The 72,089-nt window shown below is 37.2% G+C and overlaps 1 protein-coding gene and 1 non-coding gene across 2 annotated transcripts; both read left to right on the forward strand.

Moving 5' to 3' along the window:
* Nucleotides 1-12,729: 12,729 nt before the first annotated feature.
* LOC111916941 (uncharacterized) lies at nucleotides 12,730-13,656 on the forward strand. The gene is made up of 4 exons (XR_008230601.1): nucleotides 12,730-12,846; nucleotides 12,936-13,274; nucleotides 13,357-13,521; nucleotides 13,604-13,656. It is a non-coding gene; the product is annotated as an uncharacterized LOC111916941 (transcript).
* A 23,137-nt stretch (nucleotides 13,657-36,793) lies between these two features.
* Nucleotides 36,794-37,102, forward strand: LOC111916879 (putative ripening-related protein 7). Its single transcript, XM_023912539.1, has one exon. The coding sequence runs from the start codon at nucleotides 36,794-36,796 to the stop codon at nucleotides 37,100-37,102; it is 309 nt and encodes a 102-aa protein (XP_023768307.1).
* Nucleotides 37,103-72,089: the final 34,987 nt, after the last annotated feature.

Raw genomic sequence — 72,089 nt, forward strand, 5'->3', positions numbered from 1 at the left:
TTAGAGAAGGCAACCCAAAAGGACCATGCATAACTGGGTCAATGGCTTACCAAATATAGTTACGGGCTTAGACACTAATCCAACAGTCTCTTACTTGGATAAGTCTAGTAACTATAATGTAACTATATTCCGATTAACAACCTTAGCTCTCAAAGACGCTGTCGCAATCTGATCTTATTAGTAACCTGTCCTTTAGATAAGGGATCGTACAATCCTCTATTCTAGATATCGTGCAGACAATCACATGGAACATAGTCATACTTATTGTCCAACAGTTTGTTTTTCTCGATCTCAGATTCATTTGACATAGAACTTAATTGAATACTTCAATTCAGTCCTAACCTGTAACAACCTGAAGTTGTTCATCGCCGAAAACCCATTCTACCCGTAAAACTCGCCGTTTATCGATTCATTCCAATTTCGTTTTTGGGTTAAATTAATTAAATTGATATGTTTATTTGATGCTAATGAGTGTTCAAACCCCTTAGGAACTCATGAAATTAGCCCAAAATAGTTATTTCAAAAATTTTAGAAACGTTCCCGCCTAGTAACGGAAACTTAATCGGGTGCGACCAAAAGCCCCGTTTAATGCCGGTATCGGGTAGAATTCCACCGTGTCCAAGTTTTGCAACTTATATAAACGTGTTAAACCTTTCATTTGAAGCTTTTTTCTCTCTCTCACTACTCTCTCTCTCTCTCTAACCTCTCTCCTAAATTCAAGTTTAAGGGTCCAAAATCTCAAATTTAGGGCTTCTAATCACCAAGGTACCTTCCCTAACTTGTACAGCCTCATTAGCCTTCAAATCCGTACTTAAACTTTGATTTTGGATCTCAAACATGAGTTTACGGCCAAGGAGCATGCTTGGGCCATAAACTCATAATAAGAGGGTTTTTATGCCTTTAAACCCCTCCTAAACAATTTTGGGACTTAGATATGGCTTAATGGCTTAATGGACTGGACTTAGAATTCCTTTAACATGGATTTTGAAGAGTAAACATGAGTTTACTGCCCAAGAACATGCTTGGGCCGTAAACTCATATATATGGGGTTTTTATGACCTTAAACCCTTCCAAAACACTAATAAGGCTTAGATATGAATTTTAGAATATTGGTTTTAGCCTTAGAACACTTTCAAAATATATTTTGAGGGACAAATGAGAGTTTACGGCCAAGGCTTATGCTTGGGCCGTAAACTCCATAACATGGGGAGTAAACTCAATGTAAAGTGTTAAAATGCCACTTTAACACACCTAAAGCCTTGGGATAAATTCTAGAAGTCTTTACAAACAAGTATTGGACCTTAAAACATATTATTTTCCCCATCTAAGGAGTTCATGGCCATGAGGGTGTTCATGGGCCGTAAACTCCAAAATCTAGGCCAAAAGTCCCTTAAAAATCCATACAAGGCTAGGAAAAATTATTGGAATCACATGTGATTAGTTTTGGGACATTAAATCACTCATTCAAGGGGGGTATAGGAGTTTACGGCCGTAAGATCCATGCTAGGGCCGTAAACTCCCTTAAGTGGTGTTATTTGATGAATTTAATCAATTCCAAGCCTTAAACCAACCCTAGAAATTTTCCCCTTAAGTGTTTCAAGCCATTTTGCACCATAAACCACCCCACCATGAGTTTACGGCTGTAAACTCATGGGGAATGGGTGTTATAGGCCGAAAAATCTTGTATGAGTTTAATCTTGAAGAGTAAACTCCATTTCCCGATCATTCAAGTCCTTAAACGCCACCCGGGTCCCTCCAAACACTTGCAATGGGGTGTTTCCGCGACTAAAAGTGTTTGTCCCTAACAATTAAATAATCTAAGTCCTAATTAGATACAAATGTGTATCTTTGCATTATACTTAGGAACCTCGTGCGTTTGCAAGCCCCGAACCCACGTTTAGCATCCGAAATCGTCACGTTTCTCGTCCGGTGAGTTCATACCCCTACCATTTTTAAATGATTTTTCAATGTTTTCAGGGGGGGGGGGGATACAAGCAAACTATAAATGTTTTCAAAAGATAACTTTGATGTATTTCAAATAATATATGGCAAACTTATAAATACTTTTACCCCTTATGTATTATACTAAGCATAAGGGATGATTTATCAACTACAACTAAATGAATTTTAGTTAAGGAAATAGCCAAACTAATCAAATTATTATGGGAATAATTTAGGGTTCTTTAGTTTTCGTTTTATCATGTACTGATATTTATATAATAAGTTATTAGATAAACTATGTCTGATCCAGTTTATCTCCGTTTCATTTGAATGCATAGCCAGATAGTTTCATTGTATGTATCTATATTCACTGTATTATGTTTCATAATCTTTTGTATGTTTGATATCGTATGAGAACCCGGTGAATAGTTTAGTACTAGCTTGTGAGTTCGTCACTACCCTTTTTGGATGATCAGTAAATCCTACCTGGAAGTGTAACCATAGTCTCCTGGAGGGAGAGCGAGGAATTTGTGAATAGATCTATTCGGGACTGACAATCCCACACCTTAACTGCTAGCTACAGTTAGGCGGGCACGCCTGGGGTGACAAATTCTGGATATCGTCCGACGTCTGACAAGCATCAAGGAGGTCTCGTTGTCTTATCAGCATGGTTACCCGACTCACAATACGTATTAATATAAGTTTATTCACGACTTTAGTTTTGGATTTGATTTTAAATCAATCTTCTATCTTTAGATCTTATATCTAGTACGGGATGGTAATCCCATGGTTTTTGGTCTATAGGGTTCATATCTATTGCAGGATGTTATTCCTATGGTTAGAATCTATATCTAGTCCGGGATAGTGATCCCATGGTTTTATCAAACTATCTTATATCTAGTTCGGGATAGTAATCCCATGGTTTTAACACACTATTTTGTATCTAGTCCAGGATGGTAGTCCCATGGTTTTCAGTCTATATTTTCAAGTATATCAAACTATCTTGTATCTAGTCTGGGATGATAGTCCCATGGTATTAAATCTATATGTAGTACGGGATGTTAGTCTCAAGGTTTTCAAACTATTTTCCATCTACAGTTCATGTATATTAAAGTATTTTATATCTAATTCGGGATAGTAATGCCAAGATTCTCAATATATATGTATTAAACTATACTCTGTGATATTAAATCGGTCTTGTATTTAGGAAAAATATGGGATTTTCCTGGGGTAACGTATAAAGCGTAATTGAACTGTAATGAAAGATAACTAAACTGTTTTACATAAGAAAATATGGGATTTTCTTGGATAACAAACCATTTCGGAAAACTAAAGGAAACTGGTACATTTTTCAGAAAACAAACATCTTATGAACTCACCAGCTTTATGCTGATTTTCAAATCGCTTGTATTCTCAGGTCCACGTTAGACAGGTACCCGGTGATATTTTTTTTTGGTGAAGACGGAGCGCTCAGAAGACTCGTCTCTACTTTTGTGCATATGATATATGTATAACACTTGTACAATTTACTTTTGAGACAAATGTAAACTTTCAAATATATGTAATGTAATGGTTGTTTACTTTGATTACTATGTGCATTGGATTTGATACTCAACGTGGAGTCAACCCTGGAAACGTTTCCGCCTTTGGTTTTCAGGGTGTGACATAACCGGGCCCGACACATAAGTCAAATCAAATCATCGAGGGTCCCTGATATCGCTTTTACCCTCTTAGGATAAAATGAACAGATAAACTTTGACTTATATGCATTTACTATTCACTAATCAAATCATACACAACAATGCGTTTTATAACATCAAGTTACTGATGTGTTTTTGCATTATCAATGCACAACCAATCAGCAAACAATAAATCATATATCTAGGTTTTAAGACCATATGATATTATCGTCTTGCGATCACTCGTGATAAATTCCATGAAGTGATTCCAGCAAGCGCAGGTTTATTCCAATGCTCAAATTGTTCATAAGCACTCATGAACGTTGTAGCAAACCCTTGCTATGTCTAATACCTTTCAGACAATCTACACACCTATTCATGACAGTCTTCATGAAACGAGCCAAGTAAGTAATTCCCCAATATGTTAGCCATGTTATACTGATATTTGGTCCTTGTTGATTATATGGAACTTGCTATGTGTATGCTTTTAAAATTGTATATGGTTAGGAGCTTATAGCATCAAAATGATTGATTTGGCCTTATTTCATGTTCCTTGTTTCGTTATGGTTCCAGGGTAGAGTATCTTATTCAAAAGCCTATTTGATCCTTTTCTGTGTACATTTTGCATCCATAAGGGCAACCTGTCATGATTGGTTTGATTGATATGAGTAGAGTAAATCTTAGGACACCCTGAGGCTGGTGTCCTTGATAATTGTGGGATATGGTTTGGTTGTGGGACTAATTGGAGTTATCAGGTAGAGCGTTGGGGAAAGGTACATGTAGGTGTGGAAGGTAGTATTGGCCCGTACTACTGGAAGCACAGGACCTGTACCCGATGCACTATTAAATCTGACGACTTCAGGGAGGACCGGTGTGGAAAGATCCCTTATATGGACATCTTGATCTTTGTAATTTATGATATTTCAGTCCATCATGGTGGTGACACGATTTGGAGCAGGAGGATCAGGATCGAGGTCTGGATCCGGGGCGGGATCTGGAGACACTATTGATGTCATCGATGAGAGGCTGCGCGAGCTCATTACAGCCGCAGTTACCAGGGGCATTCTTGAGGTGAACCCAATCATTTTTGGGATGGTCAAGGAGAGCATTATGGAGATTATGGAGGAGAGACTCAGATCTTTCACAGCTGAGTTGGCGGCAGGTCAGGTTGGGGTCCGAACTCCCTCATTTCGGGAGTTCAAGGCATATGGAGCACCAAAGTTTTTCATGGCCAGGGACCCCATTTTCAGCTGACACTTAGTGGCGGATATTGAGAACGCCTAGCACACGAGTTCCTACCCAGATGCAGAAAAGGTTGGGTTTGCTTCTTGAATGGTGAGGGATAGGGCCCAAGATTGGTGGGGCGCGGTTACTAGTCAGGTGGGGCCAGCTGGGGTGGCGGAGATGTCATGGGCCGAGTTTATTCGGTGATTTGATTTGGAGTTTGCACCACCTATTAAGGTGCAACGTATAGTGAGGGAGTTTCATGATTTGCAGCAGACCACCGAGACTGTGGCAGAGATCACCGCCAAGTTTCGGGAATAGGCTTTGTTGATCCTATGGTATGCTACCGGCGAGGAGATGAGGAGGACCCGATATCATTCCATGCTGAGGGATGATATTAGGGAGTTTGTGAGTTTTACAGGGTGCAAAACCCTGAATGAGATGGTGGAGAAGGCCCATGAGAGGGAGATGGAGTTGGATACCCGTACAAAGCGGAAGACTGAGCAGGCGTAGGAAGCAGGGGGTCAGGCTAAAAAGCCTAAGAACTCTGACTCTTCGGGTAGGGGCCAACAGGGTTGGGGCTAATGTGCCAAGTGCGAGAAGTTTCATAATGGGGCGTGCTGGACAACTGGGATATTAGGATGTTACTCTTGTGGTCAGCAGGGCCACCTGAGTAGGGATTGCCCCAAGAAGGGCCTGATGTTTCCACTACAACCAAACTGGCCATAAAAAGGCGGACTATCCGAGGTTGCAGGGAGTGGGAGGAGTAGTAGCGGCACCTGCGCCCGCTACACTGAGGATCACTGATGGCCGCCCTGCTAAGGCAGAAGCCCCAACGGTGAAGAGCCACACGTTTCAGTTGACTACCGAGGAGGCTCGGGCCGCGCCAGACGTTGTGGGTGATACGTGCTTGCTATTCTCTACTTTTATTATTTGTATGAATTATGTGTAATTATGTTTGTATAGGGACCTTTTTGGTCAATGGTATGACTGCTCATGTCTTGTTTGATTCGGGTGCTACCTGGTCATTTGTGTCTTTTGTGCTTAGCAAAAAGTTTGGGGATGTGCTGGGGGCCTTTGATTCCCCACTCGAGGTAGAGATTGTTGATGACCACATCGTTAGTGCGACGAGGGTATATCGGGGCTTTGTTCTGAATGTGCTGGGCGAGAGGTTCCGCGTGGATCTAGTTCCGATACCGTTACGAGGTTTGAAAGTGATTGTCAGAATGGACTGGTTGGGGGCCAACGGGGCCATGGTTGATTGCGAGCGCCAGTTGGTCAGGGTTCGAACCCTAAGTGGGGGAGAGTTGGTTATTCATGCCGAGAGGGCCTCGCAGGGACCGACCCTCCATTTTGTTGTGAGGGCAAGGAGGTTTTTACAGCAGTGTTGCACAAGATTTCTAGCTTATGTTTCGGATATGAGAATGGAGGCCGTGACGGAATTGGGCAGTGTGTCGGTTGTACAGGATTTTCGGGATGTGTTCCCCGAAGAGTTACCAGGAGTGCCTATGAAGAGGCAAGTGGAGTTTCGCATTGACCTGGTGCCGGGTACCTCCCCGATAGCAAAGGCACCATATCGGTTGGCACCACCGGAGATGCAAGAGTTATCTGCGCAGCTTTAGGAGTTGCTGGACTGGAGGTTCATTCGTCCGAGCAGTTCCCTGTGGGGTGCACCGATTATTTTTGTGAAAAAGAAGGATGGATCACACAAAATGTGAATAGATTATAAGGAGCTGAATAAACTAACGGTGAAGAATCTTTATCCGTTGCCGAGGATCGATGATTTGTTTGATCAACTTCAGTGTGCATCTTGGTTTTCCAAGATTGACATTCGGTTTGGGTATCATCAGATGAGGATTGGGATCAGGATATACCGATGCTGGATCGGTCAGTGATTGTTTTTCTTGATGATATTCAGGTCTACTCTAAGACCAGAGAGCACCATGAGCATCATTTGAGGGAGGTATTAGAGACCCTGAGGGAGGAGAAACTTTATGCAAAGTTCTCCAAGTGTGATTTCTGGCTGCGGGAAGTACAATTTTTGTGGCATGTCATCAATCAAGATGGTATTTCGGTTGATCCAGCCAAGGTTGAGGCTGTAATGTGGTGGGAAGTACCGAGGAATGCATCAGAGATTCGTAGTTTCTTGGGCTTAGCAGGCTACTATTGGAGATTTATCCAAGATTTCTCCAAAATTGTCGTGCCATTGACCCGCTTGACCAAGAAAAATGTGACTTTTCGGTGGGGTGCGGATCAACAGATGGATTTTTAGACCCTGAGACGGAGGTTATGCGAGGCTCCGATTCTAGTACTACCTGAGGGGTTAGATGATTTGGTGGTGTACTGCGACGCGTCGATCTTAGGGGTGCAGTACTGATGCAGAGGGGGCATGTGATAGCTTACGCCTCGAGGCAGTTGAAGCCTCGTGAGGCAAATTACCCCACCCATGACCTGGAATTGGGGGCAGTGGTGTTTGCCCTAAGGATTTGGAGGCATTACTTATATGGTGTGCGGTCACTATATATACTGATCACAAGAGTCTAAAGTATCTGATGGATCAGCAGAACCTCAACATGCGACAGAGAAGGTGGTTGGATGTACTGAAGGATTTTGACAGTGAGATTCTATACCACCCAGGGAAGGCCAACGTGGTGGTCGATGCATTGAGCCGCAAGACGGTGGGGTCCACGATTAGGGACATTTGTGTGAGGATGACCATGATTTTGCCTCTATTGGATATGATCAAGGAGGCCCAGGTCGAGGGGCTGAAGAAGTAGAGTTGGAGGATAGAGAAAATTCGGGGACAATATCCTTTGTTTGTTAAAGATAGCCATGACCTTTTGACGCAATGTGGTCGGGTATGGATACCAGTGACAGGGGGAGAGAGACAGAGGTTATTAAAGGAGGTGCACAAGTCCAAGTTCTCTATACACCCAGGAGCTACGAAAATGTATAGGGACTTGAGGCTGAGTTATTGGTGGCCCTGCATGAAGTGGGAGATCGCCGAATTCGTGGAGCAGTGCTTGACCTGTAGGAAGGTCAAGGCAAAGCATCAACGACCTCATGATAAGGTTTAGCCACTACCTATCCCCATGTGGAAGTGGGAAGAAATCACCACGGACTTCATCAAGAAGTTGCCTAGGATGGCGAGGGGAGTGGATGCTATATGAGTGATCGTAGACAGACTAACGAAGAGCGCCCACTTTATTCCGATCTTCGAGAGTATATCCACGGAGAAGTTGGCAGATATTTATGTTCGTGAGGTGGTGGCTAGACACGAGGTGCCCGTGTCTGTAGTCTCCGACAGGGATGTCCGGTTTACTTCCAGGTTTTGGAAGAAGTTCCACGAGGAATTGGGCACTCAGCTACATTTCAGTACGGCGTATCACCCCAGACCGACGGTCAGAGTGAGAGGACGATCCAGACGTTGGAGGACATGCTCCGCGCATGCGTACTTGATTTTAGCGGGAGTTGGGACACATAGCTTTCACTGGCAGGGTTTTCGTACAATAACAGTTATCATGCCACTATTGACCGAGCTCCATTCGAGATGTTATATGGTCAGAGGTGCATAACCCTAGTGTGTTGGGACGATGTTGGGCATCAGGTCATGGGGAGCACTGAAGTAGTGCTCAAGACTATCAAATTGATTCAGCAAGTGCGTGACGGTTACGAATCGCGCAGAGCCATCAGAAAGGTTATGCTGATCGACGGTGTTCGGATCTCGAGTTTTAGGTGGGGGATTTTGTATTGCCGATGGTGTCGCCCTGGAAAGGAATTATCAGGTTTCGGAAGAGGGGCAAGTTGGGGCCTTGGTTCATAGGCCCGTTCAGGATCTTGGCCCGAGTGGGCAAGGTGGCATATCGTTTAGAGCTTCCAGAGGAGCTTAGTCAGATTCACAACACCTTCCATGTGTCCCGGCTTTGGAAGTGTGTTGCTGACGAGTCTGCAGTTGTTTCCTTGGATGACATTCAAGTGGATGGGAGCCTGAATTATGTCGAGAAGCCGGTCACCATCTTAGATAGGAAGACGAAGGGTCTTCGGAACAAGGAAGTGAAGTTGGTAAAGGTGCAGTGACAACACTAAAAAGGCTTCGAATGGACGTGGGAGCCGAAGGAGGAGATGCAGGAGCATTATCCCGATCTATTTGCAGCTATGGACTTCGAGGAAGAATTCTAGTTCAAGTGGGGGAGAGTTGTAACACTCCAAATCAGGTATAACCTTATAGCCCTTGAAGTATTAATAATATGTCACAAGAGATCCTTAAGTACACTGGGTGTACTTATAAGTACGCTTAGCGTACTTGGAAAGGAGGATCGCAGAGGGACAACACATACACTGGGCGTACGTGCAAGGATGTTCAAACCCTAATGTTCGGACTTAAGACCTATATAAATGCCATTAACTCCTTTGAGCCTCACCCTTAACAGCCTCCCTCACCTTCAAACACCTCTGAAAACCCTAACATCCTTTGTGAGTGCATTTTGAGCCTTGAGAGTGAAATTGTGGTCCTTTTAGTGCTCATCCAAGAAGAAGGAAATGGTCAAGGAAGCTTGGAGTGTCTTTTGGCTTCAAGAATCTGCATATAGTCGGCCTTGAGAAGTTCATGGAGGTAAAAAGCTTGAATCCTTACACTCAAATCTCTAGATCTAATTAGGGTTTTTAATTTGGTCCTTGTTGTTGATTTTGGACCTTTTCTTAGGAGTTAAGCAACTCCAAAGAGCGAAAATGACAGATCTGAGGTCCCTTAGTCCCGTTTCAACACAAAAATGGAGTCTTGGTGGAAGTGATGGCCTCATGCATGGGTTAAGGACCTTGGAAAGGTCTTAATGGGGGTGTTTGGTGTTTATGAAGCATGTAAAGGCATAAAGTTGCCAACTTTATGCCTTAGTAAAGGAATCGGGTATTAAGCACTAATGGAGAAAGTGCTTAATTGGAAGGTACGCTGGGCGTACTCATTGTACGCTGTGCGTAGACCTTAAGACCCCAGTACGCTGCACATACCATAGCGGTACGCCGAGCGTACGCGTTACAGATTGGGTCGAATCTGTTTTGGGCCTTTGAACTTTTGGACCTCATTTTGGTTATGGAATTGTTTGCATTCGGTGAGTTATGGGCTATTCCGTCTGTTCTGGGCCATGGATATACTGGGGTGGCCTTATTAGGCCAAGAGGCCCATTAATAATTTTGGACTTGGATTTTGGGCCATTAGCAGAGGAAGGATAATTGGGCCTCTTGGATGGGTTTGGAGTTTGGGTTTTTCCTTTGACTAATCTAAGGTCCTAACACTTACTAATATTATTTTTCAGCACGGGAGATTTGGATTGTTAGGAGTGCAACTTTTGTATTCAACAGAAAGAGGTGAGTCTTCTCACCATACCCATGGGTCTAAGGCACCAAGGCCGACCCATTATGTGATTACGTGATTATGGTATATGTGTAGTCATTCTGCGATTTGATATGATATGTGATTGTGTGTTTTGCATGGAAGACCCCGGGGGGGAGCCCGTGACATTGGATGTAAGACCATGTGGGGTAGCCTATGGCATTCCCACGTAAAGACCATGTGGGGTAGCCCATGGCAATGGATGTAAGACCATGTGGGGTAGCCCATGACAGTCCTAGGTAAAGAGCATGTGGGGTAGCCCATGACACTATTACAAGTTTTATGTATGTATGGTTTATGTGATATGTGTGTAGCTTTAATTAGCTAACAAGATATGCGTATGTGTAGTGTGTGGTATGCTCTGGGGAACTCACTAAGCATTTCCCTTACAGGTTGTTGATTTGTTTCAGGTACATCTGAGCCCAAGGGCAAGGCACTACAAGAAAAAGACCCTTTTACGACGCACAAACCACGACACTCATTGATTTATGTTACGCAATAGAGAGTAACATTAAAAAAGTGTCGTCTCTTCAAAAAATTTAAGGATTTAGGTCACGCATTATCGCGCGCCCTTAAATTAGTGTCTGGTGTAAAAAAAAAACACGGAGGGCACTTTATCTAAATCGTGCGTTGTCTATGAATGTCGCTTTATGATTTTTACTAACACGCGCGTTCTTAAAAGGAGGAAATGAAATCCCCTCAAAATTCTTAAATTTTTTAATACCCGCTTCAAGATCCCCTTTGTTCTCTTCTTTCCCTTCAATCTGCAAACCCTAATCACTATACCATCTCTGCTATACACCTCAACAACTCATAACTCGTTCTATAATTTTTTTTTCTTAAAAACTCGCCTTCCCTCTCTCGCATTTTCCTCTTCCTGTTGTTTCTTCCGATGTTGCTTGCCACTGTTAGGCCCTCTTTAATTGACACATTGCAGATGACTCTCCCAAAATCAGGTAATACTGACCTATTGTTGATTAGGTACCGGTTTAATTACTCCATCCAACTGCAAAGAGCAAAAGCCCTAAATCAAGTTAACACATATCGTCGACTGGGTACTGACTGGTGAGATTCTCATGACCGCACGCTTTTCAATCTTCTCTGTGATTCATAACCTAATTTTGGATTGCTATTTCTCTTTACCAATCACAGGTATGTCTCTCTCTATTCTTTATTAAAAAAACTGCAATTATTGTTTTGGTTTTGCACATAAGCTTTTGAAAATCCATCCGCATCTTCTTCGGAAAATCAATTCCACCTCTGCACGCCTCCGTAATGTGGTATGATAGTTGCCTGCTTGCTTCCGGTTATCCTGACATCAAGATAAGGCTAGAGACTTCAATACTAAAGGAGTTCATTTCATTTGCGTAGTAGATTCTTCTTGGTGCGACATTTCCCCCGAAGCTGCTTGCTACACTTGGATTCCCATTAAACGCCATCTCCCCTTCATTGTGGTCGACTCACCCTCTTGACTTCCGCTTCACGCCGACTCCATGGTTAGTCTGTATTTAAGATTATAATTTCACATGTTTGTTATTTTTGTAGGATTATTCGGTAGGTATATTTTGATAAAGTTCATGCGTATTTTTCTTTTTTCTTGCAGTTATAGCCACTTCTTTTGATTGCTCACCGCTCCAAACATCTTCATTTATTTTGATTAGTTTTGCATTTTGTATGCAGATGAGCTTCAATTTAATCGTTTCCTTACTCCTTAAGGATCTATTCTTTCTTCATTCTTTCCTCATGGGTTGAAAGCAAAATGGGGGATATTGCCTCGTATGTTGCTAAAAAGGTAAACTTGAACTCCAAATTACAACTCTATTATTTTTGGTTTGTTTAAATAAATGCTAATCTGGAATCGAGGTATAGGGCTTGAACCCTAATTTCACTTCTTTCTATTATGAGCTCTCTCTTTTGAAAAAAAAAAATTAATCTAATGATGTTAGTTCATCTATTCTCTACACCATTTTGAATACGATTTACAAGAAGAAGTTATCATGATAAAATTGTTGTTGTAACATGTTCAAATCATGTTAGTAATCACGTTTTCAAAGTATTCATCACTAGAGTCATGAGTCAACAAGATATTCTAACAAGTATGTTAACACCTCAAACCTGATGACAATGAATCCACATGGTGGAGACTGTGAAGGTGAATTGTTGTGCCGGTTTTAAACCTTTCCCCCAGCTCAACACTTCCTACCTACTACTCTTCTCTATTGATTTCTTTTTAATGTGTTGATTGCATCTCACGTTATAACTTTTTATTCAAATTAGTTTTCAAAGTATCATCTATTATTGAGATTGAGTTTTTATTTGACAGGTTTTTCAAAAGACTCAACTCAGGGGCTATTGGTGACAATCAATTATATGAGTATTACGCATCATCTTTATAATGGAAGAGTGGAGCATGCTGCACTCGACAGGTATAGCTACTAGAACACTAATCAATATAAGATTTTGAGAAAGACTAATGTTTCTTTTACTTGTGTTCAATAGATAATGGAGAGAATACTGTCATCTCCTAAGAAGACACGGCTTCATGGTGATGTACTTCGGATACTTTTCCTACATATGGACCCAATATTACCCCTCCCCAGACTTAAAATGCTTTCAGTTAAGTTTCTAATTATCTACAAATTATTTCTTTTTTCTTTTTCGATTCTATTTTGCTTAACATATGGATACTGTGTGCTACTTGGCAGGTTCTATATCACGTGCTTGGGGCTATACCCTCCTATCAAGGGTCTGTTGGACCAGCATTAAATGAGTTGTGTCTTGGTTTGCAATCTGAAGAAGTAGCACCTGTATGTAGCATTTTAATTATTAGCAATGTAATCATATTTTCTTGATTCCCTTACAAGCCTAACTTTTCTTGACATTTCTACCCTCAGGCTTTATCTGGTGTTTATGTGAAAGACCTTCATGTTAGACTAGCTTGTTTAAATGCTGCAAAATGCATTCCAGCTATATCCAGCCGTTCTGTTCCTCAAGATGTAGAAATTGCAACCAGCATTTGGATCGCCTTACATGATCCCGAAAAGGTAGAAGATTCAATTTTTTTTAATCATGTATTAGATGGAAATTAGTTTATATCAAGTCTTTACCACATTATATGTAATGCAGTCGGTGGCTGAAGTGGCTGAGGATTTATGGGATCGTTATGACTGTGAATTTGGGACCGATTATTCTGGACTCTTTAGAGCTGTTTCTCATGTGAATTATAATGTTCGTGTGGTTGCTTCTGATGCATTAGTTGCTGTATTAGATGAGTACCCAGATACTTTACAGGTGATTACTATTTTCTACCAAATCTTATCTGATTCATTTAAATATGTTATATATGTTCTCATACAGATTGATGTTTGTGCAGGAATCTCTTGCGACTTTATTCTCTCTTTATATCCGTGATAGTGGTGTTGGTGACGATATGATTGATTCTGGTTGGTTTGGGAGACAAGTGATTGCAATGGCTTTACATGCTGCAGCTGATGTACTTAGAACCAAAGACCTTCCGGTTGTTATGACTTTCTTGATATCTCGAGCCTTGGTAAAGTTTTAATTTTTTTGTTCAAAGTTTTTGATAGTTAGATTAGATATTATACAAATGTAGCTTTCAAACTTTTGATGATTTCAACTGCAGGCTGATACCAATGTTGATGTTCGAGGAAGGATGATTAATGTTGGTATCATGATCATTGACAAACATGGAAAAGATAACGTCTCACTTTTATTTCCTATATTTGAAAATTACTTGAACAAAAAGGTCAGTATATGCTGTAAGTCAAAATTTTCACTTGAGATTAAGTATGAAACTCCTAAAGTTAATATATAATGTTTCTTAGGCCTCGGATGAAGAGAAATACGATTTGGTACGTGAGGGCGTGGTGATATTTACTGGAGCATTAGCAAAACATTTGTCTAAGGTTTGATTTTGTCAATCACTTAGAAGTAAATTTAAATTTTAAAGGTCTCTCTTTTTACTTTTTGATTTACTTTTAACGTTTTCTTCTTGAACAGGATGATCCTAAGGTCCATGCTGTTGTAGAGAAGTTGCTGGAGGTGATTAACAGCCCATCAGAAGCTGTATAGAGGGCAATCTCAAGCTGCCTGTCTCCATTAATGAAATCGAAGCAAGTATGTATTAGTGTTTCCAACAATAGTGTACATCTGAAACATTTTGAATTGAATCTTTTGCTATTTTTATTTTTGGCATTAGGAAGATGCATTGTCACTTGTTACTAGGCTGTTAGATCAGCTTATGAAGAGTGAGAAATACAGAGAACGTCGTGGTGCAGCTTTTGGACTTGCTGGAGTCATCAAAGGATTTGGAATATCTAGCTTGAAAAAATATGGAGTTGCTATTGTTCTTCGTGAAGGACTTGCACATAGGAATTCTGCCAAATGTCGTGAAGGATCTTTGCTGGCATTTGGGTGCCTTTGTGAAAAGCTTGGGAAATTTTTCGAACCATAAGATGTTCCCATTAATCAGTTTTTGTTTATTTATTTATTTATGTATTTCTATTCTATGTGTGATAAATAACACTGTCTCTCTGTTACAGGTATGTGATCTACTTGTTACCATTGCTTTTATTTTCGTTCTCTGATCAAGTTGTTGCTGTCTGGGAGGCTGCTGAATGTGCTGCTCGTGCTATGATGTCTCAACTTACTGCTTAGAGGATGAAGCTTCTCCTTCCTTCACTTCTCAAGGTCCCTCTCTTTTTCCTTTTGTAGAAGATTGCTCCTGTGGAACTTCAACACCATGAAACTTTCCTACCTTGAGCTCCCCAATTAAAAGAAAGAGCTTCTCAACTTCTTCAAATGGTATCTTCTTTGATGGTGTGATTTAATTAATCACTCGCGTTCACTTTCATCATGGTTTTGAAAACCGGACCGGACCGGCCGGTTCAACCGGAAACCGGTAAGGTCACCCGTTTTTCAGGCCCGAAAACCGTTTGTTTCTGAACCGATATTAAACCAGACGGTTCGTTGAAAACCGGGTTAAACCGGACCGGTCCAACCTGCTAAGTAACTGGTTTTTCTTTAAATGTTGGTCACTTGTCCAATCATTATCATTATATGGAGGATCAGACCAGCGGGTGTTTCTTTTCCCTACCAATATGGGACAACTCCTAGTTTAGAGGTAAAAGGAAATTGGCAATCCTTTTATAGAAGATTAAATGGTTGTAGGTTTTATCAAGTGACCGATGTGGGATAGAAGAAATTGCTGGCAAATTAAAATAGCAACATGTGGAGACAAGTTTCGAAACAGGGACTTCGATTTCTTTCAAATATCCTTAACAACTTAACCATTTAACCAAGAAGCTACATGTTAAAAAATACGCAAGAATATATATTTGAAATATAATTATCAACAATATTCAAATCGTCATCTTAATTGTTTAGGATAATAGTTAATAATAGTTCATTTTAATATATATATATATATATATATATATATATATATATACATATATATATATATATATATATATACATATATATATATATATATATATATATATATATATATCCGGTTTTTCCGGTTTTTTTGACCAGTCGGACCAGTTGAACCATCGAAAAACCGGTAAGATGACCGGTTTGATGCCCGGTCCGGTTTTCAAAACCTTAGTTTCATGTTCCACCTTCTAAATTTTGTTTAAGGAACTTGTGGCTGTTGTTGGGAAGGCCAAAGTGGGACAAAAGGGCACTAAAAAGCAAAAAGATCAATTTCCAACTTCTCACACTAGAGCCAAACAGTGGAAACCAGGAGAAACAAAACTCCCAAAAAGTAAAATGAAAATGACACGTGGCAGTGGTTGTTGTTTCTGTGGATCAAAATATTCGTGTTGTCATGTGTGATTGTTGTTTCTGTGGATCCATTATTCTTTTATATTCCAATAGTTATAAACAAGAAGAAGTGCCTTGATCAGGACAAGAAGTTGAGGTCTTCAACATCGTTCATATCATCTTTCAGTTTCGTACTGGTTTTATAGCTCCTTCTTCACGGGTCAAGATCTTTGAATACAAAAAACATGTTGAAGTTTGTTGTTGTGTTCCAGTATATCCCGGGTAACCACAAGCTACCATCGGAGGACCACCGTTGGACACCCCCAAAATCCGGTGGTCACTGCCCATAGAACAGGTAAGGATGCTTTGATTTGGTTTTTTACTGATGTGTTGTTTTTTAGTGACCACCAGCCACCACCGGCAGACCACCGTTGAAGCCTACCTGTAGAAATCTTGCTGCCACTTCAATCCACTTCAGGTGTAATCTACTGTTCCTTTTTAAAATTTTTGAAAATTAGACATGACTACATATGATCAAAATAACTATCTAATTTTATTAATAATAACTATTTAGGAGGTTGTATGCATTTAAATACACTTTGTCAACTTTTGACTTGTTTTGCCTGCTGACCTTGTTTTTTTTTAACTAATTTTGTTATATGATGATAGAGATATTAAAGTGCTATGTTTGGATAAGGAAAGGTGGAAACTTTTAAAGAGTGGGCACAAACTTGCAGATGTATGATTCCTTGTGTTTATACTTAGGTTTTGTTTTGTTGGATGGAATGGAATGAACCAATGCATCCATGCGTGAGTCCATATCCTCTAAAATCAACAATTTGGGTGCAGTTGAAGGTATAACATGAATCCTCCATGTTTTTTGAGTGTATATGGAATCGAGGGTATTTTGGTCTTTTTGTAATATATGTCTCTTTACTTGTTCAGAAAAGTTAGAAAGTCAAGATCCAAGTAGAACCAAACAGGAGATGCAGAGAGCAGCTCAAATGATTCCATGTCTAAAAAACGGGTTTGGTAAATATAAAAAATATGTAAATAGTAAAAAACAAAAAAACAAAAAAAACACCTATACCGACGACAAGTCGTCTGTATAGGTATTAGCTGTTCAAACCGTTAGGACCCTTTTCAGATGTTCACCTTTCCCTCATTTGACCACTCACATTTGGCCCAACTATTTGCAACTAACATTCCTTGTTTGATTCTTCTATTAATTATATTAGCATATTATTTTTTTGACTTTTATTTGATCAGGTCACAAGAATTATTGAAGCAGGGGTTCATTAGTCTTCAAGAATTATGAAAGGCAAGATGCAACTTTACTTAGTTGGAATTTGATGTTTATCATCTTTGTGTATATCTTTTTAGTTTGTATAACATTACTTTGCAGAAGCTGTCCCTTGATACGCAATCTAGTATTAGGCTATATAGTTAGTGAAAACCTCTAGTAACAATGTACAATTAGATCCCCTTATGCAGAGAAGGAAAAAGATAGAAGTTGTTGGCACATAGTAAGCTAGATAATGCAATTGTATATAAATGAGTTCATTTTTTTTATAACATTTACTCACTATTGGAATAATTATTTGTATTTGACATATTAGTGAAATGAATTATCTTTGTTATTTATGGTATTTTATTTTGTATTATGAGATTTTTAATGTGTTATTTAATATGAAAAATTAGTAAATCTATAAATAATATTTTTTTTAAACATTTAAAATTATGATACGCAAAAATGTGTGTCATCTTTATTTATGACATGGCCTTTCTTGACAGGGGCTTTCTTGATGCGCATTGCGTGTCATTAACACACGCGTCGTATGATTACGACACGCGAATGCATGTCGTCTTCCTTTATGACAGGGCCTTCCTTGATACGCATTGCGTGTCGTAAACGTGCGTCGTAATTGCGCGTCGTAAATGAGCGTCATAAATGCGCGTCGTCTCTCTTTATGACATGGTCTTCCTTGACGCGCATTTGCGCGTCGTCTGAGCCTTTTACGACGCGCAATGAGCGTCGTAAAAGGCTGTTTTTCTAGTAGTGAGGGCAAGGCGTGATGGCGCGACATGGACTTTATCTCTCTCTGACTGTTAGGGTTTGGGGACACTCTGATGATTTGAATAAGTTGTAATGAATCGTTGATTTGAAAACAATTATTTTGGGATTTCATGGTTTATGCAATTATGTTTATTTAATTAAAAGTGAAAATTTTCTTTAAAAATTTGGGTCGTTACAAGGAGGTTTGCACAACTACATCTCTTCCACAAAAACACAGTTGTTGCACCATTGTGAGTGATTATAGAAATCAATCAACTGAGAAAGAGTAAGAGAGAAAGATACGTTGTCTGAGTGAAGATGAAAGAAAAGAGAGACATTGTGGGTTCGGTCTTAAAGGAGTTTTCAAACCACAGGGACCAATAGATGAAAAGACGAAATTACCCTCACATGGAGGGCACATGTTAAACTAAACGGAAGGAAATAGACGGGAGTTAATTCTTGGGATCAAAACCACAAGAAGTTTCATGTTTTGGACCAACCATGCAACTTGAAAACATTTTGGACCTTATCCATAATTTTTGGATAACCACAGGGACCAAAAATGCAGTGTTGTCTAAAATTAGTATGAATAGTAGCCCTGAATGCGAAATAATTTAGCAAGGTGTTGGTTATAGGAATTAAAAGTTATACTTGAGAGTTTGGGGATTAAAATGTAATTTCTAGATTTATTTGTAAAGGATTTTAAATGTTGAGGGTTGTGTAGTAAATTATGGGTTTTATTTGAAAGGATTTTTGAAGACAGGGTCTGCATGGTAATTATTAGGACTTATTATGAAAGCATTCTTAGAGGTGGGGGTTAAAAGGGTAAATTGTGGAGTTGTTTTGAAAAAGAATTGATGGGGACGGACCATAATTGGATAATAGAGCCTAAGTTTCAAATGCATGCAGGATTAAACTAGGTTCCCTACACCTCTCATAGAATGGACGATGCAGCTAACCCTAACCCTACTCTCATATCAAGCAGCCACCACCCTTACTTCAACCATATTCGGCACTGCCCTCCTTGTCGCTGAAACACCACCCGTCGTGCCTTGCTGTCAGTGGCAATGAGGACTACCGACAATGCTGTGAGCCAACATACACCTCTCCGTCGTCATTCGTCTTCTTCTTCTTCTTCTTCTTCTTCTCTTTTTCTGTCGCCCTTCACAGACGCATTTGGCTGTTGTCAGTATCGTTCCGCCCGCCGCCCGCTTCGGAGCTCGTCGCACAATAGCTAGCTGCCACCACCATCGTTAGTTATACCTACATTCCGATTATTCGGTCGAGATTCACCACCAAGAGGAGGGAGCAGCAATGGGTACGTTCACGTGAAGGTGTCGCAGTAATCCGTGGAGTCGCATGTGTGTGTTCTCGTGGTCGGAAAGCTTGGAAAACCACCATGGTTGACGACCATGGTGGCTTGTAACACATGTTCTAGGTATTACTTAATTTATTTAAGAGCTAGGGTTTAGTGTGTGGACTCGGCAAGTTGGGAGTCCAACTCGTCGAGTAAAGGGCATTTCCAAGGACGTAGAATCTACATCCTACTCGACAGCTGGAAGGTCAACTCGACGAGTTGGCGCTGTAATGATAAAACCCTAATTTTAGGGTTTGCACCCTATATAATCTCCTTAAGAGCCTTGAGGCTGACCTCCCATCAGCCTCCAAGCCCTAAGAAAGTCTATGCTAACCCTAATCCCCATTCTTTTCCATTTGTGAGCTAGAGTGACCTTTGAAGCTTAAGAAGAAGGAGATAGTGAGAAGATCACTACTAGAAAAACAACCTTTTACGACGCGCAAACCATGACACGCACGGATTTACGATACGTAAAAGTGTGAGTCCTAAAAATAATGTCAGCTCTCACAAAATTTAAAGGATTTAGAACGCGCATTTTTACATGCCCTAAAATAAGTGTAAAAAAAAACAAAAAAAGAAAACACGGAGGGCACCTAACAAACATGTGTGTCATACCGAGGTGTCGCTTTATAATTTTTTTAGAAAAGGCGCGTCCATTATTTTTTTCTAGCAAGCTAGGGCTTTTTTCACAGATAACTTAATACCACCCCTTCCACAGTGCTTTGCAATCGAAGACCTGATTATACTTTCCTCACCTCGTCGGCAAGCTCTGTCTCGTGTCATCTCATTGGGGACGTCGGGATCAAATCTCATCACCGGCCACTATGACTCCTCAACACCGACGATTGCATCCCTACTCCACTTCCAGTCTACCTTACTCCACCTACTACAACCGCTCATGGGCTTCCCCTCTACCTTCGTTGCCATCAGTTCCATCAATTCTCTCATATCTCCCCTTATTCATCTCAACCTCTCACCAACCTTCACCGCCTCTTCTTGCCCCACAACGCTCACCTAACAACTTTAATTCAAAAAAATGAAGGAATTGGTAGCGGTTCAAGAACAAATTGCAGATGAAAGTTTTCTCCAGCTTTCCGGTGTTGGCGTCAAGCTTGTTGGTAATACAGTGTGGACTACCCTCTTTCATCAATTCTTGATAGTGATATCACGTGAGAAATCATATTCTTTTTTATTGTTGCTCTTCCTAGGGTTTTCCCTGTTTATCGATGTGGTCGAGACCTAACACTAACACAGAGGTTCGCCGGGAAGGGGTAGAAGATGCGGTAGATATTCATAAGAATTAGAGAGAAGAAATATTGCAGAAGAAGAGCTGTGATGCATACACTGCTAGCCAGTTCACCATGCTCACTCAGCCCACTTTCGTCACCCAAAAGAAGGTATTTAGGGTTTTCAATATATCTCATTTTTAGAATCATAACTCATCATTGTAATATACGATTTTGAGTAGCAGGATTCAAATTGAAGGTCCATGAGTTCTAAGAAAGATTGGCGAAAAATGTCACCCCCAATTCTATCTTTAGTTTATCATTAGAAACTGGGTGGGTTCTGAGTATTTAGTCTCACACTGTTCTGGTTCGTTATACTTTTCTTCACTTCCCTCTACTTTGATTGCAAATTTGTTTGAATTTTTGGAAATTGGCATTAGATTATAACTTTTCAGTGTCCGATCAAATTCAAGAAATTAGTTGATTTTGATGACAACTGGTTTCTAAAATTTACACCAGCTTTGTGTGCAACACTTTACATCAATCAAGGTTCTGTTCCAGGCTCTCACTCAAAGAAGGTACATCCAGTTACATATATACTCTTGTTTTTAGAAATATATGTTATTTATTGCTGATTCTATGTTCTTTTTGTGTCATATGCAGTGAGGTTGCATTTATTGCTAATAGGAAAAACACATATCAACACATTGTGCTATTTGCTTGGTCTTCAAATAAGAATAATAAAGCTAAAATGATAGAAACATTTTGTAGTTTATCTGTTATAGAATCCCAACTTATGTTTATTTTTGTGACTTAATCATAATTAAATAATGTATATAATATATTTAAATTAAATTTTCTGCAGGCTGGAACTCTTTCTGACCTCATAGCCTCCACAATCCAAAGTTCAAGTAGGGTTATTTTGGTAATTTACTGCAGACTGGGACTCTTTATGCTAGAAATTTTCAGTTCCCTGTTCTTATAGAGGTAAATATATACTCTGTTACCCATCATTTCCAAAGTTCATGTAGGGTTACTTTGGCAATTTACCATTTTGTTACTTTCACATCCTCTACAATCCTTTCTCACCACCACAACCACTACCATCGATGCTTTAAAATTCAGATTTTTGATCCTTTGTTATAAAACTCCCATAATTTACAGAAATCTTCCTTTTCATCACATACGACATAGAAGATTTGCACTTTGTACTGCTGAAGATGATGCATACAACAGAGGTAGAAGAAGCTTTGATGCTGAAAACTATGGCAAAAGAAGTAGAAGCTCTGATAGACAAAGGGAACAACATGCTTATGATGACGAAGGACATTATTCTTCAAGGTGTGTGTGTGTGTATACAGAGGGTAATATTGTTTTTTGATTAAAAAAAGGGTGTTTTTTTTGATGTTTTTAAACTTCAACAGGTAAAGTTACATCTACATTAGTAGCTCCAAGCCCTCGGAGTCCTAGAAGTCAAACAAAAATCTTACAATTGGGAAATTTAAAGCCTTATAGCTTCAATATACTTAAATTGGTAAAATTGGCATGTTTGTTGTTAGACTCTATGAAATGCTCAACATTGAAGAAGGAACGTGAGTTCACTTCACTTCACACACATCTTTTATCTTTTCTTTATAGTTTATATATATATATATATATATATATATATATATATATATATATATATATATTTATTTATTTATTTATTTATTTATTTCCAGTTGATAATTTATGATGTTTGAATTGACTGACACCTGATATATATGCTTTACTTGGAGCTGCCTCGTTTCTAGGAGGTTCAATCTCTACCCATCAGGTACTTCATTGGACCTTCTAATCTTTTAGGCTGAGAGGGCATTTCATTTATAAATATTTTGCATAGATAGACAGTTAATATGAATATGATAGATATCTGATTTGCAGGCATAGTCTTAGTGACTTTGTGAAGCCTATCTCTAATAAAGGACTATCAATATCTGATATCCATCTAAGTCCAAATGATTTGGAAATGTACATAGATCTAGCCCCCTTTGTCAACCCATCTCCTTATGTTGTCCCTGAAGATATTTCTTTAACCAAGGTATGCATGCATATCTCCTTTTTCTCTTTCTATTATATATCATTATACCATTTCTTGTTAAGGCATCAAATATTTACCCAGTTATAGCAATGAAAATTGTTTTGTATTTGGTAATTGGATGAATATGGAGTTTTGGTTGGTTTACATGTGATGTGATTGTTAGTTGTTATTGGTGCATGTGTATAATCTATTCCGTCAATTAGGATTGAGGCATATATTTGTAGTTCCACGTGCTTCTTGTGTGATTGGCATGATCACTAGAAAGGACTTGATATTTGAGGTATCTCAATCCAAGTTTTGTATACGTAGTATATTTGTCATGCCACTGAGTTTGTTATATGAGAAATTACAACTTTTTATGTGCAGGGCAATGATGAATCAGGTTTTATGGAGCTCCAGTCAACTAGTGTAAGGTCTCTATGATGCCTGCCTGGACTGCATTTCATTATCTTATTGCATTTACAACTGTGGGATTCTGTTCTAACTAAAATCTCTATCACTTTGGTATGTGTGAAGACTGAAGACGCATCATGTATTAAGGAAAAAATTGTAACTTTTTGTGTTACCCAAGAAGGCAGAATAAATGAGAGTCCCTGTGTGTGGTTGAGGACTTCAATATATGATGCCCTAATAAAAAACAATGCTATGATTACATGTATTTTTCAATCACATTGCCTTCATAAGAAAAGAATTGAAAGTATGATGTTATGTTATAATACACAACTAAATGAATTAAAAACGCAGCGTTGTTGTTTCATGCATTTAACTTGTGGATAAGTTTTTGCATAAGATGCTATAGTTGATAATATCCATTACAAAGTGTAGCTGTTATATATATTTTTCTAAGTCAAAGGAAAGGAATCATTCATTTCACTGTAACTAACTACCTTGGTAGAGAATAAAAATGTGAAAGTAGTGAGTTGTTGATATTAATTAGAATTATATTTGCCCATGGTTGATTATATAGTTTTGGTATTATATATATTTATATTTATTTCTAGTTGATAATTTATAATTGACACCTGACATATATGCTTTGCTTGGAGCTGCCTCGTTTCTAGGAGGTTCAATGAGAATGACAACCTCACTTTTTGTTATTATGGTTGAAATTTCAAATAATTTAAAGCTCTTACCTCTTATCATGCTTGTTCTCCTCATATCAAAAGTAAGTTTTTTCTTTTATTTTGCTTACAAGTTACAATTAGAATTAAATTGATGAGTATAAACTAACTCAAACTAGTGCAAATTTATTTTTAGTTTCTGTGAAATTATGTTGGTGAAGTGTATTATGAGTTTAAGCACAAAAAGACTGTTAAGGTGTTCATGTTGATGCTGTTGTAATTTTTTTTCTCATAATACATAGAATTAAAATAGTGCAAAACTAATGGCTTTGTTTTAATTTCCGCTGATGGGTTTACCCTTTTTATTTGCAGTTTTTTGTATCAAGGAGAATGAATACAATGACCTTGCAACCATCTTCTTTAATACCCAGGTCAGTATTTGTCTTTTCTTATGTTTATAAGTTACTCATGTGTTACCTAACCTCATCCCTTAGGCTTTATTTCTTCTTCTTCTTCTTCCTTTTTTTAATTTTCCATTTATATGGATGCAGGATGATGCTATAAAAAATCTATTCAGTGCGAAAACCATTCACGAGTACAACGCCCATAGCCTGTTGACCTTTCTGGTATCCCTCACCTCCACTTTTACTCGACATCTATTTTGTGAAAACAAAATAATATTTAATAAATAGCAATTAGGAATAGGATATAGATTGGTATAAAGAAAGAAGCCTTCTAAAATGAAACTTGATGCTTGGATATTTGACATATTGTAGGTTGGTAGTTTTGTGCATATTGTAATAAGAATTGATTAATTATTGCAGTTATACTTTTTGGTATTGTGAAAGATAGTTTCTATTTGTTTTGTAGTTTTAACATTTAAAAAAGAAGTTTAAATGAAAAGTATTGAATTTTAAGTAGATGAGTAAAAGTAACCAAAAAAACAAATTACAAATTTAAGATTGATGATATACAAATGCAATGCTAACTAAATTAAAAGATGAGAGTGTTAAATCTGTTATTGTTTTGCATGTGTGTTGCTCCTCCTCAGGTTATGTTCTATGGTTTAGGTGTGGTGACATTTGGTACTGCTGTTCTAGTTGGCCAATTTGTTCCGGGTATAATGATTGGATCTGCATATGGATGCCTTGTTGGCATGTTTGTTGTTAGACTCTATGAAAAGCTCAACATTGAAGAAGGAACGTGAGTTCACTTCACACTCAACATGACATTTAGGTTGTGGATCAGTCATGAAGTGGAGAAACAATGGTAATAGGTCTTATCTTGCGCATGTATTATTATAAAAAATAAAATCTTAAACCCTAAACAATTATTTAATTTGTTAGCAGTAGCAGGCAGGCTGAAGAAGTTTATTTTAAATGTTTGTAATGCAGCCACTTGTTGGTACTTCTGCAGTCGAAAGCAGATTTTTAGCATAGCCCTCTTGTAGTTGATAGGAGAAGCCAATCTATACCCATCAGGTAGGTATATATAAGTAGTTCATTGGACATTCTAATCTTTTAAGCTGAGAGGGCATTATTTCATTTATAAGTCTTCTGCATAGATAGACAGTTAATATGAATCTGATGGATGTCTAATTTGCAATTTACAAGCACGGTCTTAGCGACTTTGTGAAGCCTGTTTTTAGTAAAGGAGTATCAATGTATGATATCCATCTAAGTCCAGATGATTTGAAAATGTACATAGATCTAGCCCCCCTTTGTCAACCCATCTCCCTATGTTGTCCCTGAAGATATGTCTTTAACCAAGGTGTCTCCTTTTCTTTTTCTCTTTCTATTATACCATTTCTTATTAAAGCATAAAATATTTACCCAGTCAGTTATAGTAATGAAAATTGTTTTGTATTTGGTAATAGGAAGAATATGGAGTTTTGGTTGGTTTACAGTTACAATTGTTATTGGTGCAGGTGTATAATCTATTCTATCAGTTGGGATTGAGGCATCATGTGAATCACAATTAAAAATGGAGTGGAAGTGAGACAAGAGGATTTCCCTGGAGCAAACTTCGAAGAATTATTTGCTGAAATGACATATGGAATGAGAAGAAAAAGAAAGGTAAGCCCCATAAATTTATGTTATTTCAATTCCAATTTCTACAAATATAAGCATACACAATTTAAGCCCCATTATTAACGTTGTAGTAGGCTGGTTATCATCAAATTTGGTAGTTGGATCTTCTGCCAACCAAATGCGTGACATATTCCATTTCTTCTTCTATTCCAGTTCTTGCGAAAACATTGCTACTGTTGAATACAAGGTAGGGGCATTTATGTCTTTACACTAATCTTGTTGCATATTCTTAACTTATCTAATTTTGGCAGGTTGATCCTGCTACATGGCCAATAATGATCTTTAGGGTCTGCTAGAAGGATTGGAGATTGCAGTTAAGCTTCTATCTAAGACTTCATGCCAAGGACTTGATGAATTTAAGCTAGCAATGTTTTACCTGATTTGGACATGAACCCTAAGATATAATACTTTGGCATGGCTAGAAGCTTTGGAGGAAACGAGACTCAAGCAAAAGCAAACACACAGAGAGTTGTTGGCACATAGTAAGTTAGATAATGTAATTGTATTTAAATTCTGCTTCTCTTGAGTTCATTTTTTTTATAACATTTACTTACTATTGGAATAATTATTTGTATTTACATATTAGTGAAATGAATTATCTTTGTTATTTATGGTATTTTATTTTGTATTATGAGATTTTTAATGTGTTATTTAATTTTAAAATTAGTAAATCTATCAAAATATATAATTTTTAAAACATTTAACTTTATGAAACGCAAAAATGTGTGTCGTCTTTCTTTATGACAGGGTCTTAATGATACGCAATGCGCGTCGTAAATGTGCGTCGTAAGGTTACAACACGCAAATGCATTTCGTCTTCTTTATGACAGGGCCTTCCTTGACACGCATTGCGTGTCGTAAGAGCGCGTCGTAAATAAACGACGCACTTAGACGACGCACAAGCGCATCGTCTCTCGTTATGATAGGGCCTTCCTTGACGCACATTTGCACGTCGTCTAAGCGTTTTATGACGCGCATTGCGCGTCATAAAAGGCTGTTTTTCTAGTAGTAGATCCAGCAAACCAAGCACCCATCCTTGAGCTTGACCATCTTGTGGAGTGCTGTAAGTCTCCATGACTCGATTTTTATCATAGATATGGTTAGATCCTGAGTTTACTCTTCATTTCCTACCCTTCTTGTTGATTGCATGCATGGGGTTTATAAAGTTTGCAACTTTATGAATCTCCAGAGAAAAATGGTCCCAAGGTGAGTTAGATCTGGCCTTTGGTTAAGCAAGGATAGCATGCAAGGGTTTTAGGGCATATTTCCCTCTTTTTGGCGATTTTGACCTAGGGACATGCATTGCACATGCATGTCCATAAAGCCTTTATCTTTGGAACGTTTTGAGGACTAGAAACTGATGAGACTAAAAGAGCTTTGAGATCGATTAGATTCTTAACAAGCAAACCAAGAATGTAAATTAAATAAGAACACAAGAATGAATCAAACAGATGTCAAATGATTAATAATATACAACCTCAGAAGAGCTCTAGGAAGAACTGCTACTGTAGAGGTTACGTTAGGGTTACAATACGCTTAAAGAAATTGTCAAAAAAAGGTTTCCAATATGATGCATGCATGCACCATTTATATTCTAACCTTAATACACAAAACACGACTGGACAGGACCAGTATCGTGACTATAATAGACTAACTTAATAAGACTAATGACGCAATCCTCAATACCCAACATTCTCCCCCTTTGTGTCTTTGAGGCAAGAGATCACTGCTGCAATGCAAGAGTTGTCTTCTTTACCATTTTAAACAGCTTCGGTATGATAACAATAATAGTGGGACGAAAGTTGATGTACCACCAAAGCATGTCATTGAAGTTCTTCTTTGCAGCATCATCATTGAACTTACATCAGTTGATAATGTCCAAAATATGCTTAATGCAAACCATGGAGAACAGATGTTTGTCAGCCAAAGGAAACATAAACTTCAATGGAGGATTATATCCTTTAGTGAACATCACCGTCCAATGTTCGGTGTTAATCTGTCCCATACACATGTTATTCAAATCACTCGCCTTGACGATTGGTTTTACAGTGGGCTTACATCTTAAAGTATTGGCAACTTCCTGACCAAGCTTTGCTACTTAGTGTATGTATGACAACAACATTCGCTTGATATGAGCAATAATGGGTTTGTATTTCTACTCATTAGTTAACAAGTAGTTCGGCAACACAATCCAGTAATGAGGATTGAGAGTCGGCAGATCAGCAAGGGAAAAATCATGGACCGAATCTGCAGAACCACGAGTGACTCGAAAGTTCACATTGACGAAGTCACTTGTGGTAACTGGCTTCAATACCTTGACAATGGTAATTTTTTATGCACTCCAAGTCAGGTATTGAGGTTGTGAGATGGCAAGATAATAATCAATCAAGTCTGTATCAACCTTTGGTTCCGGAGAGGGAACAGAGGCAATCTGCTCAAAGCAATGAAAAACAAAAGCTCGCCTGGTAATTGGCATATCGAATTGTGAGTGTTTTGAGTTCTCCAGATCAAAGGAGATGACCGGCTCCATCCAAAACGAACTTGGAGATTTGATAGCTTCTTTTATCAATGTATCTAATGTCCACAAAGGAAATAGAGTTTTTCTGCTTTCTAGTGTGTCATTAGCCTCTTTCTGCTTTCGCTCCCTTTCTTCTTCTTCTTTCGCAGTCCGAGCATTTCATCAAGCTCTTGATCACGGGCCTTTTGTTTCAGTTTATCTTCCACTGATTCTTCTTCTTCTTCTTCAATAATCTTTTTTTCTTTGTCTGGCTTACTTGAACCCGAAACTTCATTACCCTTCGGTTCATTGGTGACCATTGGTTTCGTCCCTGCTTTTATTTACTGATCCCCCTTGTTCGGGAAGGGCAGGGACCTTTGGAACACCCTCAATCTTGTTTAATAAAGCAATCACAGGACGAAGTTTATCAGCAAGGTGCCTCCGGATGGTGATGGTCAGGATAGGATTATGGGGTTCAAGAAGGTTAGATAACAAGGAGTTGACATCACTCACACAACATTTTATACCAGCCCGTTCTGACTTGAGATCATCAATCTCCTTTTGTGTGTGCTTAAGCTTCACTAATTGAGTTTTGAAATGAGTGGTACGAAGTGCAAGTTCGTCCATGACTTTGCGCTCAACTGCTAAGTCTTCTTGGAATTTGCAAAGACTTGAAGAATTAGACTTCTGAAACTCGGAGTTACTATTAGAGATGTCAGTCCAGAGCTTCTCAAAGGACTCTCGTTCTTTTCAGAGTGAAGCATTCAGATTAACAATAGCATAATTTGCTTGAGCAACATTCTTAGCAGCCACTGTGTGAATCTCGCTAATGAACATATTCGTCTCAGAGATTAGTTTATCGACTTTTTCGGTTGTTTGGAGACAAGAAGAAGTAGAACCTTCAATGGCTTTGTGGACTTTGGCAAGATTAGCTGCATGTTCTATAACCAAGTTGTCAAGCATACCTTTAAGGCTTTCACCGCAGCTTCAGAGTAAGCAGTGGTTGAGGATTGGGATGAAGAGGCGAACAAAGTATCAAGCTTCTCATTCAAGGCTTTGAGATGCCTTTTGGTAACTGGAGCATCCTTATCATCATCACTTTGAACAGTGTAGGGGCTGTAATGAAAGGTATCAAAATCCATACCATCTCCCCCAAGAATGGTATTAGATTCAGCAGAGTGAGGTGAAGTAACTGGGGTATCAACACCTGAAGTTCGTGCCCCCGCATCAGATGCATTGACACGAACTGGAGGTTCGGTAGTGGTGGTAGTGGTGGTTGTTTCTGTGAATATTGGTGGGGGTAATGGATTAGAAGTAGGAATTGAAGAGGAGGTTGGAGGAGGGCATGGAGCAATCATAATAGGAATAATGGAATGAGGAGGAGAAGGATGTGGAGATGGAACAGTGTGAGAATGTGTTAGGAATAACATGAACCATCTTAGGTCCACATGGCCCAATATGTTAAGTTTTGTAAACGTGGGTCCATTTAGAGCCCATTTAAGGGTTCTATGCCCAAAATAGTTAAATTAAATGCTTATTGGTCCATTAGGCCCAATAAGAAAATCCTTGTCCATCATAAACTTGAACCAAGATTCTTAGGGTTTTCAACCCTTAGTTGACTATTGAAATGTTTTGTATAGAGTTTTGAACTTTATTTGTGAATCTTGATTAAGTTAGTTGGCATTAATTGAGCATAGTGCATAACATCAAGCTAGAGTTACAAGTATTATCATAGATAACGTTTACATGAGTACAAAATTTCCTAGCTAAAATGCTAGTTGTGACATATTTACATGAAATGTGTGGTTATGTTCTAAGTCCAAGTCTCTGTTTATTAATGCATCACATTTAGGTAAAATTTTGTCATTTTGGGCTTTTTCTTGGTTGTGAATAGAAAGAACAGTAGGCGGACGATGATGATAATGGTGGGTGAGAGATGAAAAATGTAGAAGGTGGGTCGGAGATAATGTTGATGGGGGTTATCGGTGTTTTGTGGTGAGTATGGTGCTGTTGGTGCCAAATGGTTGTAGTGGTGATAGAGTGTAGTGGTGGTAATGTTTAAATATGAAGGCTTTTATGGCAATGGTGACAAGCTAAAAGGGTTAAAAACCTGAAAAAATGAAGAAATTTTGAAAAATATGAGGCATTAATGAACACAAAAACGAACTTTTGTTGATTTTTTTTGTAAGAAAATGCATTTCTAGGCCACATGATGTGTATAATGGAGCTTTATTTAGGATTAACAACCTTTGATAAACCTTTAATTTATGAGACGTCGTTCGACTGTGAAAGGATCTTCGGTAAGTTGTAGTTTTAAAAAGAATCATAAAAAAAAATCCAAAAATAATATATAAATTATCATTATATGTTTTTAATAAAAAATATATCTTTAACTTGAGTTTTTTAATAAATAAATATAAGTTTTCTGTAAATAAAATTTGTGTATATATAAAAGAAAATCTGTAGAAAAGTTTTTAAACTTTAATCTTCTTAATGAAAAAGTCATCAATGATTTTTTATTTATTTGTTTTATTTATTTTTGCAATTTAACCCTTAAAACCGGTATTAATCGGCTAAAAGGGTTCTTTTGCAAGTATATACCGGTTTCAAAGGTTAAATTGAAAAATAACTAAATGAGTAAATAAAATGAAAATCAAGAGTGAGTTTTTTGTTAATAAAGCTAAAATATATGAATTTTTTTTAAAGATTTCCCAACTTTAAAACATGAAAAATACATTTTAAATATTTTATTTAAGAATAAAAAATTCAAAAGATGTTTTATAGGTTTTATATTGGATGTACTTAGTCCAAAACAACATATTAGAACTTTCTTTTTTAAAAGATTAAATAGTAATGATCATATTACAGTAGATCCTAGGATCATGCGCTTCGATCCTACAAAGATATTCTGATCTTTCCTAAAAATGATTCATGTATTATCAATGGCCGATTTACCTGGGTGGGATCGCATGATGTGGTAGATGTTGATTCCATTCTTATTAACACGATGCTGATACTATTCTTCTTAATTTGTTTAGAACAAGAATTTCAAAAAGTGGTTCGATCTTTGTCCGTCCAAAACGATTATCAAGTGAACGATGAGGGCGATATAATGAAGAGTTGTTTTATGTTTTATTGCCGGTTTGTGTGTAAAAAACAACATAAAACAGATATCATAGATTTTGAAGTATTTTATACATACTTTTATATAAAATGCAATTTTTGTTCATTTCTTGTATACAGGGCTGTTTCAAACACATTTTGGACCCAGGAAGAGAGAAAAAAAATGAACATTTAAAATACATAAATGTCATCAAGTTTTTTTTTTTTTTTATAACAACTCAATAATTTAAAAAATTACTTGTACTATCTTTTAAATATAATAATTTCCATAAAAAAATTAAACACTTCTGAAAGATGGACCGTGGACATCTATAGGACGGGCCTACCTGTATCTCGCAGTAGTATTTTTGCATTAACATAAATACTTTATCTACATTTATTAAAACAACAGTGGCCACATCAATGGGAGCGACAGGAAGCAAATGGGAACGTCTTAATCACAAGGGACATTATTACCGGCGACGTCTCAATACCAACGACAATATTAAGGGCAACATTATTAGCGGTGAAAGTTTAGCATCATCGATGACCTCAATATCAACGATTTGTGAGCATCAACGTGAAACATTCTTAAGAGCTTTAGCGGTGATTTTTCAGGGCATTAACGGCGATATTCGTGGCCCATATTGCCATGATTCCTTGTACCGTATATAGAAATATGTGATGTACGTTATAAAATAGATTAATTTATCTTACATACTTATAAAACTTGCATTTTTCCTTGAATCTCATGCATTTGAATCCCCCCACAATAATTTGCTAAAACCTCATGCATTTGAAACCCTCAAACATTTTCACCTTTTTAATAATTAATCACACATAATCAATAGTAATTCATATGAGATAATAATTTGCTAAAACCTCATGCATTTGTATGGTATTAGAACATGTTTGAGTTTTTGGGTTTTAGACTTTAGTAAACGGGTAATCCGTTTGATACGTTGGATTTGAAGCTATCTTATTCCAATTACCCGACTCTTATTTTCCTTATTCATATGTTACATCAATACCAAACAAATGATAAATTAATAATATATGCTCATGCATGTTTTGTACAAGCGCCAATCAAAATACAATATATCATGATCATACAATTAAGTGTGTCTTTTATTCCATTTTTGGCTTTATAACAAAAGTTTGTTTACGTGGTGAAGAAAGAAAACTTGAAGATGAATATTTAGGTTGGATGTTTATATAAGACTTGTTTTAAATATAAACAGCAACAAATATAAATAATAAAATCAAATTAAATGGATATGTCATATTATCCATGCAAGTCTCTTTTGAAATGCAAAGCGTCTATCTTATCATTTTATTATTTAGTGTATGTTTCACATTTTAATAATAATATTAAGGTTTCTTAAAAGTCTTCTTTAACTTATTATTAATAATAAGTGGTTTAGATTAATGAATAACAATTTTAAATGATAATAACATCAAATTATAAATTACATTTAGCTATAAATAAATTGTATTTTAAATGAACATCATTATTGAAATTAAAAAATGATCGCATAAGTAAAAATATAATTAATCAATAATAATAATTGTTAAAAATAATACTAAATAGATAATTATATTTAATTCTATTAATGAGAAATGTGGGTTGATGTCAATGAATATTATTGTTCAAAATAATTGAGAATATATATATATATATATATATATATATATATATATATATATATATATATATATATATATATATATATATATATATATATAAATTAGTGTAAAAGTATTATCTCAAAGTTAATGTCAATAACATAACCATTTTAAACATATATTTTTTAATATTTTAACAATATATTTTTAATCTTTGCTGCGCAATGCGCGGGAATTCGTTTAGTATACTTATAAAAGAAACATTATTTCTTTCACCACATTCATTTGAAACTACCATTGGTTTTTCCTTTCACCACATTCATTTGAAACCCCCATGACTTTTCATTTTTCTTTCTAATAATAATTATAATTTGGTTAATTAGGTTAAATAAATATCAAACCTAAAGTGTAATCATATATAAACTAAATTTCAATATTAAAATAATATATTTACAACTACTTATAAAGTTATCTTATTTAAATTTTAACATATTATATTTAATTTATTAGTTTTAATATATTGTTGGATGTAAACAATTATCATTTTAAAGATACAATTTTAGAACAATTTGTATAAAATACTTAAATTATTAATTTAAATATAATATTACAGGGTCAATTTAAATATAAATTTTAGTTTAACTTAAACAACCCTAAGAGTATTATGTAAATAATTAAAAGTGATAAATTGTAGTGTCTTTCTAATAATGATTATAAGTTGCTTAATAAGGTTAAATAAATATCAAATCTAAAGTATAATCATAAATAAACTAAATTTCAATTTTAAAATAATATATTTAATTCTACTTATAAAGTAATGTCTTTAATTTTTAACATATTATACTTAATTTATTAGATTTAATATGTAAATCTTTATCAGTTTAAAGGTACAAATTTTTAACATTTTGGATAAAAATACTTAGACTGTTAACTTAAATATAACATTAAAATGTCAACTTAAATATAAATTTCAGTTCCACTTAAAAATCCGAAGAATATTTTATAAATAGTTAAAAGTGATAAATTGTAGTGATAAATACAAAAACTAAATTGTAATATCAATTAAACTAAAATATTTCCTAAAGATATTTTTATAATCGTTAAAAGTTTCCAAATAAAAATCTTAAAATAACTTACAATAATAATAGTTAAAAATAATTTTATACAAATGATTATATTGTTACCTTTAAAATCAAAAAACAATGTTCAATGTTTTTAAATATATAATGACAGAAATTAAACCATTAAAAAAATAAATTTTAAAAAATTAATTAACAAAAACAACAACTATAAATAATATTAAACCATATATTATATTTAATTTTATTCATGTGTAACTCGCAGGTTGAAGTCATTCAAATGATTGAGATTATGAAGTTATAATAGATGTATAGATATTATCATATAAATCAAAATAATCAATATATTATATCAATTTAGTATATATGAATTATTATATCTAATTTAACAACAACGTTATTGTTATATAACAAAACATATATTTATAAAGATTTCAACTATATGAGTGTTCCTGTGCAACGCGCGGACATTCGTCTAGTATATTTCATAAAAGCAAATAGCATATATATGTTTTATATATATATATATATATATATATATATATATATATATATATATATATATATATATATATATATATATATATATATATATATATATATATATATATATATATATATATATATATATATATATATATATATATAAAGAATTATCAAAGGACAATTCATTTGTGAAACATAACTACACGACACATACAACCCATCAAATCACAACAGCAAAGACAAGGGAATTTGATTCCAAGTTAAAATGGAGTAGGCTTTCTTGCATCTAACAAAGATTTGGTTTAAAAATGTAATTGGACAAGAAACAGAACAACTCAAGTGATTTTCTATACGTGAAAGATGTGATTAAATATAACAAAAACATGAATTATAGTTTTTATCACATCATAAGAAAAAAATACGTTAAATAAACTATACTCTTCCTCGAGTGTTCTTGTCAACACTTGTGATAACGTAATGTTATTTTGTTTTACTTATAAAATTTTTCATTGTTATCAAATACTTAGCTGGATGTCATCTCATGCTAAAGACAAGAATATTTGCATGATCAAGATCATTACTTGAAAACTATGTCCTAGCTACGGTTTAATGATGAATATCAATACCAAACTGTTACATCAAGTAGAAAAACTAAATTCAATATAGCCAGTATAATTCTATGCATGCATCATTTTGAAGTTAGTATTAACTATTTAAGCATATGCATGCTTCATTTTGATGTAAGTATTAACTATTTAACTCGTGTATGCCTAATGCACGAAGAAATACAAGAAGCGCAAAATTATACTTTTCTAGTTATGTTAACGGTCAAACATTTAAACATTTAAATATATGACATAAACAAAAATACATGATTCTACATATTAGATGACTTAGGGTCATGATATCACTACTAGAAAAAGGGCTAATAATGACAGCAAAGTCCGTCGGAAGAGTCCTATCGACGGATTTCCCACAGATTTACAGGCAGAATGGTGGCGTAAAGGTTTGTCAAAAAATTACCATGGGAATAACAATGGAAGTGCGTCTGACCTGCTTTGATCGGTGACACCTTTACCGACGGAAATTCCGTCAATAATATGAATTTATTAAAAAAAATAAAATTTTAAAAAATCCAGTTTTTATGGTCAGTATGCACAAAATATGGTTGTTTTGGTTGTAACTGTCTCTTTGGTAATCCGTCGGCAATTTTCAATAGATTATTTCCATAAAAATCCCACTTTTCGAATAGTAACATTAAGATGTTTTTTTTATTTTATTTTATTTTATTTTTATTTTTTTTTTTAACTTTTTTTGTACCATGATATTTATCTTGTGCTTTAATTGTTCATTTCCCCACCAGTAATTTGAGACAAAGGAAAACGACAACACATCCACAAAAACATGATGTCTATGGTTACAAAGAAGCAAAACAAGATCACAATATAAACAAAGCAAAGAACAATGAGAAAAAACAATCACACAACAAACCTCCCAAAACCCTTTTCATTGGTTGAGCTCTTACAGTTTTGATTTATTACCATTAATAACAAATTTAAGACACGTCAACATATGCCGCTACTTAAATGTTTTTCCTAGTTTATTGCTCATATTCATTTTTTTTAATCCAAATTAACACATAAAAGGTACATTTTTATAAATATTCTTACATTACAAATGAAAGAATTTAAACTCTACACTATATCACATGGAATCGTGATTTTAACTTACCTTTTTTACTTATTATGTTTAATTAAGATTCCATTCTAATAGTAAAAACAAATATTCACAAAACACTTACATTGTTATTGTAATCTCAACCTAACACATATACATACCCTAAACGCCAAAAGAATTTAACCATTGGACTAAAAGACAAAACCACAATCATTATATATACATTTATACTAATTCGACTACAAGACAACATCACAATCACTATATATACAATTATAGTAACACTAATTATTTCACACCAAATACCACCAACATATCAGAAACAGCAAAAGATAAAATGAAGCTATGCGTAGTTTTTTTCCCCATTCTCTTTTCCCTACTTCTTACCTTAACCGCATCGTGGGCCAATGCTGACTCTGGTAATACAGATGCGACTATGACAATTAACAGCTTTGAGAAGGGTGGGAGTGGCGGAGGGCCATCTGAATGTGATGGCAAGTACCACTCAGACAACACACCAATTGTTGCACTATCCACTCCATGGTACAATCATGGAAAAAGGTGCTTTAAATCTATCAATATATATTACAAAGATAGAAGTGTACAAGCAACAGTGGTGGACGAGTGCGATACCTCTAGGGGTTGTGCTAATGATATAGTTGACGCATCTGTAGCGGTTTGGAATGCTCTTGCAGTGTCTAAAGGTGAATGGGGTGAAACCAAAGTTACATGGTCTGATGCGTGATCATGATTGAAGATAATCCAGTAATCCATGAACAAATTAAAGAGTCTTTCACGTTGAGAAAGTCGTTCATGATGCTTTTTATGTAGAAGTCAATAAAGTAAATTGCAATTTGCAACAATAAGAAACAAATAAAATCTTTGCTATAAGCTAAAAACATGCATCATTGGAATTGCAAGCGTTGACAATGAAATGGCAAATTACATTTCTTTATATGGGAAATTTCCAAATTAAATATAATAATATGAAATGAAATAATTAACTCAAATAAGTGATCACTTATCAAACATAAACATTTTGCAAGTTTCACGCATATATTAATTCTTATTATCAGTAAACAAATATACAGTTGGTTGCAGTAAATATTAATCAAAGTGTTATAAAATATGAAGCTTATAACAATATAAAGTATAGAGTAATGAAATACATGAGAGTGGAGAGAACTTTTATTCCAATACTTGTGATGAAATCATCAAGTTTCTAATACATATGACTTACTTTTTATATTCTCAAAATAAGATTAAAGATGAGTTATAATATAAATGCACATTATGATGGTGCATTATCACATTTATAAAACATATTGAAATGATTGTTACTAATACTAAATAATGATTGTGAGTTATGGGAGAAATAGAGAATTCAATGGTCATTCACAAACTAATATTTCATAACACTCCCCCTTGAATAATGATTGTATCATGTCTCGTTAAAACCTTAATAGGTAAAACCTTATGGGAAAAAACCATTTATTAAGGAAAAAAGTACATGATTAATAATAAATATCAGGAACAATTGCTTCGTTAAAAACTTTGCTAAGAAAACCCAGTGGGAAAAACATAGCTAAGGAAAAGAGTACAGTATGTTTCTAACTCCCCCGGATCATCACATCACTTGATTTCTTTAAATCGTCGCATTCCAATGTTTCGTACCATGTTTTCAAATTTGGATGTAAGAAACGCTTTAGTGAACAAATCTGCCAAATTGTTACTTGATTGAATTTTTTTAATGTTGACACCACGTTCTTTTTGAAGATCATGAGTGAAAAAACTTTGGTGATATATGTTTGGTTCTTTCTCCTTTAATAAACTCTTACTTGAATTAGGCTATATAAGCCACATTATCTTTATATAGTATGGTTTGAATGTCCCTGTTAGAAGTTAGACCATAATTCTCACGAATGTGATGAGTTAAATTTCTTAACCAAATACATTCACGACTTGCCTCAAGCATTGCTATAATCTCTGTATGGTTAGAAGAAGTAGCAACTAAAGTTTGTTTAACAGAGCGTCAAGCAATTACAGTACCTCCACAAGTGAATAAATAACCTGTTTGGGATCGAGATTTGTATGGATCAGACAAATATCCAACATCTACATAACCATTTAACTTTGCATTTGATGAATTTGAATAATATAAGCCCATATCATTGTACCTTGAAGATATTGAAGAATATGTTTGACACCATTCCAGTGTCTTCTTGTTGGGAAAAAACTATATCTTGCTAATAAGTTTACAACAAAAGATATATCTGGTCTTGTATTATTAGCAAGATACATTAGTGCACAATGGCACTAAGATATGGCACTTCGGGACCAATAAGTTTTTCATGTTTTTCACAAGGCCGAAATTGCTCATTTTTGGCATCTAAATGCCTTTCTACCATTAAATTACTCAATGAATGTGAGTTATCCATATAAAACCTTTTAAGCACATTTTCTAGATAACTCGATTGATGTACAAAAACTCCATTTTTGGTGTGCTAAATTTGAAGACCCAAACAAAATTTCGTTTTACCAAGATCTTCCATTTCAAAATTCTCTTTCAAATAAGAAGTGGCATTTTCCAATTCTCCAGGAGTTCCAATTATGTTCAAATCATCTACGTAAACAACAATTATCATAAATTCGAATCCAGATCTTTTTATGAATATACATGGGCTTAATAGATCATTTTTATAGCCCTTTTTCAACAGAAATGTACTTAAACAATTGAACCACATACGACTAGATTGTTTCAATCCATACAAAGATTTATTTAATTTTACCGAATATACTTCACGAGAATTAGGAGTTTGTGCTTATGGAACCTTAAACTCTTCTGGGATTTTCATATAAATATCATTTTCAAGTGAACCATATAAATAGGCAGTAACTAAATCCATCAGATACATATCGAATTTTCATGTGTTGCCAGACATATTAGATAACGAAATGTAATTGCATCAACCATAGGTGTAACATTCGTTCCAGGTATCATTTAATTTTTCAAATTTTTAGGGTTTTATGCTAGGAGTCGATGAGATGGGGACGAGTTGGGGAGCTCCAACTCGTCGAGTAGAGATCATTTATGAGGACACGCGGATTAGATCCTACTCGATGAGTAGGAAGGCACTGACTCGATGAGTAGGCGCTGTATAGGAAAACCCTAATTGTTAGGGTTTCCACCCTATATAAAGGTCTTAATCTGCCTCTTGTGGCCTCCCTTACCACTTCACTACCCAGAGAAGAAACCCTAAGCCGTTCTTTGTTGTTTCATTGTGCTTGAGAGGCTAAGAGAGCATTTTTGGTGAATTTAGTTGAAGGAGTTTGAAGGTTGAGAAGCTTGGAACGGGAAGGAGATTGTAGATCTAGCATCTTCAACGTTTGGGCACCCATTTGAAGGTAACAAGCTGTTACCTTGACCAGTCTAGCATTAGATCCCCATTTTCTTGGGTTTTAGGCCATTTTTAGTATATTTGTGAAGCATTTCGGGTGTTGGGTAAGATCTGGAGTTGCAACTTTAGATCTGGACTTCTCTAAGTCCTTAGAGTTATAAAGTCACTGAATCTATTAAGCATTGGCCCTTATCTTTGGCTAAAACCCCTCCCTTAGCCAACTCGACGAGTCAGGTAGGGTTTACGCGTTTTTGAGATTCCGAGTGATTTCAGTGAAGGATTGGAGTTTTCGGTCTATATGAGTTTTTGGTCATTTGGACATGGATTAACTCGACGAGTTACATAGGTAACTCAACGAGTTGATGAGTTACTCAAGTAACTCGACGAGTTGAAGTGAACATGGACTGTTGACCTTGACTTTGACCAAGGTTGACTTTGAGGATATTTATGGTATTTCGGGATTGTGACAAGTTAATCACAGGATGACTATGTTGGGTTTTGAGCATTCGAACACTCCTATGGTGTACATGAAACCCTAGAAACCTTGGATCCATGTTTTACTATGATACATGCAAATTTAATATTCCAAGGTTCATAACCTATCTAGCATACATGGGGAACATTAAACCATAAAAGCTAGTAAGAAAAACATACCTTTGTTGCTGGAATTCCTTTGAGATCCTTGTGAGCCTAGCGCCCCAAATGTGATGCCTCAAATGCTTCACACAACACCAAATACACTTGGAATAACCTTGAGAGAAATGCAACACACTTAGAAATCGACTATGCCCTCTTGTTCTCACTTAGTGGCCGATTTTGGTAGCTAACATATCCTTTTCATAGTGTGTCACAAGTAGGGTTACACCATGTAAACCCTAAATGACACGACTTTCCATTTCTTGGATCCATGGGTTTAAAACAACAATGGAGCATCTCATGGGTTTTATCCCAACTCAATACACCATGGACTACAAGCCCACTATTAAAGAAATGCATGATTACATAATTAGCCCATATATTTAATTAGTCTCCTTTTGATCACAAAATTAATTCTAAATTAATTCTTGGTCAATACTAATTAAATAATATTATTAATATATTAGAACTTATAATATATTAATAAACCATAAGTGTCCTTTCTCTCATTTTAGTCTACCTAAGTGCATGATGTCATGTAACCCAAATGGACCATGCCAAACTGGGTCAAGTACATACCATAAATAATTATGGACTTAGATACCTTATCCAACAGTCTCCCACTTGGATAAGTCTAATGACTATTACTACAAGTATGAATTCAGGAACCGATTAGCAGTCGTAGCTCTTTCAAGGTCTCTCGGAACTGAGGTGATGATGCTATGCCATTTAAGATAAGTGATCATAAATTCCTCTGCTCTCATGATATCAGCCGAAAAAATACATGGAAAAATGTCGTACTTATTGTCTAGTAGTTTGTTTCTCGATTTCTGATTTTTTTGACATAGAACTTAATCGAACACATCAATGTAGTTCTGACTGATCTCGGTACATAGGTCAAAACAAAATCATCAAGGGGACCAAATATCGCTTCTAATCCAAGAAGTAACATATAAACTTTGACTCATATGCTTGTTCTACTACTTGCTGAATTATACACAAAGGCACGTTTTATAACATCGAGTTACCAATGCGTTTTCATACAATCAATGTATAACCAACTCATAGTCAACAACTCATATCTCTAGGTTTGAAGACTTATATGATATTACCTTCTCATGATCACTTGAGATAAATTCCATGAAGTGATACAAGTGAGCGTGGGTTGAATTCAATACCTAGAAATTATGAGTACTCATGAATGTTGTAGCAGCTCTTGCTATGTTCAAAACCTTGGACATCTATAAGCCAACTTCATGACAGTCTTGATTCATATCTACTTCCAACATATGACCGACTGTGGAGATATTGAATAAAGTAATTATTCTGGAAGTCAAAACATGCAAAGCTGAAACAATAGTAAATAATCGGCAAGGATAGCAACACTTTACTTATGAATAAACAACAAATTTTATTCATCATCAAATGTCGATTACATTTTACAAGTTTCAGAAATATCTATCTAATCTGTAAAACTAATATCATCCTTCAGCCCTATGTGCCTCGCATGCTGAAAATGCTTAACCCTGCTTAGTCCCTTCCTGAAGGGATCTGCTGGGTTCTCCTCCGATGATACCCGTTTTGCCACGAGGAGTCCTTCTTTTTGATGTATGATAAAATGGTATTTTATGTCGATGTGTATGGATCTCCTGTGATCCCTTAGTTCCTTTGCTAAGACAACTGCACTTTCATTATCACAGAAAATTTCCATAGGCTCCTTTATAGTTGGTACAACTCCAAGGTCTCCAATGATGTTTTTCAGCCATATTGCCTACTTCGCCGCTTCACTCGCTGCTATATACTATGATTCACAAGTCGAATCAGCTATGTTCTCCTGCTTGGAACTTTTCCAAGTAATTGGTACTCCATTTAAGGTAAAGACCCAGCCTGACTGAGAGCGGAAATTATCCCTATCAGCCTGGAAGCTAGCACACTATACCCAACTACTCTCAAGTCATCACTCCCACTGAAGGCAAGGACCCAATCCTTAGTCCTTCGAAGATACTTGAGAATGTTCTTTACCGCAGTCCAGTGAGCCTTGCCCAGGTTCCCCTGATACGTGCTGACCATGCTCAAAGCAAAAGACACATCAGGACGAGTACAAGTCATATCATAGATGATTGAGCCTACAACAGAAGCATATGGTACTCGACTCATTTCAACTATCTCAGACTCTGTACTCAGGCTCTGAGTCTTACTCAGCTTGGCGTTACTCTGGATCGGTAAATCTCCTTTCTTGGAGTCCTGCATGCTTAACCTATTCAGCACCTTATCCAAGTAAGTACTCTGACTAAGTCCAATTAGTCTTTTACTCATTTCTCTCAATATCCTTATCCCTAGGGTATACGCAGCTTCTCCAAGTTCCTTCATAGAAAAGCACTTCCCATGCCAGGACTTCACCTCCTGCATAGTTGGGATGTCATTTCCTATGAATAGTATGTTATCCACATACAATACCAAAGAGCTAACTATACTCCCACTAGCCCTGACATATACACAGGACTCATCTTCGCTTCTCGAGAAACCAAACTCTTTGACCTTTTCATCGAAACAAAGATTCTAGTTGCGAGATGCTTGTTTCAATCCATAAATGGATTTCTCAAGCTTGCATACTCTATTTGGGTACTCCGCACTAAAAAAACCCTTTGGCTAACTCATGTAAACATCCTCAGCCAACTTTCCATCAAGGAAAGCGGTTTTGACATCCATTTGCCATATTTCATAATCATGAAATGCAACAATGGCTAGCATGACCCTAATAGACTTTATCTTTGCTACTGGTGAGAAGGTTTCATCATAACAAATACCCTGAGTCTGAGTAAAACCCTTCACAACTAGTCGCGCCTTATAGGTATGCACTTTACCATCCATGTCGGTCTTCTTCTTGAAGATCCACTTGCACCCGACTGTCTTATGGTCGGGTACATTGTCAACCAAGTTCCAAACTTGATTGTGATACATGGAATGTATCTCGCTATCCATATCCTCCTTCCATTTAACAGACTACGGTCCTACCATGGCTTCCTTAAAGCTGTTAGGTTCATCCAAATTTACCAATGTACTATCACTAATAAATGTATCACCTTCCGTAGTAATATGGAAACCATAGTAATGCACATGTGCATTCCTAACTCTCATGGAACACCTCAGAGGAACATACTTGTTAGCTGGGTCAATAGGAGTTTCCTCCTCAGGTTTGTAGCTAGTGTCTGAGGTTCCTTCACCACTTGAATCTTGAATTTCTTCAAGGTCAATTTTCCTCCCACTGTTTCCTTGGCTTATGAACTCTCTTTCACGAAAGACCCATCTTCTTGCCATGAAGACCACATTCTCATTGGGTTTATAGAAGAGGTAACCAAAGGATTTCTACGGGTAGTCGATGAAAATACACCTCTCACTTCGAGGTTCGAACTTATCTTGAGTCTGTCGTCTCACGAAAGCCTCGCAACCCCAAATCTTGATGTGGTCCAAATTGGGAACTTTCCCAGTCCACATCTCATGAGGTGTTTTGGCAACCTTCTTTGTAGGGACTAGGTTAAGGATATGGGTGGCAGTCTCTAAGGCATACCCCCAAAAAGATATTGGTAGCGAAGCTCGACTCATCATGGAGTGAACCATGTCCAACAAGTTCCGATTACGCCTCTCAGCCACACCATTCAATTGTGGTGTCCTGGGAGGTGTCAATTGTGAGACAATCCCACACTCCTTAAGATAGTCGAGGAACTCTGTACTAAGATACTCACTACCTCGATTGGATCGAAGCATCTTAATGTTCATGCCCAATTGATTCTCCACTTCCTGTTTAAACTCTTTAAACCTTTCAAAAGTCTCTGACTTATGCTTGATTAATTAGACATAACCATATCTACTAAAATCATCAGTAAAAGTCACATAATAGCGATTAGCATCCCTTGTGGCGGTTTTGAAGGGTCCACATACATCAGTATGTATAAGGTCCAATAAACCCTTACCCCTTGCACAAGTACCAGTGAAGGGTGATTTTGTTATTTTCCCTAGCAAACAAGATTCACAACTATCATCTGACTTTAGGTCAAATGACTCCAAGACTTCATCCTTTTTGAGTTGGCCTATGCGTTTCTTGCTTACATGACTAAGACAACAATGCCATAATGATGCTTTATCAAAGCTAGTAAAAGAATCAATACACAACACATTATTTCCTAGGTTATCTACAACCGGCACAGTTTCATACACACCATCGCAAGGTAATGATTTAAAATAAAGAACATTATTAAAGGAAGCATTAATACTACCATATTCATTATCAAAAGAAAAGGTAAACACTTGTTTCTACAAAGCATGAAAGGAAATAATATTTCTTGTCATTTCAGACGAGTAAACACATTTATTCAAATCTAACTTTAACCCACTACTTAGCATCAAATTATAAACTCCAATCTTGGTAACAAGTGAAGCCTTCCTATTCCCCATGATTAGGTTTATCCTTCCATGCTCCACATCCTCACTTCTTCTTAGGCCCTGCAAATCAGAACATATGTGAATAGCACAACCTGTATGAAGGACCCAGGAGTTAGAATATGGTGAGTTATTAGACAATATAGTGTAAATACCTGCATGGTATGGTTTCACTTTCCCATTCTTGACATCCTGCAAGTACCTTGGGCAGTTTCGCTTCCAGTGCCCCTTATTCTGGTAGTAGAAGCAATCAACATCTTTGGGGTTGGTAGAAGGAGTGCTAGAACCACTTTTGGTTCCAGATGAGGATCCTTTAAGAGACTTTCACTTGGTACCCTTCGAAGGGGTCTTCCTCTTCTTCCTTTTGCCTTGTCTGATAGCCAAAACAGGGGTAGCTGTAGGAGTAGGAGTAGAAGTAACAACCGAATTACCTTTAAGACCACTTTCTGCAGTCTTCAAAAGTCCCTAAAGTTTGATGAGAGTAACTTCCTCCTTGTTCATGTGGTATGTAATTCGAAATTGGTCATATCAAGAAGGTAAGGAGTGCAAAATGATGTCAATTGCCAACTCCTCAGGAAAGTTAACATTTAGTTTCAGCAAACGTTCCACATACCTTTGCATCTTTTGCATGTGGCCCATGATGGGTTCACCATCCTTCATTTGGGTTGTTATCATGGAGGAGATTATTTCATACCACTCTTGACGAGCACTTTGATGGTACCTTTCCATCAAATCCTGGTGCATCTCAAAAGGGTAATAGACCTCATAGGACTTTTGGAGCTCCGCTGTCATCGTGGCCATCATGATACATGTCACTTTAGTGGCATCTCTCTCAAGTGCCCTGAATTTAGCGATCTCTTCAGGAGTAGCAGTAGACTCATCGAGTTCCTTAAGCTCCTTGTCGAGGAAATATTGCTTGTCCTTGTAACGAGTGACCATCCTGATGTTACAGATCCAATCCATAAAGTTTGTACCATCGAAGATGACTCTCCCACAAAGATTCATGAGAGAGAAGGAGCCGGTAGGGTTAGAGTCCGAAGCATTTTCGTTGGAAGACATCTGAAAAGAAGAAAACAAGTTTAGATTAGATATATAGAGTCCTTAACAAAACACACAAATGTAATATTAAGGCTAGGAGACAATACAATATATTATAACTTAGAAGAAGGATGCCGTAATGTAAGCCATAACATATTTGAAGGTAAGTGAATGACGATTCACCAATTTCCACCATGAAAATGAAATGAACTATTAGGTTTCAATTGGTTTTGAAATTCCTAGGTTCTTTTTAGATTCATTGAACTTTTCAATGGCATGTTTCAATCTCGAATGTGCCCTTCAAGTTTTGTGACCGGGATGCCGAGGATCACAAAAAAGGTGTGAATAACCATGCAAATTCACTTGGTACCCTTAATATTATCACCTAATCAATGTGCCGATTACCCACACACACTCCACCGATCTACGATAAACATTAAGTCACCCTTTGTTATCCTTACAAGTCTAAGCTAGTGTGCCGGTTACCAAAAAATGCTCCACCAGCGACTTGGTAAGGTACAAAGTGTGAATTTCATGGGTTAGCATCATATCCATATTTTCTTAAAGTAAATAAGATTGGGAATTATAAAAAATTTAGTTACTTTATAATAATCATTATACTTTTAATGAGAATTAAAGTCATTGTCCTACCCTTTCGGCTAACGACCCTCCACCGATCAAGGAAGTGGTGGGTGAGAATGGACACCCATTAAGCTTCCATTTTATAGGCAAAATACCCCCCTTATAGACCGGCTTCGTGAATGAGGCATACTAATGGTAAAATGACTTGATCTTATACATATATATAATTATTAACCATTAATGCTATAATAGTATAAGGGTTGAATTTTAACTTTTAAAACTCTAAGGGTTTGGAATTAAAGTATTCTTAAATGTGTGCAACTTTACAAATTCCAAAACTTGAGGGCAAGTTTTGAAACTATTCAAAACTCTTCATTTCATAACTTATGAGTTAATAGTTCATAAAAGTGAAGGCTCTTCATTTTTATGTAACTTATGTATTTTAAATGGACAATAAAAGAAAGTGACTTTTGGTTATCCATAACTTGAGGATAAATTATGGATCCCATTAAACACATAATTGATCAAGAATTAATCATTAAACAATTTAGCAAGTAATTCCTATGATCTAACAATAACTCATAAGAACGTGAATATGCATATCAAAACTTCAAGCATCATATTACACCATCTAAAACAAGTTTTAAAACACCTAAACATTTTAGGGTAATATTTCTAGTCCATTTCCAGCATCAAAAGTCGGAACTACTCGTCGAGTGCAAGAACCTACTCGTCGAATAGGATGAATTTCGCCTGGGACTTGTCGAGTCCGCCCATGGATTCGACGATTCCACTGTCCAGACAGCAAGTTTTTCAGCTTTTTCAACAAGTTTGCATCAAATATCAAGAAAACAAGCCTAGGCTCTGATACAATTGTTGGGTTTTGAGCATTCTAACACTCCTATGGTGTACTTGCAACCCTAGAAACCTTGGATCTATGTTTTACTATGATACATGCAAATTTGATTTTCCAAGGTTCATAACCTATCTAGCATACTTGGGGAACATTAAACCATAAAAGCTAGTATGAAAAACATACCTTTTGTTGCTAGAATTCCTTGAGATCCTTGTGAGCCTAGCACCCCAAATGTGATACCTCAAATGCTTCACACAACACCAAATACATGTCAAATAATCTTGAGAGAAATGCAGCCCACTTAGAAATCGGCTATTCCCTCTTGTTCTCACTTAGTGACCGATTTTGGTAGCTAACATATCCTTTTTATAGTGTGTCACAAGTAGGGTTACACATTTTAAACCCTAAATGACACGGCATTCCATTTTTTTGATCCATGGGTTCAAAACAACCATGGAGCATCTATGGAGTATCTCATGGGTTTTAGCCCAAACTCAATACACCATGGACTACAAGCCCACTATTAAAGAAATGGATGATTAAACAATTAGCTCATATATTTAATTAGTCACCTTTTGATCATAAAATTAATTCTAAATTAATTCTTGATCAATACTAATTAAATAATATTATTAATATATTAGAACTTATAATATATTAATAAACCATAAGTGTCTTTTCTCTCATTTTAGTCTACCCAAGTGCATGATGCCATGCAACCCAAATGGGCCATGCCAAACCGGGTTAAGTACATACCAGGAATAGTTATGGACTTAGACACCTTATCCAACAGACTATAGGCAGTTGAGTTGGAGCAACTCGTGGGATTTATTTGATTTTATCTGGTCAGTTCATCACTCACGAGAGGTGAGTCTCCTCACCATACAAATGGGTCGAAGTCACCAAAGCCGACCCATTATTGTTATGAGTTGTGCTTGGTTGGTTATGGGATATATGATATGCTAGTTATTTGTGATACTCGCATGAAAGACCTCAAGGGGTTCCCGAGGCACTTGTATGTAAGACCCTGGAGGGTTTCTATGGCATTCTATTATATTTGCTTGTATAGTTTGTATGTCATCTGTTGATTGTAAAGACCGTTTGGGGGTTTCCACGACAGGAAGACCATGTGGGGGTTCCCTTGGTAGGAAGACCATGTGGGGGTTCCAATGGAAATTAGTTAAAACCACGTGGGGATTCCAGTGGCACTAGGTGTAATGCTCTGGAGGGTTTCCATGGCTTCCTTATATGTTTGTATGCATGTATTATGTGGTTTATGTATCTTTTATAGCTAATATGATTATGTGATTATGTCGATTGTGTGGGATATGCTCTGGGGAACTCACTAAGCATTACCTTACAATTTGTTGATTGTTTCAGGCACTTTAAGAAAAAAAATACAAATTATGTATGTCAGTGGATTGAAGAATTCAAGCTCGAAGACAAAGAGAAGCGGGCTTTTTTTCGTCGGAAGAGGGGCCTCACTAGAAATTCTTTTTTCACAGCTTAAGTAAGAGGCTAGCAGAACTAGAAAGATTTTGTTTCCCCGGTACATTTCTTAGAAGCCTTGGTTTGTAAGGGCTCTTATCTTGAACTAACGCTTTGATCTCGGCTTCTAGATCCATATCCTTTCGCATCAAGAGTACCTGCGCGTCTCAAACCCACCTTTATCCCAAAAATAAATTGAGCTCGATTGCTTCTTCTTCCTCTCATTCTTAGGCGCCACTCTCTTTCTAAGTTATTCCAGCTTCTTCATGATTTCATGCCGCGGTGAACAAACAAAAAAAAAGAGGGCCCTTCGTACTTCGATCCAATCAATCAATCGATCAAGAGGCTAATCTCTTTTGTTTGGGCCGGTACCTTTTATTTATTTTCATTTCTTTGGACTCCGCAAGAATTTGTCGATATTTCCAATTCAATCATCTTGTTCCTAGATGTTCTATTGGAATAAATTGTCATTCGGGAGCTGCTATCGGTATTGGAAATGTCCTTAGTTCCTCAATTCATTCCGTGGCTCGGAATCTATCATTGGCTAAACAATCATTTGGTTATGCCATTTTGAGCTTTGCTCTAATCGAAGGTTTCTTTCCGTTGGTCAACAACCAACAAAAGAAGGAGAGAGAGAACTCGTTAGTCCTGGTATGATTGTCGTGGGTTGTCATCGGCCCAGCAAGGAAGCATCGATTTTTAATCTCATTATGACTTGGTCATTCAGAAAAGATTATTTCTCAACCAGAATAGTGGAATGGAAGGCACTACAAGAAAGATATACTCCTTTTCAAATCGCCCCACAGATCTGTCCTCGCAAGCCTCTTTGCATTTTGGAAGCAGAGGCTCCTAAATCACTGAATTCAAACTCTCTATTGGATGAAAGGGAGCGAGTGATTAAACTCCTATAATGTTGGGTCTTAGAGCCAGTAGAGCGCAGTACTTCCCAACCCCACTTTTTCTTAACTACCTTATTCATGAACCTTTTACACTTAAGCAACGAGAGTTATGTCCTATCCCCCATGGTTATGCCCAAAACCTAAGGGCAAGGGAAAGGTCTGATGGTGAGGCATGTACTCTCTAAGGCGTTTTTCTTTTGGGACACTATGATATTTGAAATAAAGTTGTTGATGTATGAATTTGAAAACAATTATTTTGATAATTTATGGATAATTGGAAATGTTTTGATATTTTAAAAATGAAAATTTTCTTTTGAAAATTGGGTCGCTACAAGTTGGTATCATAGCATTGGTTTGAGGGATTCAGGCACACTCACGGGTGTGTCAGAACTCAAACTAAGGAAATGGTAAAACTGTTTTAAAAAATAAAAGTTAAAAACTTTTTAGAATGAAAAAAAGAGAGTGCAATGCGTGCGATCAGCCAAGCCAAGTAAGTAGTTCCCCCTTTATGTTATCCATGTTATATTGATATGTGACTTACGATAATTTTATGAATCTTGCTATGTGTAAGCTTTCAAAATGTATACGGTTAGGGTCTTATAGTCTCAAAATGATTGATTTGGCCTTATTTCTTGTTCCTTGTCTGGTTATGGTCTTAGGGTAGAGTCTATTGTTCGAAAGTGTATTTGATCCTGTTCTTTATATAATTTGCATGCATAAGGCAACCTAGTATGATTGAGTTCTGGTTTGATATGGATGAAGGAAGTCTTAGGTTATCCTAGGATTTGAGCTATGTGGTGGTTAGTGAGATATGATTTGTTTTGGGACGAATTAGAGTTATCAGGTAGAGCCTTGGGGAAGGTACATGTATATATGGAGGGTAGTATTGGGCCTGTACTACTGAAAGCACAGGACCTATACCCGAACCAATGTTAGACCTAGAAGCTCTAAGGAGGACTGGTGTGCGAGGATCCCCTTTATGGACATCCTTGTCATTATGTTTTATGGTATTGCAGAGCAATATGGTGGTGACACGATTTGGAGCAGGAGGATTAGGATCGGGATCTGGATCCGGGGCTGGGTCAGGTGATACTACCGAGCCCATTAACGAGAGGCTGAATGAGCTTATTGCAGTAGAGGTTATGAGAGGCATCCTTGACACTACCCCATTTATCTTTGGGATGGTCAAGGAGGGTATGATGGAGATCATTGAGGAGAAGCTCGGGGCATTCAGAGTCGAGATCGCTGCGGGCCAAGTTAGGGCCTAAAATCCCTCGTTCTGGGAGTTCAATGCGTGCGGGGCATCAAAGTTTTTTAGGGTCAGGGACCCCATTGTTAGCTGACGTTGGGTAGCGGACATAGAGAACACCCAACACACGAGTTCTTACCATGATGCGGAAAATGTGGGTTTTGCTTTATGTATGCTGAGGGATTGGGCCAAGTGGGAGCAGCCGGTGTGGCTGAGATGACATGGGCGAGTTTGTTAGGCGATTTGACTTGGAGTTTGCACAACCTATCGAGGTGCAATGGCTAGTGAGGGAGTTTCATGAGCTTCAGCAGACCACCGACACTGTGGCGGAGATCCCCTCCATGTTTCAGGATTGAGCATTGTTGATTCCACAGTATGCTACCGATAAGGAAATGAGGAAGACGAGGTATCATTCCATTCTGAGGGATGATATCCGTGAGTTTGTGAGTTTTACAGGGTGCAAAACCCTAAATGAGATGGTGGCGAAGGCATGTGAGCGGGAGAGGGAGTTGGACTTCAGCAACATGCGGGATCCTGAGCAGGCACAGACAGCAGTAGGTCAGGCAAAAAAGCCTAAGACCTCAGATTAATCCAGTATGGGCCAGTAGGGCCGTGGCCGGTGTGCCAAGTGTGGGAGATCTCATGGTAGAGCATGCCAGGGGACGGGCCTGATATGTTATACGTGTGGTCATTCAGGCCACGTGAGCAGGGACTTCCCCAAGAAGGGCCTGATTCGTTTCCACTACAACCAGACTGGCCATAAAAGGCCGACTATCTGAGGTTGCAGGGAGGGGGAGGAGCAGTGGCAGTACCTGCACCGCCACATTAAGTATTAATGATGGCTGCCCTGCTAAGGCGGATGCTACTGCGGTTAAGAGCCGCGTATTTCTGTTGGCCACCAAGGAGGCTCGGGTAGCGCCAGATGTTGTGGCTGGTATGTATTTTATCTCCCTGCTCTATATTTATTGCATTGCTTATGAATATATTATGCTTATGTAAAGGGACCTTTTTGATCAATGGTATGTCTGCCCATATCTTTTTCAATTCGAGATCTACCCGATCGTTTGTATCTATTGCACTTAGTGAGATGTTTGGGGATGCGCCGGGGACTTTGGATTCCTCTCTTGAGGTTGAGATTGCGTACGACCACACGATGAGTTTTGCGAGGGTGTATCAGGATTGTGTCTTGAATGTGCTTGGGGAGATGTTCCATGTTGATCTTGTCCCGATACCATTGCAAGGGCTGAAGGTGATTGTCGGGATGGATTGGTTGGAGCCAATGTGGCCATGATAGATTACGGGGTGCTAGTTGGTGAGGGTTCAAACCGCAAGTGGGGGAGAACTGGTTATTTATGGGGAGAGGGCCTCACAGGGGCCAACCCTTTGTTCTACTGCGAGGGCTAGGGGATTTCTACAGCAGGGTTGTACTGGATTTCTGGCATATATCTCGGATACGAGGGTTAAGACCCCAAGGGATTTGGACAGTGTACCGGTTGTACAGGAGTTTCAAGATGTCTTTCCCAAGGAGTTACCGGGAGTGCCTTCGAAGAGGCAAGTGGAGTTTTGCATTGATTTGGTTCCGGGTGCCACTCCGATAGCCAAGGCACCATACCGACTAGCTCCGCCCGAGATGTAGGGGCTATCTATGCAGCTTCAGGAGCTGCTGGACTGATGATTTATCCGTCCGAGCAGTTCCCCGTGGGGAGCTCTGATCTTGTTCGTGAAAAAGAAGGATGGGTCACACATGATGTGCATTAATTATCGAGAGCTGAACAAACTAATAGCGAAAAACCATTATCCGCTACCAAGGATCGACGATTTGTTCGATCAGCTGCAGGGTGCGTCTTGGTTTTCCAATATTGATCATCGGTTAGGATACCACCAGATGAGGATTTGGGATGAGGATATACTGAAGACGGCTTTGAAGACCTGGTACGGGCACTATGAGTTTGTGGTGATGCCATTCAGGCTCACCAATGCCCCATCAATGTTCATGGACCTCATGAACAGAGTGTGTAGACCGATGCTGGATCGGTCGGTGATCATATTTATTGATGATATCCTGGTCTATTCTAAGACAAAGGAGCGTCATGAACATCATTTAAGGGAGGCATTGGAGACATTCAGAGCGGAAAGGTTGTATGCCAAGTTCTCAAAATGCGATTTCTGGCTGCATGAGGTGTAGTTTTTGGGGCACATCATCAACCAGGAGGGAATTTCAGTTGATCCGACTAAGGTTGAGGCTGTGATGCGGTGGGTAGTACCGAAGACTGCATTTGAGATTTGTAGCTTCTTGGGTCTAGTGGGGGTACTATCAGAGATTCATCCAGGATTTCTCCAAGATCTCTGTGCCTTTGACCCGCTTGACCAAGAAGAATGTGACATTTCAATGGGGCAAGGATCAGCAGTTGGCTTTTGAGACCCTGAGATAGAGGTTATGCGAGGCTCCGATTCTAGTACTACCCAAGGGGCTGGATGATTTGGTAGTTTACTGATGCATCAATCTCAGGGTTAGGCGGGTTACTGATGCATATGGGATGTGATTGCTTACGCCTTGAGGCAGTTGAGTCCTCACGAGTCGAATTACCCCACTCACGACCTAGAAATGGGGGCAGTGGTGTCTGCCCTCAAGATTTGGAGGCACTACTTGTAGGAGTACGGTGCACTATTTATACTGATAATAAGAGTTTGAAGTATTTGATGGATCAACAGAACCTCAACATGCGTTAGAGGAGGTGCTTGGATGTACTAAAAGATTATGATTGTTAGATCTTATACCATCCAAGGAAGGCCAACATGGTGGCTGATGCTTTGAGCCGCAAGAAGGCAGGTTCCTCGATTGGGAATGTTTGTTTGTGGATGACCGTGATCTCTCCATTGTTGGATATGATCAAGGAGGCACATGTGGAGGGTTTGAAGAAGGAGAACTGGAAGTTAGTGTGGATACAGGGTCAAATTCCTTTGTACGTCTGGAATGGTCAGGGTCTCCTGACCCAGTGTAGCCGAGTGTGGGTCCCAACATTTGGGGGAGTGAGGCAGAAGTTATTGCAGGAGGCGCTTAAGTCAACGTTCTCTATACAGCCAGGGGATACAAAAATATATTGAGACTTGAGGCTGAGTTACTGGTGGACCTGCATGATACGGGAGATCGCCTGGTTTGTGGAGCGGTGCTTGACCTGCCGAAAGGTCAAGGCTGAGCATCAATAGCCTCATGTCAAGGTTCAACCACTATCCATTCCCATATGGAAGTGGGAAGAGATCACTATGGACTTCATCACGAAGTTACCGAGGACAGCAAGGGGTGTGGATGCCATATGGTTTATTGTGGATAGATAGACGAAGAGTGTCCACTTTATTGCGATCGTTGAGAGTATCTTCTCTAAGAAATTGGAGGACATTTATGTGTGAGAGGTGGTGGCGAGACACGGGGTGCCAGTGTCGGTAGTCTCTGACATAGATGTTCGATTTACATTAAGATTCTAGAAGATGTTCCATGAGGAACTGGGCACTCAGTTGCATTTCAGCACAACATATCACCCCCAGACAGATGGCTAAATCGAGAGGAAGATCCAGACACTCGAGGATATGCTCCGGGCATGCGTGTTGGATTATGGAGGTAGTTGGGATACATACCTCCCATTGGTAGAGTTTTCATAAAATAATTGTTACCATACCAGTATTGACTGACCTTCATTTGAGATGTTGTATGGTCAGAGATGTAGGACCCCAATTTATTGGGGAGAGGTGGGATACTGAGTCATGGGGAGCACCGAAGTAGTGCTCAAGACTATCGGATTAATTCAGGAGGTGCGCGACCGGCTACAAGTCGCACAGAGCTGTCAGAAAAGCTATGCTGACTGGCGGTGATTGGACCTTGAGTTCTAGGTAGGGGACTTTGTGTTACTGAAGGTGTCCCCATTGAAGGGAGTCATCAGGTTCCGGAAGAGGGGTAAGCTAGAGCCCCGATATATTGGACCGTTCAAGATTTTGGACTGAGTGGGAAAGGAGCCTTACTGGTTGGATATGCCAGACGAGCTTACCGGTTGGATATGCCCTAGAAGTGTGTCACAGACGAGGCCGTGGTCGTTTCTTTGGATGACATTTAGGTGGACGAGACCCTGAACTACATTGAGAGGCCATTGCGATTTTGGATAGAAAGACCCAAGTTCTTCGAAACAAGGAAGTGAAGCTAGAAAAGGTTCAATGACAGCATCGAACAGGCTCCAAATGGACATAGGAGCCAAAAGAGGAGATGTGAGATCACTATACAGACTTGTTCGTGTCTGCAGACTTTGAGGAAGAAGTCTAGTTCAAGTGGGGGAGATTTGTAACACTCGTTCCTGATATCATTTAATTTTTCAAGTCTTTAGGGTTTTATGCTAGGACTTGATGAGTTGGGGAGCTCCAACTCATTGAGTAGAGATCATTTACGAGGAAGCGGGAATTAGATCCTACTCGACGATTCGGAAGGACCCGACTCGACATGTAGGAGCTGTAAAGGGAAACCCTAATTATTGGTGTTTGCACCCAATATAAAGGACTTAATCCGCCTCTTGTGGCCTCCCTTGCCACTTCACTACCCAGAGAAGAAACCGTAAGCCATTATTTTTTGTTGAAGGAGTTTGAAGGCTGAGAATCTTGGAATGGGAAGGAGATTGTAGATCCAACATCTACAACATTTGGGCACCCATTTGAAGGTAACAAGATGTTACCTTGATCATTCTAGCATTAGATCCCGTTTTTCTTGGGTTCTAGGCCATTTTTAGTATATTTGTGAAGCATTTCGGGTGTTGGGTAAGATCTGGAGTTGCAACTTCAGATCTGGACTCCTTTAAGTCCTTAGAGTTATAAAGTCACTGAATCTATCAAGCATTGGCCCTTCTCTTTGGCTAAAACCCCTCCCTTAGCTTGGTTTTTGTACTTAAGAGCTAGCATGCACGTAAAGTTTGCAACTTTATGTGGAAACCATGTTGTAGGAGGCTAGATATGTAATTTGGAGCTTTGGGGTAGCTTAAAAACGTTTGAACAAAAATAGGACTGAAGGAACTCGTCAAGTCCCTAAGCCAACTAGAGTAGGGTTTACTCATTTTCGAGATTCCAATTGATTTTAGTGAAGGATTGGATTTTTCGGTCTTCTAGACATGGAAGAACTCGACAAGTTACACAGGTAACTCGGCGAGTTGACGAGTTACTCATGTAACTCGACGAGTTGAGGTCAACATGGAATTTTGACCTTGACTTTGACCAGGGTTGACTTTGAGGATATTTATGGTACTTCGGGATTGTGACAAGTTAATCACATGATGATTATAGGCAGTTGAGTTAGAGCAGTGCGTGGGATTTATTTGATCTTATCTTTTCAGTTCAACATTCACGAGAGGTGAGCCTCCTCACCATACCAATTGGTTAAAGGCACCATGGCCGGCCCATTATTGTTATGACTTGTTATTGGTTGGTTATGGGATTTGTGATCTTCGCATTAAAGACCTCAGGGGGTTCTCTAGGCACTTGTATGTGATACCCTGGAGGGTTTCCATGACATTCTATTATATTTGCTTGTATGGTTTGTATGTCATCTCTTGATTGTAAAGACCGTCTGGGGGTTCCCAAGGAGGGAAGACCATGTGGGGGTTCCAATGGCAGTTATTTAAAACCACGTGGGGGTTCCAATGGAACTAGGTGTAAGAGCATGGATGGTTTCCATGGCTTCCTTATATTTTTGTATGCATGAATTATGTGGTTTATGTATGATTATGTGATTATGTGGATTGTATGGGGTATGGTCTAGGGAACTCACTAAGTATTAGCTTACAGTTTGTTGATTGTTTCAAGTACTTCTGAGCCTAAGGGAAAGGGCAAGGTCTGATGGCGTGGCATTCACTCTCTCAGGCGTTTTTCTTTTGGGACACTATGATATTTGAAATAAAAATTTGTTGATGTATGAATTTGAAAACAATTATTTTGAGATTTTATGGATAATTGGAAATGTTTTGATATTTTAAAAATGAAAAATTTCTTTTGAAAATTGGGTCGTTACAATAGGAGAGTATGTTTCTTCATAATCAATTTCGGGCCTTTGGGTAAAATCTTGTGCAACAAGTCTTGCTCTATATCTCACAACTTCATTTTTCTTGTTTCTTTTGCGCACAAATACCCATTTTTGTCCCACTAGTCTTACTCTGTTTTATGTACGGACTATAGGTCCAAAAACGTTTTGTTAATTAAGAGAATTAAGCTCTTTGTTGATTGCATGTTTCCATTTTGGCCAATATTTTCTATTTCTACATTCCTCTATAGATTTAGGTTGAAGATCCTCATTTTCTTCCATAATCTCATGCGCAACATGATATTAAAAATTATCGTCGAAGTCTATCTTATTTCGGTTCCATCTTATTCCTGTCATAACATAATTTATTGAGATCTCTTCATTTTCATAATATGCAGGTTCCCCGGTTTCTTTTGTTATGTCATTGGGATCTTCCAGATCTTTATTAATATTTTCAAGAGATTACGTTTTATCTTTTGAACCATCAATTATATTTTCTCCCTTTCTTTTTTGAGGATTTTTATCTTTGGAACCGGTTGGTCTTCCATGCTTCAGGCGTGCCTTAGATTCATTTGTAGTTGTATTTTTTCCTTTTGGGATATCAATTCTAACCGGAGCAAGTAAAGCTGGTACATTAGACTTTGTTACTCTCTTAGGGTCAGTAAATGCATCTGGTAGTTGATTTGCTACATTTTGTAAATGAATTATCCTTTTCACTTCAAGTTCACATTGAGTTGAATGAGGATCTAAAACTGAAAGTGATAATTCAATCCAAGAGATTTTATTTTCCAGCTTTTTTATTTCTCCCCCTAATGTTGGAAAAACTAATTCATCAAAATGAAAATCATTAAATCTAGTTGTAAATAAATCTCCAGTTGATGGTTCTAAATATTTTACAATGGATGGAGATTTATATCCAACATAAATTCCCATTCTTCTTTGAGGATCCATTTTTGTGTGGTGAGGTGGAGAAATGGGTACATAAATTGCACATCCAAATGTCCTTAGATGAGAAATATTTGGTTCCTGACTGCAAACCACTTGAATAGGGAGAACTTATGATAACTAGTTGACCTGATGTGTATAAGTGATGTTGCATGTAAAATTGCATGTCCCCATGTTGATGTAGGAAGTTTAGAATGCATTAGTAATGGTCTTGCAATTCATTGAAGGTGTTTGATTAACGACTCGGCTAAACCATTTTGTGTATGAACATATGCAACATGATGTTCAATAGTTATCCCAATCGAGATGCAATGGTCATTAAAAGCTTGTGATGTAAATTCTCTAGCATTGTCAAGTTGAATTTTCTTAATTGGGTAATCGGGAAAATGTGCTCTTAGGCGGATTATTTGTGCAAGTAATCTTACGAAAGCGAGATTACGGCTAGATAACAAGCACACGTGTGACCATCTAGTTGACGCCTCAATTAAAACCATAAAATATCTAAATGCTCCACATGGTGGATGAATTGGTTCACATATATCCCCTTGAATCCTTTCTAAGAAACTAGGACTTTTGTACCCAAATTTATTCAATGGTGGACGGGAAAGTAATTTTCCTTGAGAACATGCAACACAAGATAATTCATTAGCTTGAAAAATTTTCTGGTTTTTCAAAGAATGACCACTTGAAGTTTCAATTATTTTGCACACCATAATTGATCCGGGATGGCCCAAATGGTCATGCCAAACTTTGAAGATGTTATCATACCTTTTATTTTCAATAACATGAGATTCAATCATTCTAATATTTGTATAATACAATCTGGAGGACAATACGCGTAATTTTTGCAAAAGAATTTTCTTACCCGATATCATTTTTGTAATTTGAGATATTCTTTATCACCATCATTAGTTTTTTCAACATGATACCTGTTGGACCGAATATCCTTAAGACTTAATAAATTTCTTGGCTCTTTTTATGAAAATAAGGCATCACCAATTGTAATTATTGTCAACCCTTGTGGTAATATGATATTCGCTCTTCTAGAGCCTTCAATCATTTTTTCACTACCTATTATTGTATTAACATTTGCTTCTCCAATTGATAAGTAAGAAAAATATTTTACATTCACTACAAGAAAAAGACCCTTTTACGACGCGCAAACCATGACACTCATTGATTTATGTTACGCAAAAGAGAGTGATATTAAAAAAGTGTCATCTCTTCAAAAAATTTAAAGATTTACATCACGCATTATTGAGTGCCCTTAAGTTAGTGTCTCTAGAAAAGAAATTAAAAACACGGAGGGCGCTTTATTTTTAAGGCACGTCCTCTATACCTGTCGCTTTATAATTTTAATGAAAATGCGCGTTTAGTAGAGGGGGAAACGAAATCCCTAAAATTTTGAAAACCCGTCTTCTACCTTCGTTCTATCTTTCATCTTTTCCCCTCTCCCTCTTTCTGTCTCCTCTCCGATCCGGTTCTCCGCCACTCCTGACCTCCTTATTGGTCTCATCAAACACTGTGTCCCCTCCTTAATACCTTGCGGCTAGAAAAACGCGTCCTCACAAAGTCTAAGAAACTAGGGTTTTTTGCATCCCTCAAATAACAATCCATATCCTCCATAGATCGATCTCTATCGCTTCATTTCTCACAAGAAATCGAACACTTTACATTCATAGGGCCACAATTGGAAGGATCATCACTCACATTTCTAGAGAATACCTTCGCATATATAACATGATCATCTTCATGAAAATGGCTGCCACTATTGCTTCAGTCGACTCAAGATACGATCGACAATCGGACCTCAAAGCTTTCGACCAAACAAAAACCGACGTTAAAGGCCTCGTCGATGCCGGAAGATCGAAGCTTTTTAATGATGATAAATCGGACTTATCCACACTTATCCTGCTATCTACTGAAGTTGATCTTCTTTCATTCTGTTTGATATTCTTAGTAAAGAACCAGGGCACCAAACCTTTGTAAGGCTCAAAATCGACCCATCTGGTAATCTTCTCTCTCTCTCTCTCTCTGATCAATTATCATCAATTATTGGTTTATATCATCTTTCACAAAGAGCTGAATGTCAAAAGGTATTTAATTAATTATAATACGAATTAACAGGGGGTTTATGAGGGATTGCGTGGGCCAATACCAATTCATGTTGTAGCAGTGGTTGGATTTGATGAAACCCCTGATGGACAAAAGTATTAGTTAATTAAGAACTCTTGGGGAGAAGGTTTGGGAGATAAAGGATACATGAAACTTGAACATGGCAAGGGTGGGGAGGGACACTGCGACATAGCACATTGGTGTGCTTATCCTACTTTTGACGACACTAGTGGATCACATGAAGAGAAGGGTCCAATGGTACACAGTAGTCACAAACTCTAGATCTAGAAGACATGCTCTGCTTATCCTACGTACTCTTGAAGACACATGTCTCTCTCTCTCTCTCTCTCTCTCTCTCTCTCTGTAATTTCGTCTACACAGAAACACATACACACAAGTATATGAAAAATGAATAATCCTCCCAATGTTGCTATTCCCACTCTGTAATCTCCTCTCACTAAAAGAAACACATTCCTGCTTTTAGACTGGCTTCACAATTTAAGGGCATTGGGGGTTAGTTTACCAGAAAGGTTCTTGGCTTCACAATTTAAGAAAGGTACTCCATTCTGTCTCTTTTTGATGCTCTATGTATTAGTTGCTTGGGTTTCTCTTGTTGGAACACAGTAAGATTTATTGAATTATCTTTTTTTTTTGGAAATTTGTTGATGATCATGTTTTCGATTTCAGGGTAAAAAATTTGATGTAGATTCACTCAAGAAAATGTTAAGATACTATCAAAAATAGTAAACATTCTTTCTCCTCTACTCTGTAAGGTATGCAAAAGATATTAGTTACCTAAAACAGGGCATAAATAAATTATTATATAAAAAGACTTTACTGATTTTGTATAAAAAGACTTTTGTGTGTTGGGTGGTGTGGTGTCAGCACAAAAGGAGTTGGGGCTACCGCCCCTGATATGTCAGAGTTTGAGACACTGGAGGATGGTGTTGTTGTTCCCCTAGGACACCCCAAAAAGTAGTTGACTTCAAAGGTCAACTCAACTCCTCTTTATACTTTATATCACTATCACCTACTTTTCTTTCTAATGTTAGTTTGGTTATTATGATTTATGATGACTGATCTTCTAAATCTATTGTCGGCTAGCTTTTTATACAATGAGTATATTGCTTACAATGTCGATCAGATCAGGATGCATTATGTTGTTAATGTCAATTTCAACTAAAACAAGTAACATTTCATGTGTTATATTGGAAATGGAGAAATTGTGCACGTTGCAGAGTTCCTTGGCATATTGAAGGTATTTTCTTCTTTCTTTCTTCCTTTCATGGAATCAGGGGAAGGAATGGAATGGAACACTCGTGAAGGAATATGATTCTTTCTGTTTTAACTTTTTTTATTTCTGCTTATAACTAAATAATGTATAGAGTAGAATTAAAAACTATAAGGTGTATTTCCATTCCTACAGGAAAAATCAACGATGATCATGAAATGGAAAATATAATAAATTTGTATTTTTCCATATATATTTGTAATTAATTAATTAATTAATTAATATTATTATTATCTTTAGGTGGTAAACTAAGACCTGGGCCAAAATATCGCGAATTACAAGAAGGGATTTCTGTGAAATTAGATTTAAAAGACATCATGGTATATCATCTTCCATTGTTTCTTTACTTTTTGATTTTTCTTTAACTTTATATACTAATTTTTTTTTTCTTGTTGATTCAATTTGACAATTTCAGGTTCATCCTGATGATATTCTTGGACCTTCTGTCTCTGGGCCCATTGTCCTCCTTGTAGATTGTCCTACATTATCTCATTTTCAAGAATTATTATTATCCACATCATATGTTGACACATTCTATGGTGAAACACCTAACAAAAGGGTCAATTGTGTGATTCATTTAAGTCCTGCATTGATTGTAAACTCCAGTGATTATCAAAAGTAGATGTCAAGAGAATGCTATTTCTTAAAAAAGAAGAAGAAATATGCAGCTATAAAAGAACAAATAAGAGATGGGAAAATTTATAAAGTTATAGAGAAGAAAGGTCTGGATATGGTCAGACGTGACTGGAGTTTGTTATCAAAGGAGACTAGATATTTTTTACCTTTTCATATTTATTTATCTCAAATTTGGATTATTTTTTAATAAATTTGACAGGGGAATGGTTTAAGTGAGATCACAAGTCACATGTGTCGTACATATTGACTTTTGATCACATTCACTCTTTTGTTCATCGGTTCATCACTTCCTACCTAATATCCTCATTGATGTATGCATTTTTCCCTTCAAATAATCAAAGCCTTTTTTTCTTTTAGTATTAATATGGAACATAAGCTTTTTGTTTCAGGTTCTTTCTGAAGCTAAGAAAATAACCGAGTCACGTATGGCTACAAAGGTAAGTTTCTTAATCTTGTGAAGTGTTTAATAGCAATTTTCGTAACTTTATGAACTTGTGGAATGATGTGAAGGATTAAGCTTCCTATGTCCCTTATTTTCTGAAAAGATAATAGTTGGTTATGTGTTTTTCAGGCTGTTCAAGATGCAGAGTTAGCTGTCACGTCAAATATTAGTCCAGAAGGTGTGGAGAAAACTAGTGCTCGTGCTGATACCGCATCACCTTCTAGTATGCAGGTGGAGGTGGAGGTGCTGCACCTTTGATGTCAATGACAGACAATGTTGTTGCTTCTTTAGCTTCCCTTCGCATGGTATGGCAAGTCTTTATGTGCCATTGCTTATATATATATATATATATATATATATATATATATATATATATATATATATATATATATATATATATATATATATATATATATATATATATATATAATATTGACATGAATGGTAAATACTTGTATGTTTCTTAATTCAACACCTGCCCCACATATCAATCAAGAGATGTTTGCTTCTTTTTCTCATGTTTGTACTCTGAAGGAAATCATATCATTATTTCTTGTGTGTTGCTTCGGGTGAACTTGAGAACCTATGCTCTGGATCAAATAGTGCAAGATGCAAGTTCTTCAACAGGATTACAAACTATTAAGCGTGTTGAACAGTTCCTACAAGAGCTCAAGGTTTCTTACTATCTGTTCCTCTATACATTCTTCAATTCCAGATTTTTATTACTATCTTCCATTGTTTATTATCTTACTCATACAGTAATTAATATATGCTTTCCATTTTAACAGGTGAATTTGAAACCCAAAGTCCCTATTAAAGTTGTTTGTGCAGAGCATCTGGAATTGCGAAAGGAGATACTGACTCTTCTAAATCTTCTGAAACTGGTATAGTTGACTCATACATATATCCTTTTGTTTTTCTTCCACTGGTTAACATTACTGAATATGTATACATGTAAGAATTGTGATGTGCTTACAATGACAAAAAAAAATCAATAACCAAATATATGCTACAAACATTAGAGTTAAAAAAATGATACAACTGTACATGAGATTCATTAAGAACTACAATGCAATCAACTTTGTTGATATAAGTTCAGACAATTATTCACCAGAGGATAACCAAGGCCTAGACTATGAAATTGTATTTTAGTGGAGGGGTAAATTAGGTATTTTGCTTACTACATTTTGTTATGAGAGAATCTTATTTTTATGATACATATGAGGCCACTTCATTCAAGTACTTTAGACAAGGGTAATATTCATATGTATACTCAGATGATGCAGGAAAAACTGGTGGTCAGCAGTCCATGTAAGTTTCTTGATTTGTAACATCTTGTATTCAAGAAATAACAATGTACTTTCTACAAAAAAAATTATAAATTATATTATTTGAAATTTTTTCTAGATTGGTAGGTTTAAAAGTAAAATGTCCTAATAAGAATTAATTTTAAAAGTAGAATGAAAATGACAAGTGGTTTTGTGTTATGTTTACAGGGCTGATGAAAGCGAATAGCTATAAAGTTAGAAGAGGAAAAGAATGCTCAAGCTAAAAGAGATAAGATGCTACAAATGCAAGTGTTGCATTCTTCATTTAACTTGTTAGTATGAAACACATAGTTGATTAGATAATGTAAATTTATATATTGTAAGAAATAGAATTGTATGACATTAAATTTTATGCAATGGATTGTATTTTTTGTATATGATATTTTATTTCTATTATGAGACATTAAATGCAAATTTAATTTAAAAATTAATAAATATATAAATATATTTTTTATAAACATTTAAATTTAGGATACGCAAAAATGTGTGTCATCTTCATTTACGACATGGCCTTTCTTGACAGGGGTTTTAATGATACGCATTGCGTGTCATAAATGCGCGTCGTAAATGTGCGTCGTCTATAGACGACGCGCAAAAGCGTGTCGTCTCTCTTTATGACAGGGCCTTCCTTGACACACATTTGCGTGTTGTCTGAGCGTTTTACGACACACATTGCGCGTCGTAAAAGGCTGTTTTTCTAGTAGTGATTATTAAAAACGCAATGTGTTGTTGCGCTGTTTGGAAGACCTATATCTTTCTCATTTCTTTTGCGAATATCCAAATTTCTCTTCAAAATAATAATAATAATAATAATAATAATAATAATAATAATAATAATAATAATAATAATAATAATAATAATAATAAGAAATAAGAAATATTCAACTTAGATAAATCAAGTCATATTTTATTATTTAGAGAAGAACCACCGAGATCTCTTCTAATGAAACGACTATGACATAAAAATCATATAAGACATTAAACAAAACTACATATTATTCTTGACCATGACAATGATACTAAACTCTTGGATTAATGTCTAAGCCCGTAACCATATTTGGTAAGTATTTGACCCGGTTGTGCATGGTCCTTTTGGGTTGCCTTCACCGGAGCAACATGATAGGATGATTTTTTAAGAAATAGGTTATTATGATTTATTAATATGTTATATGAATAATATATTAATGGTGAAATCATATAATTAAATTAATATTAGACACGAATTAATTAAGGAATTAATTATGTGTTTAAAAGACATTAATTTAACATCAGGGACTTAAACTGTCAAATGTGTGATAGTTGCGTATTGGGCTGAGGAGCCTCTTGGACTAGGCATGGACGAAATTGGGATGTGTCCATACCTAATTTTCACCCTAAGGCCTTATTCCAGAACCTTCCTTGGATAGCTTAAGGCCTAAGTTGTCCATTAGGGTTTTGACTAAAACCCTAACCGCTCCAGTATAAATAGGACGCCTAGGCTACAGAAATCGGCTAACCTAACTGTTGGGATTATTATGTTGCGTTGTGGGCTCGGTCCTTAGCCCTGTTTTGATTTCCGGTATTGGGCCTGACCAATCATGCATGTTTTGTTCTAGGGTTTAGTATATAGCTGCATGCATATAGTCTTTGTAGTTAACGCTTTAATTATTTTCTCATTGAGTCTTATAAAACCCTAGCTCGCCTCTACAGTGGAAGTTCTTTGTCGAGCTCTACTGAGGCGTGAATTTATTTGAATCATAAGCACATCTTTGATTCCATTCTGTGTTCATATCATTACTGTGTTTGTCTTGTTTGATTTTCATATTCTTACCTGTGAAAGATCTAATCGATCTAAGAGTTATTCTCATCAATTGGTATCAGAGCAGGAGACTGTGTAATTCATACGCATCTCTTCTGTCGAAGAAGCTATTAGGGTTTTCAATTCCGCATTGATTGATATTAATTAATCCGTCATTCCGTATTGACGTATCTCATTAATCGTTGATCTAACCCAAACGATATATTACATGTCTGATCTTAAACATGTAATCGATCAAAAGTCATTACAATGTCCATGGTTGATTCTCAAACCAGTCCAATCAACATCTCCAACAACATTGGTTCTATGACAGGGATTCCAATCTTGTATACTCAAGATTATGAAGTTTGGACGCATCACTTTGAAGATTATGTGATTGGATCGGAGGATAATGGGTACTTGATCTGGGAAGCAATCACTGTTGGCCCATTTGCTCACTCAAGCACCTCAAAGATTGTAAAAACTCAGAAGGAGTACAATCAGCTTGTTAACGATGTCAAAGATATTCCTCAAGACGAGAAGGAAAAGTTTCAATGTAACATCAAGGCCTTGAGGATGAATAGGTTTGCTTTGGTGTCAGATACGTTTCGTTTGGTAAGTTCTTGTGCTACCACTAAAGAGATTTGGGACAGATTGAAAGAATTTTATTCCACTGATGAAGATCTGGAACATTCAATTCAAATTCTCCTGCTTTCTGAATTTGGAGATTTCAAGCAGAAGCCTGAAGAGAAACTGGTTCAAGCTTTTGATCGCTTTAATCATCTTTTAAGTAAGATGATAAAGCATGGGATTGAAAGGAATGTTATTGAACAAAACGTTACTTTCATGAGCGGTCTTAGACCCGAATGGATGGATGTTGTATCTACTGTTAAAGCACATGAATAGTTCAAGTCGTATTCTCTGGCGAAACTAGTGGGTATTTTGAAATCCCACGAAAGTGCACTGTCTAAGGAAACAAATGTGGTTTCCAGTTTGGGTTCTTTAGCCCTTGTTTCTAAAGGAAAAAGCTCTGTTGAAGAAGAAGAGGAATTGGTTCATGCTAATTATGATCTAACCAGTGAAGAATATGCCATGATGGTTTCCAATCCTAGAAAATTCATTAAAAGGAAATTCCCAGCGAACAAGAACCGAAATTGGCAGGGAAGTTACAGCGCCGAAAAGATCAAGGAGGAACCGAATATGGGGTCAAAGTATGAAGAGTCAAAGAAAGAAGGGAAAGTTAGTGGAGACTCAAGATTTGATTGCTATTACTGTGGAGGCAAGGACCATTTCGCAAAAGATTGTATGTTGAAAAAGAAAGCAGAAAAGATAGATGATGACGATGAGGAAGCGAGCCTCCTAAGAAGACTGGAGGAAATCAAGAAAAGAAAGTTTGCTGCTAACAATATTACTATGAATGCTTTAATTGTGCAGGATATAGACAATCGTGATGAATTTGGTGGTGTGGAAGTATGGTCCACAGATTCAGAGGATGAAGAACTCAGAAAGCCCACACATGGGAAGGCGATGCTGGTGAAAGAAGAAACTGTTACAGGAAGGTGTTTTATGGTGACCAAAGGTGTGTCTCAAATGAGAGGATACACAATCGATGGTGCGGTAGAAGGTGAGAAGGAGCGAGAGGACAGGTGTTTTCATGCTAAACCTGTCAGTGCACAGATCAATGAATGTGATGAGTTGATCAAGAAGGTACAAAATATACTTGCTTCTCTAAATATACCTGTTACTAACTATGAAAAGGAATTAAGTAACTTAAAATCTAAATTTTCAAGCATAAGTAGCAGTCTCACCTAAACCCATGTCACAAATTCTAACCTAACTGATCAAATTAGTAGGATATCGTCGAAGAGTGAGGAAAGGAGGATGTGGATTGAGCAGAAGGAGAAAGAGTTGATTAGGTCTAAGGATGATTCGATTTATTTGCAAAGAGACAATCTTAAACTTCTAAAACAGCGAAATGTGTTTTGTTTGATTGCAAAAAGACTTTATTTTAATATCACTAAGTTACATCTTGATTGTGAAATAGGAAAGAAGATACATCGCATGATTTTACCCTTCCTCGAGTTAAAGGAGGATGAAATCAATGCTGAAGCCTACAACTGTGAAAGCGCTGTATCTTCTGACGAGGTCTCTCCTGCCTATAAAATTGGTCTTAACAAAATTGAGTCCTACATAAAGTCCAAAGACCACAAGGACATGCATAAAAATATGTTATATCATAGATTGAAGTTAAGAACCGAAACTGTACAGAAATTTGACTCTTAAAAATGCCAAATTAAGTTCATAAAATAAAATTGATGTTGAAAATGCATCTGAACTTAATGAGGATGATGATCTGAGTGAAATCTATATAGAAGATTTGGTGGACTGTTCAGAATTTGTCAAGAGTGAAGAAACAAAGAATCAAGTATTCAATGAATTAGAGAATGAATTCAAAGTATGAGTGCGAGATTTGAACACAGAATGTAAATATAATCTGTTTGGCTCGTATTATGCTTCAGCAAAGTTTACAGAGTACAATGAATAGTCTGTAAAAACTTCGTTACTAAGAACATAATAACCACTCCTATTTATAGGAGAGGAAAGCGTACAAAAAATATACTAAGGACTAAACATTAAGCTTCGAATATTATGCCCTAGTAAAATACATTACAAAAATGTTCGAAGACTCCAAATACAAACTTCGACTATTACAACAATTCGACCCTAACAATCTCCCCCTTTGTAATCAAAGTCGAAGTCTTCAGTTTGTAAGCAAAGCTATGGAGTACAGCAAAACTCTTCGAACTTCAGTGTACCATGAAATTATTTTCTTCAATTCCTTCTTGTCTCCTTCATTGTTCTTTTTGCAGTGGTTCATATGAACAATCAAGTTCGTATACTGAGATGTTGAATATCTCTCCACTTCATAAGCTTGAAACAAAAACCTCTTCGCTTTTACAACTTTATCTTTTCCACCAAAAACTATACCAAATGGCTTTAGACATATTTCCCCATCAGCATACTTCTTTAACTCAGTCTGATTCAACGAAACAACCATTGGTACTTTAATTTCCATCCCCTTTGCAGTAGCCAACTCCACATCAGTCAGTGCAAGGCACTCATAGTAATTATCAATGAAAATTTTGATGTGAGCAACTCTAAGTTTGAATTCCTCTGGATCAGTGTTTTGCAGATAAGAAAAAGATTTATCTTTAAGGAGTAATGCAACTTGTATTAGATCATACAAGTTCATTAGAGGAAAATCTGCAATGGTGAATTCGTGTGTTTTTCCATCTGCTCTGGCCACAATATATTTGATGTTTTGAATTTTGTTTTCAAAAACAACATCCCTTTTTATTCTTATGACCTTCTTTATCTTTATCAAGGACCAAACTTCCTCAGGGGCTTTGTCAAGGACAGCATGAAATCGAATCTTCATATGAGTTTCATCATCCTTTTCTTTGAAATTCCCTTCTGGTTTAAATTGAGGCATGATAAACATCATCTCATTAACAGGGAAATCCAACTAGCACGCATCAGTGTTTTGCTGGATCACCTTTATCCATGCCCTTCGGATCACCAGCTCTCTGTGTCATGATGCTTTGAAGAAGCCTCATTTTCTCCACTTCAGCTTCAACCCTAGGCTTCTTCTCTTCTTTGGATTTTTCCACAAGAATTGATTTGCCTTTGTCTTTCGAAGCAGATTTTTCAGCTATGTCTTTTGGCTTCGAACCACTCCCACCAGACTCCAAAGGTTTACCAATAACAATTCCTTTCGAAATTGTTCGTGTAATTGGTAATGAAGTTACAATTGTTGAAGTAACTGGTTGAGCAGACACAACTACTGGCTTTGTTGATGGGATGTTTGTTGGATAAACTTTGCCCACAACCTTCGCATCATCTTCTAACCTCCTTTCTCCCCCTTGCACCCCTGTGACAATAGGAGGGGCAGTTGTTGTGGAAAGAAGACTTGAAATGCGAAGTAATTGAGCAAGCTGCTTATTTAAAATAGCTTCGAACTGTACAAACTTTTGTGACAAAAACTCCGAAGTGATCAACGGAGACGAAATAGGTGTTGAAATCTCCTTCAACAACTTTATCACTCCTTCAAAATTTTCTGTTTTAGACTTGGAGATTTGAGTGACTTGTGGACTCAACCCTTCATATAACTTGACAAATTTAGTAACAACATCACATATGATATCGACCTTCTGATTTAAGGACGCATAATCATTTTGAACTGACAATATTTCCTTTTGCATATCTTCTCAAAGCTCTTGAATTTTGAAGTTCACATCCTCCCTTACTTTCTTAACCTCTTGAACAAAAAGAACATGTCGTTCTTTTGTGAAGTTTCGTAGTCTTTCACTTCACTCAGAAAATCAGATCTTTCATGTTGAAATCGAAGTTCATTAGTCTGATCCGTAAAATCAACTTTCTCCATAAGCACTGTCTCAGAAGCTTTCAACATACCAGACACTTTGTTGATAATTCTTGACTCACACAGCTTCAACATTGAGTCAATATCCAAACCTTAAAGTGATGAACCTCCGCCCAGATCAGCTTGAGATTGAATGATGGAGTTCAACTTTTGATTCAACATTTTGTATTGCTTCATAGTCATTAGCATGTGATCAGGAAAATCTTCTTCTTCATCATGAAACTCCAAGTCTTCGAATGTTCCACCAAACCCTTCATGATCAGTTTCTGTTGGTGATGATGGTTTGGGTGTATCTGTAGATTGAGACGAAAACATAGAAGTAATCGGTTGATTGAGGATGTGTTCAAATGTTGGTGAGATAGTGGTTGATGGAATAGGAATTTTAGATGTTGGTGTAACTGAAACCAATGATTCGAAAGGAGTAGATATGAATGGACCTTGATCTGCAGATTTCGAACCTCCTTCACCCATATTAACATTTGCATCCGTATCAGATATGTGTGCAGGGATGTCTGAAGTTCGCACCTCCTCAACAATTGATTTAACAATCGAAACTTCGGGTGGTATGACACTTGTCTGCTTAGGAGTAGAACTGATGATAGAAGTGAATTCTGGAGTTTCTGGTATCCTTTCATCCTCCTCTGTTGACTCAGGAGACAAAACAATCTTTCGAGTCTTCCTCTTTTTCTTTCCTTTAGCTAGATGTTTTGCCATATCCTTTTCTTCCCTTTTCTTCGAACTCGGAGAAACTGGAACAGGTATCTCGTGAATCAAGACTCCTTGGTGAGAAACCTGATGCTTTCGAATCAACTTTTGTGCCGGTGACTTACGTTTATGAGTTGATTTAATCTTGATTCTTCTCGAGGCAACAAAATTCCCGTTGGAATAGATGGATCGAACGTTTTCTGATAAGCAACCAAAACAGAATTCTTAGGATTCACCCTTTTTAACATTGCGTCAGGAATCCGAGCAACATTTGGGAATTCATCAGCATCATCAACAACATCCTTCGGAAAGTGATACGATTGAAAAGTAACTTTCTCTTCATCATTTGGAACCATAATACCTTCCTTGTTGTAAAAATATTGTAAAATAAGGCTCCAGTACCTAGCACATGAAATGCCATTAACAACATTCGTAAGCTCTAACCCTTTTTGAAATTCCTTCCACAGCTGTGTAGAATAGTCTGCTGGAAGATCATAGTACAAACTTGCCACCATAGCATAAACCTCCATCTTTCCCTTGTCTAACCCAACTGTTCTTCCGGTTAAACAACATAAAAAGATCCCAAACAAGAAATTCCAGATTTTTGGAAGACCAGACTTCTTAAAGTCACTTATCTTTGTCAATGGGGGCTGATATCCCATTTCATTAAACATGTGGATAATTTGGGAAAATTAGAATTCCACAAAAGGAGGTGTATTTGGAATATCAAGATTGGCAAAACAATCTCTGAGAAAGCCTAACCTTTTTGTCATTGATTTGGTGGAAAGTAATCGTATCAGAAGCTTTGTTGTATGTGGCTGTAGATCCTGCTTGTGAAAGCCATGAAACCGGAACAGAAAAGGAATTGAACATCACTTTGGATAAAATAGAGTGTTGTAAAGCGACAATAAGCATCTTGAATTCCTCAGGACATTGAGAAATTGCACCATCCACATAATAATTCGTAGATTGAATCTTCATAACTGGTGCAGAAGAAATGTCTTCAGTAGAAAGATCAACATGAGCAGCAGCAGCCATGATTAGGGTTTGAAGAAGATGAAGAATAGAGAGAATTTGGGAATTTTTGAGTTTGATCGCGTAACCGTATAAAACACTCTTGAACTCCCTTTTATAAGTAACCCTGACTGATTTGAATTTGAAGAGGGATGCATTTAATGAGATCTGACATGGCACCTTGAAAATCGGACCATTACTGCGAAAAGTTAGCCATGCGTCAAAAAGAAACTATCACGTCTCCTAGAAAATCGGGCATAATACCATACGTCACAGATACATAGCCTGTCATTATCTCCTTTATTGAATTGTAACTGTTAGAACCCTTCACATGGATGCAAGGCTCTTTCACTTTTGGGATGAAAAGCGAAGTCATATGCCAGATGTTTGAAATCATCAGCCTGAGTTG

This window comes from Lactuca sativa, chromosome 3 (assembly GCF_002870075.4).
Source record: "Lactuca sativa cultivar Salinas chromosome 3, Lsat_Salinas_v11, whole genome shotgun sequence".
NCBI classification, from domain to species: domain Eukaryota; kingdom Viridiplantae; phylum Streptophyta; class Magnoliopsida; order Asterales; family Asteraceae; genus Lactuca; species Lactuca sativa.

Bases quoted from the DNA above. Each gene is read 5' to 3' on its own strand.
- LOC111916879 (XM_023912539.1), top strand. From the start codon at position 36,794: ATGACAATTAACAGCTTTGAGAAGGGTGGGAGTGGCGGAGGGCCATCT.